The 55,305-nt window shown below is 34.6% G+C and overlaps 1 protein-coding gene across 1 annotated transcript; it reads left to right on the top strand.

The window, feature by feature from the left end:
• Positions 1–13,801: 13,801 nt before the first annotated feature.
• Positions 13,802–18,108, top strand: LOC137748616 (uncharacterized). Its single transcript, XM_068488784.1, has 6 exons — positions 13,802–14,065; positions 14,629–14,858; positions 14,940–15,198; positions 16,972–17,151; positions 17,250–17,399; positions 17,594–18,108. Exons 1-6 carry the CDS (start codon positions 14,036–14,038, stop codon positions 17,759–17,761), a joined length of 1,017 nt encoding a protein of 338 aa, XP_068344885.1. The 5' UTR covers positions 13,802–14,035; the 3' UTR covers positions 17,762–18,108.
• The last annotated feature ends 37,197 nt before the right edge of the window (positions 18,109–55,305 follow it).

The raw sequence follows: 55,305 nt of genomic DNA, 5'->3' as shown, positions 1-55,305 counted from the left end.
TTGTGTTAATAAGCATCCGGGTTTAATCTGATAGCGATTACCTATCAATAAAATGTAAACCCACACGAAATTAATATGAGGTAGGTAATGAGCTAATGCCGTAAGAAATCTTAGGGTTGATCTTGAGAGGTTGGGAAGTGTAAGATACAAAGTTTAAACACCAAATTGGGTGTATTATTTGGATCACTTTGAACACTTGTATCTTTGGACTATGTAGTGTGGGAATTAACAAGTATTATCATAGGCAAAATCAGTAAAATTTCCTACCCATATAATATCATATCCCATTTAACAAGTATTATCATAGGCAAAGTAAGTCAAATTTCCTACCCATATAATATCCCATCCCATACTTATTTGGGACGGAATCAAGTGGCACTTGGTGGATGCAGTTAGACACTAGATCTTCAAAAGAGGGAGAGATTTGAACGGAATCATCATCATTGTGACGTTTTAATTTAATAAAACAATATCATGTGTAAAATTTTTATAATATAATATAATATTATTAAATTAGAATGTCAAGTAGCGATAAACCTGTTTCATATAAGGTGATTTCTTTCAAATGATTATATGTCTAACCAATATGTAACTACTAGCACCAATAACCTCAACCAGACTCTCGGATCCATGGCTAGATTTCTTTCAAATGATTATATGTCTAACCAATATGTAACTACTAGCACCAATAACCTCAACCAGACTCTCGGATCCATGGCTAACATATTATTAACAGGTACATGCAAAACTACGTGGAGATTCATTATTTAATAATTCTTCTTCGTAGTACACCTACTATAAACACATAGATGATGAAAAAAGTGAAAATTTTCAACGTCACATGAACTCTATATACGTAATACTAGGATCCCCATGTAACTCACCATCCAGAAGCATATATAAAATATCAAATATTAATTAGTTTCTCGATGAAAATTCTCTGGCTAAATAGGAAACAAAATATATATATATATATATATATATATATATATTGTTTAATCTATAGTCCATTAATCACATATTCACTTTAAATCGCCCAACCCCGCTATATGCAATGAAGTTCCTTCAATTTTTATGATCAATATATTTGACCAAACTTTTACCGGCCGGTACTGATAATTTGTCGATATTTTTTTCTTTAATATTTTTTTGTTTTTCTACCACCGATATTTCCGATACAACCAATATTTAAGACATTGTTCATAATTTCATGTTCAACTCTAATTTTGATCGACCATTATAGTTTTTCTTAAATTGAGAAATGCTCCTCGAACTCAATCGTTTGAGGTTGCTAATTACATATCACTACCCTGGAAATGAAATAATTTGAAAGATTATGAGGTGCCACATTCAAGCGCCTCATGTAAGGGCAGAACTGTGTAGATTGTTAGGGTTTCGTTGTGCAGCTCAGGGTCAGAAACTCAGGGAGTGAGATTTTCTCTCTCATATTTTCCTCCTCTTTCCTCTTCTTCTCTCAGTTTTCATTTGTCTCTTTATAAAAAATTAATATAAGGATATTGACGTGACTGTTCAAATAAGAAAAGTGATAAGAATAGGAAAAAAAAAGAAAAGAAGGAGACACCCAGTATGTACATGCTTTGTCTGGAAGTAGCACAAACACGTGCCGTGCACCCATTACTATTACTACTGAGTTGTCATGCGTGAATGCGCATCATGATCCTCTCCTAATCTAAGGATGAGGATCCTTCTGATCAAGGAGTATGGATCGTTGAATGAAAATTAAACGGTTATAATTATTAGAACTTTAAAGGATCTTTCTGTTCGTAACCATTGAATTTTCATCAAACGGTCCACAATCCTTGATCAGAAGGATCCTCATCCTTAGATCAGGAGAGGATCCTGATCCCGTGAATGCAATGCCAGGTTCATATATAATCCACTTATATTACTATTATTTTAAGGTGGAGCTGGCTTCCACTTCCATTCCTTTGTCATCACAAGGATTTGCCACTCGCCCATTCACACGTCGGGGCAGGGTTTTAACTTTTTGTTTTTTCTGTTTTGAAAGACTTTCGATGTGGTCTTTTATCTATCAATATTTATTTATTAAAATTTTGTTGGTTTTTAATTTTTAATTTAAGTCACTGAAATTAATGTGATAATTTCTTTTTATTTATGTTACTATATTTTTTTAAATTAAAAATTGAAATTTATAATTGTTTATATTAATGAGATTTTAAATAAAACCCCATAATTTGTGGGATTAAAAATATTAAAATATAAATTATACTAGTGTGTGTGTGTGTGTAAACATGGGTACATTCATCAAAATTAACAAAAAAAATTATTGTACCAAAATATGGGTACATTCTTCAAAACCACACACAAAAAAAAAAAAAAAAAAAAAAAAAAGATATGAGGCTTAATAACATTAGTAAATTTCTTCGATAAAACTTGACATGAATACATTTTCAAAATCAAATAAAAAGAATGTATTCATGTAAGTTTAAAAATGGATTAGAAAAAAATTGAATAGATTTTGTATAAAAAAATTGCTAGCAAAAAATGATACATTTTACATATAACAAATTGGTATATTTTAGAATGGGTACATTTTAAGATTAAAAATTTGAAAAAATTACATGAATGGGTACATATAAGATTAAAAAATTGAAAACATTTTTTAAAAAGACTAATGGGTACAAACTTATTCTAATTTTTATTTATTTATTTTGGAAATGTTTTGGATTAAAAATTAGTTAGGAGTTTAATAAAGGTGTGAGTATTAAAATCCTAAATCAATTATTAATTTTTATTTTAAAAAAAGTATGTAACTGAAATGTAAATTCATTATTACATTAATGTTAAGGACTTGGATCAAAATCTAAAAACTAATAAAGTTTCAGTCAATAAACATCAGTAACTAGGGACCGGATACTTTTACGTTTTGTTTTTGGTAAACTGGAAATAACATTCTAGGGTAAAGGCCAATAAAGTAAAAAGAGCAAATATACACAAGAGGCTCAATTACATGATACTCACAAAGTAAAATATATAGACCTCAAAGCAAAACAAGAAAAGGCCCAAAACACACATTGAAGCCCAAAAAGAGAAACACTCCAAAACAGAAAACCCTATCCTCCTACTATCGCCAACGCAGCCATAACAGTGCCTTCAAACCACCACTAGCCAGCATCCCCAACAGCTGCCAGATATCATGTCTTCAGAAGAGAAGAAAAGGGAGTTTGCCACATCCCACAACGAACATCCTTCTGATCGCATCCACGGAGCGAAAGAAACTAATGGAAATACATAACTCATTAACGACAGAGCCAATAAAGGCAAATAGAGTGAAGGTGGTGGTGTAAACACCCGAGTCGAAGCTCTACACACCTTTTGAAAGCATCGCAAGACGCGGTTAAGAAAAGTGTATGCAGATCGGAGTTGGGATAGAAGCGTTGAAGGACGGAGCAAAAGAGAAGGGTTGATGAAAGACATAGAAATGGATGGATGGAAAAGGATGGAGTTAAAAAGGGATTTGATGTGGGGTATAGAGAGATGAAATCGACAGCAATTGAGATGGAAAGGCAACGACAGTCGAGATGGCAAACAGATGGAATATGAAGTAGAAGGAAATAGAAAGAAAGAAAAAAAGAGAAGGCAACGGTGGATAGCCACCGACCCCAGTTGCGGCTAGGATTGATAGTAACAACAGAGTTTGACAAGAAAGAAAAACACTTACATCGAAAGAGAAGAACTCTCACAAAGGAGAGAGATTACAAACATTTTAGCTTTTAGTTTTTTGTCTGCACACAAATGTCCTGGTGAAAGAGGAGGGAGGTCATGACAAAATTAGGATTGTGTTAATTGTACACGTGTTATATGTGTCATGTAACTTAACAATCAATTTATTTTTAACGACTATAGTATGGGGTTATTTTATTTTATTTTTTTGTTACAAATGATAGGATAAATATATGTTGGTTTTTTACCTTAATAAAAATAAAGATTCAAAACTTATTTATTATCATTTTAAATAATAAATATGAAAAATGTAAAATGGGGTAAGTCATGTCTTTTATCAAAGGGTATATAGGGTTTTATAAACAAGTAACTTCTCAAATAGAACATGCACATACGTTAAAATATTTCCCTTCTCTTCATACTCCAGTACTCATGATCTACATTCTCTACTGCCTATATATTGATCCCTATCATCAATGAGCAATTGATTACTACTTGGCACCTCATTTGTCGTAATAGTGCTTATAGATTTACACTGTGAGATTAAAGGTGTTGGTGCCAAAACTCCGGCAAAGCTTGGCACTGGGTTTAAACACATTTTTGCTTCGAGTGTTGCTTTCAAGCTCAGTGCCACGAAATGGCTCGAGCGAAAGAGAGAATAGGCATGCCATTGCTGGAGGTTGCTAACAGACAATGTTTGTGTTTGAGTGAATGTGAGGTTCCACATAGAAATGACATCATAACCAAACAATTATGCGCAAGTGGGAAGCTAGTTCGGCTAGGTTCTTTTTGGTGTCTCGAGTGAATGATGACTTAAAATTCAATGTAAACTTTTTGTTTTCGTCTAAAACATAAAAAAAAAAGAGAAATGGAAACTTAAAGCTAGAAACATAATGTAATCATTTCATTATGGAGTCAAGATTACAAACATTCACAAAGTAAAACTAGGCCCTTGGGCCGAACTACATGACTTGAAATGTAAATAAATTAGAAATGTAAAGAAATCAGTAAAAGCTCTTTGCAAGATTCAGGCCGTGAAGGCAAGATAATGCTAGAGGAATCCGCTGAGATCATTGTCTTTGGTTTGGACTTCATACAAAACATACTCCGTAGAGAGGAAATCAAAGTGGTTGGAATTGCACGTCACGTCAATCAAATCATACCACGGGGTGGTAGAGCTATAACAGTTTTAGATCTTTGGGATTGTAGATAGTGTTTGCTTCAAAAGAAGGCTTTTAGGTTTGTAACTGAAGAGCTGAGAGTGGGTTTTTGATGAAGAACAATTCAATTTCTGCTGAAAGTAGTTGGGTTGATTGAAGAATCACTCAAGGTTTTCGTATATTCATACATATTGAATAACACAAATCTCGAGCTTAAAGGCCTCTGACTCTATTTATAGGTAGTAGAGAAAGAGCAACCTTGATCATATCGTTGAGTTGGAGCAAGGATAGATCGATCATTTGCCGCTGACAGTAAAGGTAATTCTTGGTTGGTAGGAGTGGGCACGGTTTGGTTCGGTGTGATTTAAGGGTAAAACCAAAACCTTAGTGCAATTTAGGGTAAAAATGAAACCGAAACTGAAATATCGGTGCAATTTTGAGGTAAGAACAAAAGTGAAACCAAATCATTTGGTGTTGGTTTGGTTCATTTCAAACGGTTTAGGTTTCCATTTGTGCCTCACTTCTAGCCTCGTAAAAAATTGGCATTAATTCAAGTATTCAACTTTCAAACAAAATCAAAAGTTCACAATCCAGTCATTTGCAAACTAAATGCTTTATGCCATTATTATGATCCAATTGAAAAAAAAAAATTTATGATGATCATCATACTAAAATTTAATTTGAAAAAAAATTCAACATCAAAAAGTCAAGTTTACCATACTAAAATTAAAGTTCCAACAAGTCCAACATCAAAATTAAAGTTCAAACAAATTCAATGTCAAAGTTAAGTTTACGATACTGGGGAAGACCTTTGACCTTGTGAAATCGAAATCGATGGATGAGAATCGATTGATCCTTGTGAATCAGAAGCTTAAGATTGCTTTGGAGCTTGCTATTGTGGTTAGTTGTGGATTATTAAACGATGCAGTTCGGTTTTGGTTCATTTCCAGATATTAAAAACCGAAACCAAACTGCTTTTGCAACTTGCGGTTTAGTGCGATCTAGTTTGGTCCGCGTTTCGGCTTCAGCTCCAAAGTGCCTACCCCTATTGGTTGATGGCCTTCAACTGTACCTTGGGACAGTTCAACAAAATTGCAGTGATGACCTCAACATGTCGGATGGAGTACCTATGCATTTAATGAGACAAGATATTCCAGGCTATAATCGTCTGTGTGGTAGACGCACCTTGGAAAGATTCATGCCCAAGCCCTCGGATAGGTTGGAGAAAGATGAAATGGTTGTGCGAGTCCTGGTTTTGGACTTCGAAGTTGGTGGATCGAAGTTGGGCAACTTTTGCATAAATATGAATGGATAAGCCTCATAGAAGGCCTTATTATTATTTGTGGCCCCAAACATAAGGGTTGTATCTTGGAGTTGTAAACAGCCATTATAATCTGCATGTAGGGAGGCGTCTACAACTTTAGGATAGTGACAACATGTCTCACTTGATATCACATGCCAGATTTTTCCTCACTCTATTTATTTACTTATTTGTTTATTAATAGTGTTTGATGCATTTGGGTGTTATTTGTTTGATTGAAATTTCATAAATATGTTAAGTATATTTATTTAAATTAACCTACAATATATAATATATATCAACTTTATCTAAGCTAAAGAGAAGGAGATTCAAATTGGAGAATCCAACTATAGTATAGTTTGGTTCTTGTAGCATGTTGTTATTGGTCTTCATTGCTGACTCAATTCAGCCATTATTTTGATGAAATTAGCATGTGAAAGGCACTTGCAGTATGTTCTTATTAGGCCTCATGGAAGTTAATTATGTTGACAAAAGTTAATCACTATCCGTAATTAAATTGCAAAAGTTAGTAAACTACATGATAACTTAAATCGCATGGTATAGTGATAATGTATCAGATGACAAAGTGAATTAAAGATCAAAATGAAATGCACAATTTGTGAAAAAAAATCCAAGATTAATTTCCATATTTGCATATTTTCTCTAGTGGATTTATGTTTTCCTTTAATATTAATGTTATCATGTGATATATTCTTTTGGGTAAATTACATTTTACCCCCTCAAGTTTGGGTGCAATTGCAACCTCATACAACATTTTAAAAACATTTCAATTTCATTCAAAAGCTTGTAATTAATTGCAATTTCATACATCTGTTAGTCAAATCATCAGTTTGACCGTTAAATATGATGTGGCAAGTGCCTATCACATTCTTTTGCTGATGTGGCAGTCAATAGTATGCCATATAGGATAAAAAAAAAATATTTACAAATGTTAATATAAAAAGGAAAAGAAATTAAAATATAATTTGTTTTCAAATAATAGTGGGTCCACCCCTTACCTCTACACTCATCTTTAACCTCTCTCTGTCAACCCCTCTCATTTCAACCCTAGCCGCAATCCTTCATATGTCCAGCCACACATCTATCTCCATCCCCGCTGCCGCACACTTCTCCTTTTATCTCTAACTCAAACCCCACCCCACTCTTTATCTCTCTGTGCTTTCTGTGACTTGCAACAATGGCGTTACGGTTAATGACGCTGATTCGAAGCTCATTCAGTACTCCAGCAATGGTCGCTCATCTGCCATCCAGCATTTTCTAAGCGGACTCTTCCTTGTCGATTTCGTCGGCTTGTACAGTAAATCAAAGCAGACCCGCATGAAATTTGGAGCATCCTTAAAGAGAAATAACAAATCTCGATCAAATCCCTTGTTGAAGCTTCCCTCTCTGCCACCGGCTCTGTCCTGTAGTGGTCGAATGCAGTCGAGTTTGTCCCGTTTTTTGGGTTCTTGCATAAGCTATGGGTTTTCCTTGGGTGGTGCGGATCTGGGTTCTTACAGTTTGGTGGGTTGTGATGGATTTTTGTGATTTGAACCACTTTTCAATCTTTGCTTCAATTCTTTGAAATTCATAGATTTTCCAGTATTTTTTGTTGTTTTGGGTTTGCAGATGGGTGGGTTGCAATGGAGTTTCTGTTTTAGTGTTTAGTGCTAGCAAGGTGGAGACTTTGAGATGGGAGCAATGCAAATAGAAGGGGAGGAAGAAGAAAGAAGAAGCACCACCACGCCCGTGCAAATCGTAAGAGGCAGAGCTGGTCAAGGGAAGGGAGGGAGTCAAGTGGCTCCAAGAGAAGAAGAGATAGAAGAGTAAGGGGTGGGTGGAGGCCAAGAGAAGAAGAGAGAGAGTAAGGAAATGGTGGGCTGGAGAAGAAGAGTGTGGGCCCTTTCTATAATTAAAAATTATTTTATTAATTTTTAATCTAGGTGGCACAAGTATAATAGGGCCGTGAGATCCATGTAAGCAGATAACGGAAAAATTAACAGAAATTGAGACAGTTGTACGAAATTGAAAATGAAATAATAATAAAGGTATGAAATTGAAATGTTTTAAAGATGTTGTAAAAAGTTGTAATTGCACCCAAACTTGAGGGTGTAAAATGTAATTTACCCTATTTTTTTTGTCACATTGCGTCATTTACAAACACATATATTCAACCAATAAACGCAGAGATTTTCTCATATTTTCTAATGGAATCATATTTACTTTTATAGTAATTAAGGTCATAATATATATCTTTTTTGTTACGCTGCGTCATTTTTTTTAACACATGATATTATCAACGCTAAAAGGGTAGGGAGTGGGATAAGCCTTACAATGAGTTAGTAATAATGTGGTTCAAATTCGTCTTTGACGAGAATCGAACCTAAGACCACTCACTTACAAATGAAGAGAATACCACTAGACCACAATACTAAGTGGCAAGTTGCATCTTTAAACACACTAATTTCACTCAAACCACAAAGCCAAGTTTAGAATCTGTCTTTCTAAATCATATCCCATCCAACACTAGTTGTGCCAATATACAAGACGACGTATATCACACATTTTTATTTTGTAACTAAAATGTAATCGATCTGTCACGTAGAACTAGTGGTATTCTTTTTCACTTATAAGTAAGAGATTTTAGGTTCGATTCTAGCGTAAGCCGAATTTGAATCACATTATTGCTAGCTCATTGCGCGGCTAAATCCAACCTCTCCCCCTTAGAGTAGATAATAGTGTTTGTTAAAAAAAAAAAAAAAATTTAATCGATCTTTGATGTTTAAGTCAAGAGATTCTATTCCTTTGATTAGGAGTGACCTAGCAAAGTTTCCATTATAGCACAGAATACCTCAACTTATTATGTTCTCCCCCTTTTTTTTTCTTTGGCGTTGGCAATTATAGTTCCAGATGGTCTAAAGTGCAAGCACTAGTCACTACTGTGGGACAACGATACTCATATATATAAATATATATTATATATAATTCTTTAACTATAATATTGCATGCAAACACTACCAGAAATATGTATATTATAACATATATATTATCACCAAACTATTCAGAGTGGGTTTCACGTTTTCCCTTCATATGATATCCATGCATGCGCTGTATGTTCTCTTTTTTCTTTTCCTATTATTTTACTCTCTCAGTGCATGCAACTCGATCGTCTTGAAATTTGAAAGAAAATTTCAGTTTTATGAAAACGAAACACTTGACACTGAATTTGGTTACTTGAAAGCCGCAAAAGATGAGAGCTTTCTTTCTGCGATTTCATGTTTGAAGTAGGGCTGAAAAATCATGTGATTGCATTAATGTGTCATTCTTAAATCGGATTAAATGTAAAGATTCTTCCCAATGCATCATAAAAGCATCCAAACTTTTATTTTATGTTTTTTTTAACCTTTAATGCAAACAAAGTCTACCCTTTGAAAATATCTCACTTTTGATCCTTCCTTAAAAAAAAAAAAAAAAAAAAAAAATTTAAAAACATTGTTGGTTCTCATTAGGCTATTTTCAATGGCTAGAAAATTTGGATAAAAAAAGTCTTATTTGACTCTAAATTTGGCACAATCGCTTTTCAATGCACCAAAAAAATTGAAGTTTTAGAGTCAATGTCAATTCATATTTGATTGAGGTTTAACTCTAGAGTTAAAAGTGGGATCCTCATTGAATGCTAATGAGACTCTCAAAAGTGAGATTGTCTATGGACTATCTATCATATCATGTTTTTGACACAACGTTTTATAATGTTGATATGCTTTAAAATGTGAGGTGAGAAATAATCTATGAAGAGAGTATTTTTAGGGGTAATGCCAAGGAGGATTCTAAATTTGGAGACTAAATTTACAAAGTAAATAATATGTCACCAATAAGAATGAGCACGTTCATCAACTCTTAAGTAATAAACCAATCATCAACTTCTATTTCTTTTAATTTCCAAAATTTTATTTATAAATTTAGTCTCATAACATTACCAATCTCTTTGGCATTTCTTTTAAAAAATTGATGGCCAACGTCATGTATGTACTGCCATTATTCAATATTATACTATAAAATTCTTGCTTTGCAACTATTATATTTTAAATAGTTGCTGTCATTTTTTTCTTTCAAAAAGTTGCACCCAACATTTATTCAACGACCATGATTTATAAGAAATTTTAACAAAAAAATTATTGCTACTATTTATTTTAATAAAAAATCACATTTTTACATTAAAAAGTCAATTTTAGTACTATTTAGTTTATCATTTATTTTGTCTTTATCGTTAAAACTCAAAATTTTAACACAATTTTCATTAATTTTCTTTCATTTATATCCTGTTGAAAATTAGTAATTGGGTATTTCGAAAATCTCCTATAAATGCATAACTTTATATTGGATTTCATTCAAAGTATTTCAATTAGCTTTCATCACAAAATGGAAAACACTCCCTCGACCTAGAAAACCAAAAGAGCCAATATATAGGTCTATCATTTTCTCATTAAGAAGATATTGCTATTTGTAAGTCTTGGCTTTGTATACTCAAGATACTTCTACTTGCAATCAACAAGGAGAACCCCGATGTGTGTTTTTTTGTTTTGTTTTTTTTTTTTTTTTTTTAATGTCATGGAATAAAAGTGGTTTATGATAATGAAATTAAAATAAAAGAAATTTTAGCTTTAAATTCAACTACCAATACACAAGAGTTAAAAGTTGAAAGCTAAAATGTGCATTCAAGATGATATAACATTTGAAGTCAAATATAACTTAATAACTTTTAACTTTACATCGGAGCATTGAAGATAGCATGAGAAACTAAAAAAAAGTCAACCATTAGGTCAAAAACATTTCCAAATCTTTTTTTTAATACAAAGCAATATTTACACTAATTTACACTAAGGAAGAGAGAGATGAGAGTTTGGAATTGAGATGCACTGAATTGAAAAGAGGGCTAGACGATCAGGACAATCTGCACCTTACAAAACATTATCAAAATTAGATTAACTTTCAACGAAAATCTATAATAGGATATCCCCCAAAGTCAATGATATGGTAAAATAATTTGGCCACAATAAAATTGCTCCGCTATATAATGAGTTAAATCACAACTAAATATTGAACTAAACAATTATCAATGAACCAAAGACTAATTTATACGTATGAATATTTAAAACTAAAGTCGACGTGGGGTATTGAAGTTCATTAAAGTGATGACGCTGAAAACAAAGACTTCTGCAAATGCGTAAATAAAACTCGACCTGGTAAATGACTGAAACAGATAAACTTCCTTGCTTGATAAGAAAATCAAAATTCATGTTTCAATCGTAACCACTATAGCTTTTTAAATTGGAAGCAATGAACACTTCTGTAACTAATCATTTTCAAGTTTGACAATGTAAAAAAGTGCTTTGCATTACTTTTTAGCTTTTTATAGTACATAGAAAAGTCAGTCTTTACCCAAAAAAAAAAAAAAAAAAAGTCAGTCATTTCTCTCGTGAGAATAATTTAGCTAATTCGAAATTTTGAATGCATTGGCACTGTGATATATCTCGTGTTAATAATAAAAATGCCATATTAAAATATAAATATTTTATACATATCGTAATATTAACACGAGACGTTATGATTGCGGTATACTCATTCGTCTTAAGTCCCCTCCCCCTACTTTTGTCAACCATTTTTGAAGGATGAAATTCATCATCAAAATTTAATTATAAATAACCAAGGTTAGAAATTTTTTTTTGAACAAACCATATTATCTACATTAAGGATGTAGGAGAGTGGGCTAAGTCTCACAATGAGTTAGTAATAATACGATTCAAATTCGCCTTTGTAATTAATACCAATAGACCGTAGTACTAAATGACATTAAGAAGCAAAACTTTAGAATGCTATAAAAGCAGTTTGGTAGCTAGACATCTTTTCCTCTGGATTGTTCTTTTGGTGAGTGAGTGAAAAATCAACATCATACATCACAATTACAAATTTACAGTTCACAACTTCACAGTACTTTGCACCCAATTAGCAGAACTTCAAATCATAAACGAAAAACAAGAAGAAATAAAAAATAAACAGTTTTGAGGGTCAATAACAATCACAATCATAATCACTCCATATCTATCTCATTTGGCATAGTATGATTACTTTTCTTCTTCATCTTCTTTTTGCTTTCCTGAACCACGGGATCATATAATTAAGGTCTTAACCTAAGTTGTTGAAGGTAGGTTTTCAAGCCACCTTGTTTAGAAAGAGATATGTCAAGTAGGTTTACAAAATTACAAGACCCTTTATTATTTCCTTCCAACTGACTGGATGAATTCAACAAGTATAATTTTTTTGCAATTTATAGGGTTCGTATCCTAATTTTGGGCAATCCTTATTTTGTATTTGCTACAACATCACCAATAAACCATGGTTGAGGAGCTGCATTTTTAATTCAATAGGAGTCTAATCTAATATGTTACCAAACAAAAGTACTATAATCATTATGTTTAATATAAATCTCATTAAAGACTATAATAATAATAATAATAATTTAGGAATTGGCATCTTGTTCATGTTTACTTAAATAAATTCCACACCCCTCACACATCCACTTTATCCAAGAAAATGGTTCATGTCGAAAAATAGTTTAGGCCAAACTAACCTTTGGTCTAGATGTTTCTACTTAGTTACATGAGACCATAGTTTTTACTCACCTTGATATCGATTATTTATGATGAGTTTGATACTTAGTTGTGACTTACTCTATTACGATAGCATACCTTTGTGGCATTGGCTCATTTCCGTCTTTAACGACGACGTTGCATGATTTCACTACACAAACATCTTAATCGAAACTATCCATACGATTTTCCCAATCTAAATGAAATACATAGGTTTTACATGATGAAGATTGAGCTATGCAAGTTATATTTTTACGGGTACGGGAAGAGTCCGACTTGGTATTCTTCATTCTCTTTATCATTGTCTAAGGGTTACCTTTAGAAAAATTTATTCAATTTTAAATCATTTAATAATCCATATGTGTTAAACAAGTTGATGGGTACGATGGCCTGATGAGCCGTTAACATATTTAATTTATATGAATGATTAAACAGTCTTTAAATCTAATGAATTTTTCTTAAAAATGATTTTTAGATAGTGATAAAGAAAATGAACAATTCCTCTTGTATCATTTAGACATTAAAATGATATTCATCGTTATTGAAAGATGAATAACTCCATATACCTAAGGAGCCAATAATGATCGAAAATAAATTATAGAAAAAAACAACTTGTTCGAATTTATATGTAACATGTAATATTTTTCAAGTAATTAATTCTATTAAAACAAACGTCAAAAGTCTTCAGAGGATTGCAGCCTTGGTGCCCACTGCCCTGCTATCTTTCCCTTTCCTTTTTTTTTTTTTATTTATTTGTTTGGTCGGGAAACACCATACCCTCTTGAACGGCCAAGTCTTTGTGTTTTAGTTGTTGATTTTCAACTTTGACTTTTAAACTAACACCAGATTACGGCATTTGGGTGTAGTACGACAATTTGATTATAATTTTGTATTAAACAAAACAAAAAATCAAATATCTATTACCAATAATAATAAAAGAATCACAGAGAGACCAACAACAAGCGTCTCAAGAATTGGGTATTGTTTGTGGTTGTGTCTTTCCCACTAGTTCCAAAAAGCCTTTCAATTTTCAGGGCTCTGTTTTCCATGCGGCCAAAAAAGCTCCAAAACCCATACCCTTCTCTCTGGTTTCCTTTTCTCTCTAGCAGCTCCTCTCTCTCTCTCGCTCTCCGAGGAACTAGCTGAGGATGTCCAGTAGTAGTCTCTGACCTCTGCTTGGTGGTTCTTGCTCTCTCTCTTTCTCTCTCTCTCTGGTTAAAGCAATGGCTGAAGACATCTGCTTCCTCACCAAGGTGCTTCCTTTTCCATATTTTGCATATTTTACTTTTCAAGTTCAATTTTTGTTGGAATGGAGTTGTGGGTTTTGCTCAAAATGCTGTTTTTACTTGTACAAATTTCCCCTTTTTGTTTTTAATTTGTATTCCATGGAAAATATGGAGATGAAATGTGTTCTGTTGGTGTTGAAGCATACATTGGCATCTTGTTTCTTTGCTTTTTCAATGTTTTTTTTTTTTGGGTATAAAAGGTGCTATCTTTGAGACTTGTTTCAGTTTTGTGGTAGATTTGAAGTAGAATCTCTGCAACTTCGATCTGGGTTTTAAAACCTTAAAAACTTATCTGTAATCAAGTTTAACATGCTGTTATTATTACCGTTAATTAACCCACTTGCATTTTGTATTCTTTTAACTAATTTTTACTTTTTATAATTTTTTGGGGCTTAGAAGTCGATTTAGTGGTTCTATGGATTTTATACTTGATTATTGTTTTGTTAGTGTTATTTAGAGAGCACACATTGTATTTGTGCATACCCATTAGTCAAAATTTGCATTTAACTCCTCACACTTTTGGTTCACAGGAAAGTTTGATCATAAAGCCTCCCAAGAAATCTCCTTTGTTATGGAGGATGACAGTCCTAGTGTTTGCGACTGTCTTCGGCGTTTATATCTGCTCAATATGTCTAAAGCAGATAAGCATCCAAACCATGACTAGATTTCAAAGCATCAAAAACATCGAAGGGCCTTTGCACAATAACAAACTACTAGAAAATTCTTATAGGCATTACCCGATGCCCAAAACTTTTAGCAGGTAATTGAAATTTGTTACCCTTTAGATTTGAATTCGGGTATCTTCAGCTTTTGTTAAATCCCCGTTGCGGTCTATTTGTAGGGCCGAATGTGCATGCAATCCTGTAAGGTTCTTTGCAATCTTGTCGATGCAGAGATCGGGGAGTGGATGGTTTGAGAGCTTGTTAAATAGTCATAAAAATGTTAGTTCTAATGGGGAGATATTCTCGGTTAGGAATAGGAGGGAAAGTATATCTTCAATTGTGCAGACTCTGGATAAAGTTTACAGTTTGGACTGGTACAGTAGTGCTTCGAAGAATGATTGCTCTGCTGCAACTGGCTTCAAGTGGATGCTTAATCAAGTATGTAATGCCTATTACTTCATGCTGATATTCGTATTCCATTATGTTCTGCTCTGTGATTAGCGGAAAGCTTACGCTATTAGTGACAACTAGTAGCAAATGTGAAGCAGTGTGAACCATATTGCTACCTAAGAGGTTGTAACGCTAAAAAATGGAAATTTTGATTATCATTGCTCCAAACATCAGAACATTTTCACATGCCATGGTCCATTTACGTGTCAACTTCCTAACAGATTCTGTTTAATTGTTTACATTTTTCCCTTTGACATTTTTGATGTGATAAATTAGTTATTATGAACAAATGATGTATATGGGTTGGTAGGACTTAGGAGGGATGCTTAACTCATCTAAGTTTGGCCAACATATTGTATTACTCAAACTCTTGATTTTATATTTTGTGTTGTTTGTCTCTTGATTCACAAGGAAACTATTCCTTGCTTCATCTTGGCCTTGTACATGTACAATATAAAGAACCAATTCAACTAAGGAAAGACCATATCGAATTTGAAAAGATTATATCAATATTAAAGGTCGCAACCACTCACAGTCTTGAATATTGCATCAAAGTTGCAATTCTTTTTTCAGCTGTACATTGCTCTGTGATTAGCGCTGGAGGGATCAGGGTTAGTCTGTTTAAATACAGATTGTAAAGCTTGTGGAGTATACCCCTGAATATTGTGTTCTTGGTGTATGATGGTAAAAGGCTTTGTTGTTGTTGTTGTTGGTCCCCACTTAGTGGGAAAAGGCTTTGTTGTTATTGTTTGGTGTACGATGGTTTTGTGTTCCCTTACCTGTACTCAAAACCAAACGTACGACAAGTGTCGTATCTCTGGTTTGGTAAAGTGATTGCTCTAGTTAATATTGGGATTGAAGGAGGTGGTCAGTCACCAAGTCTCGGGTGACTGGTCGAATAGAACAGAGTCGAGCAGGTTGGATTCAGCGGTAGGCGACCGGTCAGTAGATCCATCAGTTCAAGTTTGGTGGTGCGACTGGTTGAGCTTTTGCAAAAGCGAATTTTGTTCCTGGGTTTCTTACCTATTTCAATTCCTATTGTAACATAAAGCCCTAAAGCCTGCACTTTATAGATAGGACTATAGGGGTTATTGAACATAACAAGAATTACCAGGGAACCTTGAGTGCTAGAAACAAGTGTGTGAGAGGGATTAAGACTTGAAAATTTCGGAAAAGGAGGTTTTCTTGTAAACCAAAGGTGTTAACTGATTACTAATGGAATTTATGAGGGTCACTAGAGTGGACATAGACACATTACTGAACAACTATAAATTATTGCGTTGTTTGTTTTGTGTTTGCTTTTGCTTATTTGTTTGGTTATCTACTTTGTGGTTGGTTGATTGCTTGCATCATGGTCCATTGATGACAAAATCCATAGAGGGCCTTTCTACAACAATATGAACTTTGTAATAGTTTTTAAAAAGTTTGTTTTTCCTTGACTGAAGTTTTTAAAAAAGTTTGATAGCTTGTATAGAATCTGTCGGATGATCAGAACATTCCGTTTATCATAGGGACGCCATTGTATAATTGGTGTCTGTGTTTGTGACATTCCAAGTTTTATGAGACAATTGAATATGGTTTATATGAATATATATTTCAATCTCTTCCGTTTGGTGTGGGGACAGTGCAAGAGATGGTACACCAAAAAGAATACGTCTGTCAGTTTTGCAATATTTTGAAACTATGGATAATTGGATAGTCCTCTTTTTATCGAAAAACCTCGTGGACACAATGAAGGAGCTAACATATATGCGTTTGCAGGGTTTAATGGAGCACCACAGTGAAATTGTACAATACTTCAATCGTAGGGGGGTCTCTGCAATATTTCTCTTTCGAAGAAATTTGTTGCGCAGATTAGTTTCGGTTCTTGCTAATTCCTATGATCGATATGCTAAGCTATTGAATGGAACCCACAAGTCACATGTACATTCAGAACAAGAGGTCTCTCTCTCTCTCCCTCCCCCTCCCCCTCCCCCTCCCTCCCCACCCCAAACACATATTTGTAGTCGTGTATTTTAGCGGTGGCTTCTTATATACAGGCTGATACACTAGCAAAGTACAAGCCTACTATCAATTGTACAAACTTGATTACTGATCTTAAGGAAATGGAGATGGCAACTGCAAAAGCTTTGGAGTACTTTAATGGCACCAGGCACATGATTGTGTACTACGAAGATATTAATCGCAGTGTAAGGATCTACATTAAAATTTCGTAAAATCTTTTATTGTGTACATTCTTGTAAAAGTTTTTACTGTATATGTTTCCCATGGTATTCACTTGGAGACAACTATGGTACGGCTTTATGCTAATTCTGTTAATATTTTCGCGTGACATATTTCCGGAATCATGCATCTAACGTGGTCCTTGTTTCATCATATTCAGAAACTTAAAGTTGTTCAAGAGTTTCTCGGCCTGCCACGAATGAAATTGACCAGCCGTCAGGTAAAGATACATAACGGATCATTGTCTGACCATATCAAGAACTGGGAGGATGTGCAGAAGACGCTTATGGGAACACCTTATGAACAATTTCTCCGTTTGGGCTATTAAGGGTAGTCCTCCGCTAACTGTTTGAAACAGGTGTAAATACCAACTCCAGATATTCTTACCCCCAAAGCTAGAGAAATTATCTTGTGCAACCAAGATATGATCTTTGTGGCACCACTCATCCAACAGACGCTTGCCACGTGTTCAAAAAGTGAACTACTCAACCAATAGACGCTTGCTTTAAAAATTTTTGGCTGCCATGCTGGCTTTGTGTTTTGATCCTTCCTTTCATGTGATCATCAACACTCCGTTGATGTGTCTATACCTTCTTTTTTGTTGTTTTAACCAGACAGGCGCATTGTGTATGTCAGCTAAAGAATGAGATGCATATGCAATTTTTTAATTCGATTTCTGGGTTTTTAATATTTTTGCCTTGTTTAATATTCTGGGTCAATGTTATCAGAATTTCAATCTGAAACTGATTGGAACATTGGGGATGCGCATTGCACTAGACCTTCTATAAGTGGTGTGGGGGGCAGAAGAAGTTTTCTTGAACGTTTACACAGCTTTTACAGTAACCGGTAGGGGAAACTTAATTGAGGCAGCTGTATCCCTCTATCAAGAGAAATTTTAAGATCCGACACCCGGATTATGTGTCCGTGCAGACTCTAGACACAAAAAACCACCCATGGCCCACCACCGTTGATTTGAGACCCACCATTCTCCCACGTAATGACCTCACCCGTCTCTAACACCACCCCTACTACTATGTTTGCCGCACTCAAGACCCTCTCCTCTATCAAATAATAAATGACCTTCCATTTTCTATATGTTACAATTCCAAAAGGGAAGTGTTATTGGCACTCCAAAAATCTCATTCTACACTCCTCACAAGTGTATTTTTCTTTCCAAATATAGAAAGTTTGGAGTGTAGAATGAGATTTTTGAAGTGTCAATAACAATTCCTTTCCAAAAAATAAAAAAGTATGTTCGCGCAAAAAACTTATAGCTAAGATGTGTGGGTTGGTCTTGTGATCAAACTTTAAGATGTGTGGGATTACACCCAGAAAATGTAAATGAACCATCATTCTTTCAATTATGGTAAAAAGGCCCAAGCTAGATGGCCATTTGATCCTACCTAACAAATATGGGCTCAGGTCCAATCCATTGTTCAGACTTTCACGTTATAGAGCACTCCTACCCATCCATTGGTTGTCAAGGCAGGGCACCAAAACACCTTAAAAATACCAAAAACCTTCTCCACCCATGTAAAATATGATAGGCAACTAGTGATCGAGCGAGCTTCAGCTCGACCAGCAGCCCAGGCAGATCTTGCCCATGCCCCTACGTAGGGAGATGATGCCAGACTAACGTTAGCTAAGTTAAATTCAAATTTTTTTCTACGTATAATGTGCATTACATGCTCGGCATGCATAAGTAAGTCCTAGTTTCAATTGTCAAAGGTCACGCCTTAAGTGTCACATCCTGGCCCGGGCGGCACTACTTTCCGGGTCCGACTCCACCGTAGCATGATATTGTCCGCTTTGGGCCCTCAGCACACCCTCACAGTTTTGTTTTTGGGAACTCACACGAGAACTTCCCGATGGGTTACCCATCCTGAGAATGCTCTCGCGCGCTACTCGCTTAACTTCGGAGTTCCAACGGAACCCGAAGCCAGTGAGCTCCCAAAAGGTCTCGTGCTAGGTAGAGATGAGAATATACATATAAGGATTACTTTCCTGGACGATATGGGATGTCACATTAAAAGATGTAAAAAAAAGAGAGAAAAAATATGGAATATTAAATTTTTTTTTTCAAGTACAAAAAACTCATGAATGTTTTTTTTTTCTATAAATACTTAACCATTTTCGTCACCTTCCACACCAGAATACAATTCAAACTTCTCCCTTTTTCATTTCTCATATCTTTTTGTTTTCCACTTTTCGGATCCTTTTGTTCTAAAAAATACGGGCTCTAATGCTAGCTCTCAATGGTCGATTTTGAAAGATGTTTTGTGTCCTTTTTGGAAGATGTTTTATTTGACTTCCATGTGAACAGACTGCTCAAGGGGAGGGATCCCTATTTTTTTCAAAAAAACGGAGGCCTTCTCCTGACCATTGGATGAAATGGGTGGTTGAGATTAAATAGCTGATATACAGAGCTGATATAATCTTTCTTTCTCCCTTTTCTTTTCTGGTTCCCGCCTCTTCCTTTCGACACAGACGCACATCATCTCCCACGAACAGAGCTTCGCACCAGCCAAATCACAGGCCATCGCGAATAACCTTTGAGATTTCAGGTATGGGTCTCCTCCTCATTCACTATTTTAGATGATTAATTTGAAATTTGGGTTGAACAATTAGGGTTTTTTCTAATACGGGATATCCAAATTTCTATTTGTAGACAAACAGGGAAACAAATCCAAAGTGTGATTCGCTCAGCTTATAAGGTTGAAAGACAAGCAGCAGCAGGTATGCAAAACCTTTGAGTTTTCAGGTATGGGTCTCCTCCTCATTCACTATTTTAGGTGAATAATTTGGAATTTGGGTTGAACAATTGGGGTTTATATTTTTCAAATTCTAAACACAAAAACCTATTGCGTTTTGATTCAGGATGGTTCTGGTTTCAAATGGGTCCATAAATTTGGTGGTTTTCTTTTGGGTTTTAGGGTAAATACCTTTTGAGTTCTAATTCAAATTGGTTACAGATTTGAATGGACTGAATTAATAGAGTATGAACTCGGGACCTTATAACCTTTTGGGTTTTGATTTTGCAGGGAAAGCCCTCGATTGGTAAGGATTTGCTATTGAGGCTGCCATTTTCATTACTAATTAAATTGTTTGCCATTTGCTTATACTTAAAAAATGACTCTCTATATGCCATATATTGCCAGTGATGGCATTTGCATTGCAGGTTAGTTATCCATTTTTGAAAATCCTGTGCAGAGTAGTTGATAATGGTGATGAACTATTTATATGTGTTTGACTGCAGTGTGCACACATGATGGCCATGGTTGTTGACAAGTGAGTGATCTTAATTGTGAAACCTTAATTGTGAAAACCTTTTTAAGTATGCAGGGTTGAATATTGACAAGTGAGTGATTCTTTTCTTCCATTCTTTGCTAGCCTTTGTTTAGTTAGTACTACGGTGGAAATAACGAGGTTGTCTTGTTATCTTTTCAGTCTTTAAAACTTAGAGTGCTGTCTATTTGTCCTCTTTCCATATTTCTCGTGACTGATCTTCTTGGCCGTTTTCATCTTATGTAAATTAGTTTTAAGGCCTTCTCCTTATATGCAAATTGACGTAGAACTATCATCTATTTAGTTACATGCTTGCAGAAGGTCTTGGTCTGTCTAGTATTGTGTCAACATTGTTCATAGGAATGGTAAGTGGAAGAATTGTACATTTTTTCTTTTTAATATATTCTACGGTAAAGCTGTGCCATGGATAAACTGGTGTTTTGTTTTAGGTCATGAAGCATTATACGTATTCAAATTTATCAGAAAACTCTCAAAGATTTGTTTCTTCCTTTTTCCATTTAATATCATCACTAGTGGAGATGTTTGTGTAAGTGAGCTTTTCATTGTCTTTATCAAATATCAAGTATTTAAGCTATTATTTACACATGACACACCATACTTGTTTTGAAATGACAACCTTAATTTTCAGGTTTATATACATGGGCTTTGATATTGCCATAGAACAACATAGCTGGTCACATGTGGGGTTCATTTTTCTCTCAATTGTATCCTTTGAATTAGTAGTCTAATGTGAAAAGTTCTTATACTGTAGCAACTGAAACTTCCTCTTTTTCCTTAACTTGGTGTGTGATTGCCTTAGATATTTATTGTAGTTGCAAGGTATGCTTTCTGTATGTTTGCTGTGATGAGACTTTGGTCACAATCTTACTTTATTAGTCTTTCAATTTCTAGACATTTGTTATTTCATTTTCCTTGTCCGTTTTGAACAAATCGCTGTATTTTGGTATGAAAATCTTAATCAGTTTGCCTAATGATTTTGTGTAGGGCATCTAATGTTTTTTCTTGTGCATATTTGGTCAATTTGGTTCGACCTGCACACAGACAGATAGATTTAAAACACCAAAAAGCATTTTGGTATTAAGGTAAGGGTTTCACTATTTTCAGTCTCAATATAGTATGGAGGGTGATGATTTAATGTGTAGAAACTATGCGTAAATGATATTTTTATTAGCTACACAAGTGAAATGTACAGTGTTTGTGTCGAGTCTTAAGATGGAAATTTAAAGGAACCGATGCTGCAAAGGAGATGAAAAGAAACCGATGCTGCAGAGGATCTATGGCACTGCATGTGAGAGTGAAGATCAATTAAAGGCATTTATTCATTTCAAATAGGAAGCTAAACGTCAAGATCACAGGAGTCTTGGTCAAGTTCTTGACCTGTTTTCATACTACAAAAGGAAGCCTCACTCATATCATGAATTTCCTATTTGAGTTGCTGAGTTGATGAGCAGCAACCAACAAGCAGAGTATGAAAAGGAAGTTGCAAAACTCAAGCTTTAGTAAATTAGTAGCAAGCAACAATATGAAAAAGAAGTTGTGGATGTCTTCCATGTTGACTCCAAAGTTATTTATCGGCATTTTGTAAATTGTTATTGTTTTTCACTGTGTATGAGAAGCATTGTAAAAGAATTGGATTGATATTCATGAAATAAAAAAAGGCATTTGATGTCTTCCATGTTGCCTCCAAAGTTGGTATGCTATTGTTCTTTATCATTGAACTATAAATTTCTAAATAAAGTCATACAAAATTTGTGAATTCCTTCAAGTTCATGGCCAATTCCTCCAAATTCATAGAATAAACTTATGCAAAACAGAGGAACCTCATTAACACCATACAAATTAGGAACAAAAAAATGAGATCAGCTTCCTATGGACAATGAGTGCTGCTCATCCTGCAATTAACCAAAATAGAAATCATAAAAATGTTGATTAACAATAATAATGCTATTATACATCAAAGACAACGAACACATTTCAACTATTGATATATTAATCATAAAAATGTTGATTAACAATAATAATGCTATTATACATCAAAGACAACAAACACATTTCAACTATTGATATATTAATTGCACGATATACAACCATCTTTGGTTAATCCACGACGCTTTTGTTCGTCACCAATCCATTCTTTTGTATTACTTCCCTCTTTGTTGCACACAAACTCCTTTCTCGTGATCTCACCATCCTTATTTTTCTTACTTGAATGCATTCAGACACTAAACCCAGCCTCCCTTGCATAGTTGTTGTAAAATTCAAGCACTCCGTCTAATGTTTCAAAACGTTGACCTATGGTAAGCTTGAACTCATCTGTTACTTGAGGATAGAAAAAACAAATATCAGCTACAATTTATGACTGATTTTCCATTGGAACTTGCATTTCATTGGCTTCCATAACTTGAACAGGCATTTCATCAGTTCCCATAACTTCAATAGTCATCTCATTAGCTTCCATAGCTTCTATAACTTGAATAGGCATTTCATCAGTTCCCCGTAACTTCAATAGTCATCTCATTAGCTTCCATAACTTGAACATGAACATTAGCACAATCAAACATCCACACCAAAAAGAATAATAAAAAGCATCAACAAAACTTGAAAAGAAGAACAAAACTCAAATTATTCAAGAAAAATCTGTAACCAATTTGAATTAGAACTCAAAAGGTCTTTACCCTAAAACCCTAAAGAAAACCACTCAAATTATCCACTGCCTCTCGATTTTTAGTGAACTGCCTATGTGAGTAACATGCTTTTCCAAGATGACAAACCTCTTCAAGGTTAGTTTTCTTTAGCTGGGTTTCGTATTTATGAATTTTAAGTACTTAAGATATATGTTTTCGACTTCTAGACAAGGAAGAAATAGGTAAGTGCAATAGTATGATCGACTAACTCACTTGTGATTAAGGATGGGCAAAATACCCACGGGTTTGGATAACCGCCGTTATCCACCCATTTAAAGTTCATGGTTACGATTATGGGTAACTGTTTAGACGAACAATGGTTATTGGTATAACCATTTATCCATGAAATTTAAATGGGTGGTTATGGGTATTACCAGCGGTTATAACAGGTATCCATTTACCCATTTAATTTAATATATGTAAAATTAAAAAAAAAAAATTAAACTTTCAATCTCTCTGAACTCAAAGTCTCAAATGTCCCATCCTCTACTCATCTCTCCCTCCTCGCTGCCCTCTATCTCATTTCTGCCGCTCATCTATCTCTCATCTGCGGACTCAGAGTTGAGAGAATTCACTCTAGTGGGTTTCTATGGAGGTTATGAGGCAATGAAAGTTTAGTTTTTTTATATTTGTTTGTCCATTGACTCAATCGGAACAATTGGATTGTATAAGTGAGGGCTTAGTGATTCAAACTGGAGTGATATCTTTGTTCGTTAGATTTGTTAGTTTAATGTTATTCATCTGAGGATCACATACTTAATGTTTAATCTCGTCTATGTTCTACAATGCGAAATTAGTATGTAGGGCCTAGTAAGTTCTTACAGGAGTATCAGTGTTTGTAAGATTTGTTGTTTTAGTTTAATACATCTGGGCATCGTATACAATTTTCAATCTCATTAGTGTTATACAGTGCCACATTAGTGTTATACACTAATGGATCCATTAGTGTTCGAAAGTGTTTAGTTTTGGAATATTTTGGAGCTTTAAATCATCTAGTATTCAAGATAATGACTACTTTTTGTTTTTAGAAGCTTTACTTTGTAATCATATGGATTATAATTAAAGACTTGCTTGGGTGTAACAGAAAAATATAGTTTGTAAACTATTATTTCAATTGTTGGAATTATATGAGGAATTAAATGATAAAAATAGGGAAATGCATGCTAAAATGTACCTATAACGGTGTTTAATTGTTAGAAAACGAAAATCATGACAAATTTTTCTTTTTTAATTTTCAAGTTGTCAAAAAAAAAAAAAAAAAACGTGTACACGAGTAAAAAAAGGGATAAATGGGTAAAAAAAGGTCCAACGAGTTCAAAAACGGGTAAACGGGTAAATGATTATGGTTAAATTGGTAAACGGTTATGGTTAAATTGGTAAACGATTATGAATAAATGGGTACACGGTTATGGGTATGGTTAACCGTTTATAAACGGTTATGGGTATGAGTATAACTGTTTATGCAATTACCCAACGGGTAAACGGTTATACGGGTATGAGCATAAATGGTTATGGGTAAATAACCGCGGGTACCTGTCCGCCATAACCGTTACCTATCCGTACTTGTCGAAACATAGGTACTTCTCTTTTGGGAAGCTCTCCAAGGATATCTTTCAAACCTAATAGAATGAAAAAACAATGTTCAAGCAACAGAAGCAAAATGTCTCATTCACCTCCCCTTTTACCTGCTTAATGTTATCAAACTCTGGAGTAAAAAAACGGTTTTGCATACCTGCTGCTGCTTGTCTTTCAACCTTATAAGCTGAGTGAATCACACTTTGGATTTGTTTCCCTGTTTGTCTGCAAATAGAAATTTGGACATCCCGAATCAGAAAAAACCCCAATTGTTCAACCCAAATTTCAAATTAATCATCTAAAATAGTGAATGAGGAGGAGACCCATACCTGAAATCTCAAAGGTTATTCGTGATGGCCTGTGATTTGGCTGGTGCGAAGCTTTGTTCGTGGGAGATGATGTGCGTCTGTGTCGCAAGGAAGAGGCGGGAACCAGAAAAGAAAGGAGAAAAAGAAAGATTATATCAGCTATTTAATCTTAACCACCCATTTCATTCAATGGTCAGGAGAAGGCTCCCCATTTTTTTGAAAAAAATAGAGATCCCTCCCCTTAAGATTGTATTCATTTAATTATGTATTTAAAACAATTATGAATAATAACGGTCATGACAACTCTTAAAATGGGTGGAGTTGTACTAGAACTGTAGCCCCCTTTGCCATGGTAAGATGGGTGGAAGTGCTCTTAGAAAAAATATACATACAAACACATGCACTATTATGAAATTCTCTTTCAATCAAAGAGGGATATACCACTTTTAATTACATGAGCTTAATAACTTCCAAAACTAAGAGTGAAATAATAATCTTTCACTTACCTACTTTCCCTCGCACCCAAAATATTCACTTATACTATTACAACAATAACTTCCTTTGCACATGCATAACATATATATGTGGAAGATACTAGTTACGTAGAAGAGTAATACTGTCAAAATTACTAAATCTAATATCATATGACTATTGGATTAAATGATAGTTATTTTAGTGTTTTTTTCATAGAAACGTAATCATTCATTTTCTTCACTATAAATAACTATCTTGGTAATTACGAAAATATCTATATTTTAGTTCATCATTCATAGATCATCATTGAAAAAAGTTACGTAATGAAAACTATAAGAAAGTATGTCAAAATGTATGTTCCCTGATATGACTCTTCTTTATCTGATCGATCTTTACATATAGACTTAATATGAGATTGATTCATAGCCAAATTAATATAACAATGTGTTCTGGACATGGACCCAATATGAGTTTGATGCACTCCGGAATCTGTACAAACTCACTCAAAATATTAAACAAATACCAACCCTAAGAATCTTTGTATTTCGTACTTGTTTAATTCCCCCCAGACATTGTAATTCCAAATATTAACTTAACTGATGGCAGAGTACTGCAACTTGTCTTGTCTCTTGCAAGAAAATGAGACATGTACAAGCACAGTTGTACGACGGCATGTGCAGATTCTTCGTCATGGTAGGCATGCGAGGGTTGGCCTCTACGAAGCTGAAGGGATCTACTTTTTTTAACACATGGGAGGGGCCGACTGTAAAGTAATAAGAAAATTTTCGTACCGTGCATGGTTAAAGCTGTGTTGGGTTTTACGACTTAAAATTAGGATAACCTAAAAAATTAGGTTTGTGTTACTTATTTGGTTTTGATGTCTTATTTGGGTTTGGATTTTGACTTCTTAGTTGGTTTTCTTAGTGGAGAGATTTTGTTAATTATCTATTTGATTAGAATTTGTATTTACTTCCTATTAGGATTCATATTGTAACCTAAATCTTATGCACTACAAATAGGACCTTAGGGTTAGTGTATTTTGTGTGCCTCACCATGGCTTAGAGAGTTTTCTCTAATTGGGTTTTGGGGTGGAGGTCACCGTTTGGAATCATGAGTTCGTGGAAAACGCGTGGCTCATTCATGTGGCAATTTGGTGAGAGTCAATTTGTGAGTTTGTGAGTTAGACAGCAATTTGGAAGATTCTTCTCCGTTTGTTTGGGTTCTCTACTTGTTTGGTTTAAGGTTTGTAATTTGTGGGATTTGGGTTGTGAGAGTTTAAACACTTTTTTGTAATCTCCGTTTGTTTAGTGAAATTCCTCGCCGTGCTTCGCTCGTGGATGTAGGCTTTACGCCGAACCACGTAAATCTCTTGTGTTAGTTTGAGATTGTTTGTTTTAGTTTTCACTTACGACGTTGATATTGGTACTTCATTAAAATTTGCTTCCGTTTGCGCATAAAAGTACAACAAGTGGTATCCGAGCCTAGTTTTGGCTTGGGCTTTACTTGGCAGTCACTATGAAGCCTTCTGTGTCGTTGGTGAAAGTTGATATTGAAAAGTTCGATGGCAATGACTTTGGTATTTGGCAATTGAAGATGCGTGCTTTGGTAGTTCAAGTAAGGAATAAGGATATGGGCAAACTTGGAAAGAACACTTGTAGCTATTGTTATAAGGAAGGTCATTGGAAAGTAGATTGCCCTAAACTCAAGGGCAAAAAGAAGCCGTTTGATAAGTCTTTTGCTAGTGTTGATGCAAACATTGCAGAAGATTGTTGTTCTTAACTCCTCTAAAGGTTATGTGAATAGGTGGAGCTTGGTACTCAAGCTCTTTGGGTGGAGTGCAATTTGCACTTTTTGTTCGTATGTTCAAGCTTTTGCTTGGATTTTGTTTCGTATTTGTTAGTTTCCGTAATGAAATTTGTTGGAGAAGGCGTTGGAGGAAATTTCAAGTTCGAAGACTTTTGGATTTTTTGATTCTAGGTGGAGATCAGTTTCGAAAGAATTTGGTGCACGTTTTGTTTGTATTTTGGTATCCCAAATTTGAAGTTTGTATTTGATTTGGAAGTTCACTAATTTCTCGTCGAGGTGGAGATTGTTGGGTTTTATAGCTGAAAATTAGGATGATGCAAAGAATTAGGTTTGTGTTACCTATTTGGGTTTGGATTTTGAATTCTTAGTTGGTTTCCTTGGTGGAGAGATTTTGTTAAGTACCTATTTGATTAGGATTTGTATTTACTTCATGTTAGGATTCTTACTGTAACCTAAGTCCTATGCACTATAAATAGGACTTTTGGGTTAGTGTATTTTGTGTGCCTCACCATGGCTTAGAGAGTTTTCTCTAATTGGGTTTTGGGGTGGAGGTCACTGTTTGGAATCATGAGTGCGTGGCAAACGCGTGGCTCATTCGTGTGACAATTTGATGAGAGTCAATTTGTGAGTTTGTGAGTTAGAGAGCAATTTGGGAGAATCTTCTCCATTTGTTTGGGTTCTCTACTTGTTTGGTTTAAGGTTTGTAATTTGTGGGATTTAGGTTGTGAGAGTTTAAACACTCTTTTGTAATCTCCATTTGTTTAGAAAAATTCCTTGCCGTGCTTCGCTCGTAGATGTAGGCTTTACGCCGAACCACGTAAATCTCTTGTGTTAGTTTGAGATTATTTGTTTTAGTTTTCATCTATGACGTTGATATTGATATTTTGTTAAAATTCGCTTCTGTTTGTGTATAAAAGTACAACAAGCTGCTTAAACCTTCACTCCACAAACAAATGAGAACCAAATGGCTGCTGGTAAGATATGAATAATATATAAAGTAGTTTTTTCCAGCAATGTCGGGCGTTGGGGTCGGAAAGCTAATGGGCTTGTGTCACTGAAAAGATTTAACGTTTTGTGTGAACAAGACTGGAGAAGAACTATATATATTATATATAAAAGAATTGTAAGGTGAAAATTTTTATTCCAAATTATTGAATGATGGAGAATCAGAACTTGTCCTCAACGTATCTCTGTTGCTTGGTGTATATAATATTTTGCTTCAACTTGTTATATTATATCGTTTCAGAAGTAATGTGCTATGATATCGATGCTTTCCGGCTGTGGTTTAATGATCTCGAGTTGAAAATGGATGGTCGCAAAAATTAGCTCGTACCATATACTTTATTTCGATTGTTGTTGATCTAATAATAATAATAATAATAATGATATATTTAATCATACATATTCTATTGTTAAAGAGTATATGCAAACGAACAAACGAACGGTTTGCATGGGACATGCAAACTGTTCACATACCATCTGTAAACGAGAAATTTTTGTGTCAAATGAAACAATATGTATACAAAGTTACAATTGTATTAATGAAGAATTAGGGTTACAATCTATGATTTACAAAACTTGAATCCTCTGATTCGATTCCTGAAGATGTAAAGTGTGTGTAGAGTGGTTCATTCGAGGGTTGCATCGACTTATTCTCAAACTGATGAATGCTACAAGGATTTGGCTTGTGACTGTGGAAGAACTAGTATGTGTAGTGGTGCTTGTTGGTTCTTCACTGGTGTAGAAGAATGTAGAGAGCTTTTTGAATCTTCTGAGTGTTTGAGAGTTTGAGCATCTAGGTATGAGGATCAATTTCTGAGTCCGTTTCTTTGTCTTCGAGTCTTGTCTTTATAGGCTCTCCAAGTTTTGCCTATAGGGCCGGCCCTAAGATTTCAAGGGCCCTATGCAATAAAGGCCCTAAAATTTGCGAATTTAATTTTGTTTATTTTTTATTTTCAGTTTTGCTTTCTATAATTGTAACACCACAAAAAAAAAAATTGAACAAATCAACTGATGAAAATTCGGATTATTATTTTTCCTTAATTATTTAGAGGTTCAATTTGAATTTTCATGTTATTGTTTGTGGAATTTTTATATTATTATTATGGGAGTTTATGCTTTTGACAATCAATAATGCTATTCTTACAATGTTTTTGTATCACAATTGTATACCATCTTAGGTGGCATCTAATGTGGACAACCACATCATCTGAATTAATTAGCATTTAATTTCAAAATGTTAATCAATAATTAATAAAAAAAGGGTTATTTTATTAGCACCCAACATATTGATGAAGACACCCCACATACTTAAAATACCCCACACTTATTTTTTAAACTAAAAATTATCTTAATACATCCCACTTACTAATTGAAACTACCCTCACACCCACACAACCCACACCAAAATCTACCTCGAGTCTTCATCATTTCCTAAAAATAAATTGATACCCTTTGTCTTCAGCACACAAACAGTGCGCATGGTTCAATTGCTTCAAGGTTTTTGTCAATTTAGGGGAATTAAACTCTAAATGTGAATTTGATTTTAAACTCAAAAATAGCTACTCTGCTGGCCTTTCTTAAATAAGAAATCATGAAAGGGCTAGTTGATTTTGCTATTGCTGTGTCCATGAAGAATCTCGGTTCTGCAATCATGCTTGAATGAAATTGCACAACAAACCATCCTAAGAAATAAACAGCAAACATGCTTGAACATTTTTAGCAAAGGAAAAAAAAAAAAACCACTACTACGCTATCTCAAAGAAGATTTGAATATTTCAGAGTACTCCACCTCATATGCTGCAGAATCCTTAACATTTTTGATAAAAAAAACATAATTACGGCATTGTAATTGTAGGTGTATATAAAATTATATATAATTTACGGGTGGTTAGGATCTTTTTTTAAATGATTTGGGGTGTAGGAAGTAAATAATTGTTTTGCTTTACTTTTTAGGGTTTAAATAGTCATTTTATACAAGTCATTTAACAATAAATATTAAGTGCGGTGTATTCAACAATTAGTGGGGTGTTAATAAAAAAAATCCAAAAAAATTGTTAATTAAATGATGATTGTGGTATACGAGAAGTCCTCTTCTTTCCCCTTTCCATTCTGCTTCTTCTTCCTTTCCCTTTCTTTTTCACGCAAGTTTTTTTTATTGATTTCGGTTGATTTTCATGATTATGGTCAAGCTTTATAGAATTTACTCGTATACCACAATCACCATTGATTTCTATCTTGAGACTCATGCCCCGTAACCCCAATCCTCATTCCCCTTCAAGTATTTATGTCTCCAATCTTCATTGGTACTCCATGGTTGTTCATCTCGTGATTTTTTTTCTTTTCAATTTTTTTATTTTTATTTATTTTTAATTTTTGTGGTTTAAAAGAAGGATTTCATCTGATTATTTCATTAAGTAACGCCTATTAGCTTTCATGTGAATTAGGAGTCAAAATCAAATTTGTCTATTGGATTAGGGTTCATACCCAATTAAGTTACTAATGCTAGAGGGAGATCTTGAAGTCTGCAATTTTTCTTGTTTAAGTGTTTTAATTAATAAGAAAATTGAAATTAAATGATGTAGCTTGTCCAACTCAGTTGCCACCTAAGATGGTAAATAAACATAGTATAAAATTGTGGTAAGAATAACATTACTCTTTAACAATAATAAAATAAAAAACATAGAGGTGAGCCTCAAACCCATATAGAGAAGCATAAATACCACATGTTGACTTCATAATTTTCTACACGTATTAACCATAATGCGCATATGCATGTGAAATTAAAAAATTGGGGCCTTCGATTTGGGAGCCTTGTGCGGTGGCACCACTAGCATATCCTCAGGCCTGACCTTGCTTGCCTACAGCTGGATTTGGTCTTGAGCGAACTTGATTAATTGACGAAAGAATTCAGACTTGATTTTGGACTTGGTTCGTGATTTGACTTCATTAAAAATCAAATAATCAATCACATTATTAATTTGAATCAATTAATTAGTTTGATTTAAATTAAAATTAATCAAAGAATTAATAAAGATCATTCCTTAATTAATTTATGTCAAATGTCGACATGTGTCACTCTTGATGACTTGTCCAGTTTTGGTGAGTCATGTGCCACGTGTACGATTTGTAAGACACAAGGCGCATGCCACATAAGCCTCTAGCACGTCGAGACTTCAATGTGTTGGAGAACATTTACTTCACTGAAATTTTGATATCCACAATGCCCCCAATTCAAGGCGCGGTGTAATATGCTTGTCTCATGTAGAATGTGCGTTTTGAAATCTCTTCACATAGTAGATATACTTTGACCACTGCACCTTGAAGTTCTTCTGCATTGGACTTAATTCGAGGGTGATGAACACTTGATCCTAAATTGGGCTACCAGTTTCTTCGAAGGCCATTGAAGCTCAATCTTGAACGAAAAGGGACCACGAGTGGTTTCACGTGGTGGGTGATCTTCGCTTTGGTGGTGGGTGAATTGATATGTGTTTGTTGTTCTTGTTGATTCTCCATGAGCTTGATGAAGAGCAGGAGTGTTTGGTGTTTGCTTTGGCCATAGAGCTTTCTGGTTTCGTCCAAAGGTTTGGGTTTACTTAATTTCTTTGAAGTCGAATTTATTGATTCAAAGGTGGTGGACACTTGATCTTGAATTGGACTTGTGATTTCTTCAAGGACCGTCAAGGCTTGATCTTGAATGAAATGTGACCACGAGGAGTTTCATGTAATGGGTGGTCTTTGGCTTTAATGTGGATGGACTGGCACATGCATTTGTTATGTTTGGTGTTTCTCCACGAGCTTGATGAAGAACACGAGTATGAGCATTGAAACATGGTAACGTGAACTTGTGGTTTGAAGCCTCCCTCAAAGTAAGCTAGCAAGCTTCTTCTACCTTACTTAGGGTATCACCATTAATGTGACATGAATGGAGATGCCTAGGAGGACCAACTGAGATGGATTTGTGATTCAATTTGAAGCCTCCCCTTTTCTTGTGCACTTGTGATTTGAAGCTTCCCCTTTTATTTAGGCCAAGGTGCACACTCCCTTTGCACAATTGGCGCCATAAAGTTTTAATAGACTTAGCTCTTCCCTCGGGAATGTGGTGAGTTATAGAGTGAATAATGGCTCAATACTACTTTGAGAATATAGGGGAGCCTTAGGGAGTAATGAAAGTGAATCGGACGAAAAATAAAAAGTACGAAAATTTTCCCAAACTTTAAAACACAGTTTTGGAGGTCTAAACGACGACTTTTCCAGTAATTCCAGCTGCATCCCTTTTTCTGTTTTTGTTTTTTGTTTTTTCACATTTTTTTTCTTCGATTTTTCTGACTTTCTGATATTCCTTTCTGATTTTCTACCAATTCCTTTTTCCTTTGTGGTTATTTTCTACCAATTAAATATGTTTGACTTCAAAGCAAATAAACTGGCAATTTTATTTCCTTGTTCAGCAGATTTGATTGACTATTTGCTTAAATTCAAGCAAACTTGGACCTATAAATTGGCCTTTGCTGCAATCTCGGTTCACAGCATTCCACCATGTCCTGCTATTCTCCAGTAATCTTTTCTCTGTGAGCAATGCATGCATGCCCTCTTCTTCTTTTTTTCTTTTCTTTTCCTTGCCCTGGTAAACATTTTTATTATGCAGGTAACAATGCTTGTGGAATTCTGTGTCATTTCTCCACGTCATCCTCGGTTTCTTCCTTATGTGATTCGAGTGCGCATCGTCCTTTCATGTCGTCCGGGCCTTCTTGCGCCTGCAGATTCTCCAAAGTCAGTGGCGGCATGCTTTTCAAGTCCTTTCTCACATCTCATGGATTTGCACAACAGTTTTGCTGTCCACATTGGGTTGTAGTAGTGTAAGATTGAATGAAAAGAATATTTATTGAGCATACGCTTGTAGGGTTACCAATTGTAACTTAGTAAATAAATGATTCTTTCATTCTTTATATTGTAGATAGGCTAGCCGTCTGTGATCTTTTTCTTCCCTTTTAGTTTGTAAACAAATAGTTTTGTCAAAAGCTTAGTGATCGATACAAACCTTTGAATTTGTTCAGAAAATACGGCAAAATGAAATCAGATGGCAAAGACATATGACATTTGTGTGAGATACCATAATTATGCTTTAGCCAATTCCTCCTAATCTTAAAATAGAATATTGTTGTATCGAATATGGTTAGCCTATTGTTGAATGTTCTTAATTTACTCTTTACTTGGCTTTTATTACATGGCACCAAAATTATTTGAATAAAATTTATAATAATTAACAAAGAAAGAATACTTAAAGCAAATAAAATAAATATTAAGAGGGAATATGGTTCAACATACAAGCACACACTCGCTAATTTTCAAACTTTCAAGCTTGACTTACTAAACCACTAAAACCAAACGAAGATGAAACACACGTACGCAAAGAATACTTAAAGCAAATAAAATAAATATTAAGAGGGAATATGGTTCAACATACAAGCACACACTTGCCAATTTTCAAACTTTCAAGCTTGACTTACTAAACCACTAAAACCAAACGAAGATGAAACACACGTACGCAAAGATGAAGAACATGTAACCATCATCGCTATACAATGCGATTTTCTTTAAACAACAACCTAGCATTAATTCACCTCTTGGCTTTTTTTTCATAAACGAAACAATTTTAAACATATAAACATGGAATAAGAATAAAAATTAAGAACAAAACTCTATTTCCTTTACAAAGAAAAAAGAACATCAATGAACAAGCATTTTAATTATAGATTTATGAATAAAGGTCTGTTAAATCCCCAGAGACTCTTTAGAATTATACAAAAGTATTTGGGATACCATAACTGTTAGCATAAACACAACACCAGGATCATGCAAAGCAAGTTACCGTGACCAAAACACAGAACCATAAACCATAAAGCAATGCATAGAGAGAAAACATACCCGCATAAAAGTTCGAAGCTGCTGCGATGTCTGATTTCTGCAGCAAAGTCGTGGTGAACCTTCTCCTCTCTTCAATGAATGAGATTCTCAACTAATAATAGGTCTTAGTCTTATATTGAGTATACACTGAGAGCAGAGGCCACCATATATATACTACATAATCCAAGCCAAATTCTACAAGGATTTCCCTACTAAAATCCATATAGAAAACTAATTCCTTCCAAATAGTAGTTCAGTCATAATATGGATTCACAAATCCATTCTCAACAAGGCTTCCTACTTAATCTATAATCCTATAACCAAGACACACCCCTCACAAAATATGAGACATTTGTTCCTCACATTATGGAAATCAACACATTGTTGTTAGCTTGAATATATTAATATTAAAATGGCATGTGAACTAGCTCGCTTTTTAAGTCTAATGGTGTATTTCTATTACCAAAATAGCCCGTCTAGTAGTAATGGGGAGAGAGAGAGAGAGAGAGAGAGAGAGAGAGAGAGAGAGAGAGAGAGAGAGATTCTCACTGGTTGGCACTTGAAACTCACTGGTGCCCTCCCCTCTATATATACCCACGCCGGGGGAAGTGTTTAAGCAACGAGCTTGTACACTTAGTTTACTTTATTATTCAAGGCAGGCTTCATCGAACTGCTAGCTCTAGCAACTTGCTTGCTGTCCTAGTTGATCAAACTCTAGGGCCAACATTCATTTAGCTCCCTCCCTCTATTCACCATGGCCTTGAACAAGTTAACCTTTATTGCTTGCTCATTCCTGGTTACCCTACTCATCTTAACCTGGGAAATTCAGTCTATTGATGCAAGGTATTTGAAAACAAGGAGTAGTGAACTCCAAAACCTCCCAATTAACAACAAAACCCACGAAAACAAAACGGAGGATAATGCAGGTCACAAAAGTGACTTGCATGGTAAGAGCTCTACTGAAGCATCATTAGTTGTATCTCCGCCTCCACCACAAAGTGGTCAGGTTGGTGGTGCAGCACAGCCACCACCATCACCAGCGCATGCCGTAGATGACTTTAGGCCCACAGCTCCAGGTCACAGCCCCGGCGTTGGACATTCTCTACAGAACTAGGGAATCTGTAATCTATCCCCCTTATAGGTGTTTGCGCTCTTGAAGATGCCTATTTGTTATATGTGGGTAATCTCGCAAGCACATGTTTTCGTATATGTAATTTATGATCAGTATTTGGCCAATAGTTTTCTAGTATCTTGTGAACTCATTTATGTTGTAAATGTAAAAGGGCCTACTAAAGTGTGTATAAAGATTTGTATTAAGACGCAGTAGTGCTGAATTGATGTAATTTGTAGTTGATTACCTGTTTAATTCTCAATGAAATTTCTTGTTTAATTTCAAATTTTTTCTCGTTACTAATTAGCACAAAGGAATTGAGGTACTAAATAATTTTTTTGTTATATCAGATGGTTTTGAACCATGAATTTAGCCTACTACTACTCATCATCCTACAGTCACCCTTACCCCTCGACTAACTCGGGTAGCTTAACTGAAATACTGGATTATTGCGATGATACCATGTTCCTTTTTTGTTCAGGCTGTACCATATTCCATGCCCTAAAGGTTTGGACGTAATAGGAAAGGGAAAAAAATAAATAAAAAGCATATTTACTATGACATAAATTACCATACACATGCCTATATATAGATAATATATCACATTGGACAAGGAACTGAATTATATCAGGGGATCATAGAGCTTTGTGTATCCAAAGCGCATGATCATTACCTTTATATATTATAGACTTTGTTTTCATAAATAAAAATTGAAGATTGAATAATATTAAATCCTCAAAGTAAAATGATGTAGGACGCCCCACCATTAAAATTCTACATGTTTCAGTATTTTTGATGACCTATATCTGTTTCGATGTATTATGTTAACTAACTTAAAAAGTGAATGGAAGTAATGTTAAGCATGTAAAACCTCGTTGGTATTCCGTAATTCTATTGAGAAGAATATATATTGGTTATATGTATCTCACGTCATACTTCCAGAAATCTTGGTCCTCGATCTACAGCACTCAGTTAGGGTTAGATCCCTTAACTCGAACCGTGATCAAAGTCTCTGTTGAGAATATAAGTTGTTCGTAGTCACTTACCAAGCCTGTTCTCACCAGAGTTACAATAGGAAAGAGCCACAAGAGAAACTTAATCCAATTAGGTCAAAACTATATCTGTGGAGGGTGGAAACACTCCGGTTGAATGATCTATTGATCCATGAGCCAATTGGACGATACTTATTGTTTCACTTAACCAAGATATGTCGCTCTTTCAACCCCAATTCCCCAAAAACTACAAAATAAATACTTAAAAAAATCGTAATGAAATGTTCGAGCTAGGGTTTGCTAAAGAAAGGAATGTGCATGAAAATAATAGACCCTTTGTAGATGTATAAAGTTTCAGTTTGTTGGGAGACTTTCAGGTCAAGAAGGATTTGGGCTTTGAGAATATCCTCTTGTCTCCCTTGGTTCGGTTTCGTACCAAGTGCCGGAATATCTCAAAAGAGTTAGCTTGTCTTAGGAAATATCCCGGTTGGATCAACGACTTGAAGATAACATGATTTAGGCAAATAATGACTTGATCAAGAGAAGCTGTTAGAACCAATCAAATGTCAAGTGTATAATATATATAACAATTTGCATAGTTTTATTACAAATGGAAAAAATCAACGACAAATACAATATATTAAAACATAAACACTTAATGAAATTATATATAAAATTACAAATCACTGACTTGTTCCTTGAAGATAGAGGCTTGCAGAAGCAATCTCCTAAGACAGAAATTCGTCCCTACACCAGTGCGGCAGTTCAATGGACGTCTATCTTGCAGGATACAACTATCTAATCCAAGTTCTTGCACTCGAACTCGGATTCTTGGCGAATTGGTTGTGGTGTTTCTTTGTGAAGTGTGAAGGATTTGATGGAAAAAATTGTTCTTCTTGTTTCTGATCCGACAGCCATATATATAATAGCGTAAATGAGCAGTTGAAACCGTTCATATTTATCTTTAAGAACGGTTATAACCGTTCATGTGATCAGTTTTATCCTTTCAGAAAAAACTGAATGCAAAAATAAAAAACGTAAAAATGATACTTGGGTTTTTCGTCCATCCGAGCCCAAGAGCCCCAAGGCCCTTGTCTTGATTAATTAATATTAATTGTATTTAGGCTATATTATATTCAAGCCTAATTCACACAACCATAAGGCTCAAGTCTTCAATCCATTTCCAAATGGTCCAAGTTCTAATTACTAAGAAAAGGGAATAAGCCTATATAAAGGCTTATGAAAAAATACTATTGACCAATGTGGGACAAGAAGGTCTCAAACTCCAACAATACCCCACATTTGAGACGACTCTTTGGTCCTAGACACACTAAGATACGAGAGTAAACAATAGATGTGACATACATCAGGAGAGGTGTCTTTTGGACTTGAACTTACCTTAGTATATACTCATCGGATTTACTAGATGACGCAGTGAATATAAAATCTTGAACTGTTCATCTCCGCAGTAAACCAAGACAATAAGCAAAACATATGCCACATTTACACATCACAAATTCATACGTTTGTGTTCTTTTTGGTCCTGAACAAATCCTGGATTCATGAGAGCTTTAGAGAATGTAGCCATGTAATTCTCATAAATGCGACCCCACATTTACTCTCATATAGGTGATATTGATTAAGAATAGGCTGCTACTATTCCACTTGATTTACAAGTATCAATATCATTAAACTAATGTATCCTACATCATCAGCAGTCATCACACTTCTTCCATCATAGGAATGGGTATGTAAGTGTGTTTCTTCTTGAATCTAGCCAAACCAGTTTGCCTATTGAACCTAGACCATGGGATCTCCAATCAACTAGGTTAGGTTTCCGTTTAGCAGTTTCATTTTACTCTATTGGCTTTAAACTCATTCCCCTTGATGTATGCTTAACTTGCTCTCTAGACAAACCTTTAGTAAGCGGATCCGCAATATTATCTTTCGACTTAACATAGTTAATAGAAATTACACCACCAGAGAGCCATTGCTTTATTGTATTATGCCTTCGTCTAATTTGTCTAGACTTCCCATTGTATACACTATTTTTAGCTCGATATTGTGCAGCTAAACTATCACAGTGTATACATATTGCCGTTACAGGTTTAGGCCATATGGGAACATCCTCCAAAAAATCTCTTAGCCACTCAGCTTCTCCTCCAGCCATATCGAGAACTATAAATTCCGATTCCATAGTTGATCGGGCTATGCATGTTTGTTTAGAAGATTTCCAAGATATTGCTGCTCCTCCCAAAGTAAATACATATCCACTTGTGGATTTTGTATCATTACTATCCGATATCCAATTCGCATCAGTAAATCCTTCAAGCACAAGAGGATATCTTGTATAATGCAATCCATAATTCATTGTATGTTTTAAGTATCTTAATACTCGAATTAAAGCTTCCCAATGATCATGCCCAGGATTGCATGTATATCTACTCAGTCTACTCACTGAGTATGCTATATCAGGCCTTGTACAGTTCATTATGTACATAAGACTTCCAATAACTTGTGAGTATTCATGTTGAGATATAGCATCACCTCTATTTTTCTTAAGTTTGCTATTGGCATCAAAAGGAGTAATTGCATCTTTACTTTCCAAATGACCATATTTTCTAAGTGTAGCTTCTATATAATGGGACTGTGTAAGAATATATCCTTCTTGGTTTCTTTTTATTTTTACACCAAGAATCACATCAGCTAGTCCAAGATCTTTCATATCGAAACTTGATTTCAATATCTTCTTGGTCCAATTTATTATCTCTTTGTTAGTTCCCATTATAAGCATATCATCTACATATAAACACAACATAACGCAAGCATTATTTTGAGTTTTTGTGTAAACACACTTATCACACTCGTTTATCTTAAAACCGTGTGTTATCATAATATGGTCAAATTTTTCATGCCATTGCTTTGGAGCTTGTTTAAGCCCATATAGTGATTTCACAAGTTTACAAACTTTGTGTTCTTGACCTTTAACCACAAACCCCTCGGGTTGTTCCATATATATTTCCTCATCTAAGTCTCCATTTAAGAATGCAGTCTTCACATCCATTTGATGTATTTCCATGTTATGGAGTGCAGCTATAGCAATCAACAGTCTTATTGACGTAATTCTCGTTACAGGCGAGTATGTATCAAAGAAATCCAAACCATGTTTTTTACGGTATCCTTTAGCTACCAAACGAGCCTTATATTTGTCAATCGTACCATCAGGTTTTAATTTCTTCTTAAAGATCCATTTGTACCCAATTGGCTTATTGCCAGGGGGCAAATCGACTAATTCCCATGTATGATTTTGCATAATGGAATCTATCTCACTATTAACTGCATCCTTCCAAAATGGAGCTTCAGGAGTGGACATGGCCTTCTTGAATGATTGAGGTTCTGTCTCGGTTAATAAGGTCACAAAATCAGGCCCAAAGTCCTTTCGAATTTTTGTCCTTTTACTCCTTCTAGGTTCAAGTTCTTCTTCTTCTTGAACTCTAGACGAGGATGAACCATCATTATGTTCTATAGGTTCGTCATTAACCTCAGATACATCATCATGTAATCTCTTTTTCAATAAATTAGACTTACCTATTTTGATAAGTGAGTTGACACATCGCCCAAACAGCTTTATAACTTCTTCTTTATAAGTGAGTTCACTCACTTATAGTTTGAAATGAATTGAGCCAAAGCCATGGACCTTGGGCCTTAGACTTGGAGGGTTTGGGTGCATATATTAAATGTCAAAGATGGGCCTTGGGGCACTTGGGGCCTTGGAATTTAAAATTAATCAGATTCATTAATTTTAATTTTCGGATTAAGTTTTTTAATTAATTTATTAATTAAAAAACGTTTTGATTAAAAGACACAGCTGTTAGAAAGAGTTGTACTTTTTGATTAAAAGATACAGCTATTAGAAAGAGTTGTGTGCTTTCAAATACACTGAACAAGTATTTGAAAGGGTGTGAAACAACATATATATTTGTAATCACAGTATCCAAGTGAGGATGATCTTTTCTTCTTCCTTATCTTCTGTACAAAATTTCCAGAGAGTAAACACACAAAGCAATTCGCTAGAGTTCTATAATCCAGTGCGGGTTGTAGAATTTGGTAGTTGTATCCTGGTCGAGCAGACGTTGTAGAACCACAAGCACAAGAGTGGGACGAAAATACTGTTCGAAGGACATAGCTTTTACGCTAGCCTCTACCTTCTGTGATCAAGTTAGTATCATTGATAATTTTATATTAGTTTATGTATTTATTGTATAATTTCATTTTGCACATCAAGTATATTTGGTAAATAAAATATTAGAATTTCAAGTTCTGTTTATTTCTGTTATTTTTGTTTATTTCTGAATTGTTCTCCAACAGGTAACAAGCATTGTTTTTGTCCAAGTTTATTTGGGAGAAGAAATTATGACTAATTAATATACAAGTTATCAAACTATTAATCAAACATTTGCCTTCATTTCGGTACTATATATTCCTTCCAATGTGTTCGCATATTCCTTCGTACAGTTCATACTCACATTCAGGTTCTATTTCTACCAGAATAAAGCAACCCAGAGCATGCATGCTTGATGCTTTGAAATGATACTCTTGGTAGTTAAAAGAATATCATTGGTACTCGATTAACTGCATGCATGTGAGGTTCACTGACAAATTATGATTAACAAAAGATATCCTTCTCTCTTAAACAATACGCATCGCACATTGCATTTTTAACTTTGTATATAGAATTAATAAGACGGCATATTCGTGCAACACCAGCTAGCACAACACACACACACACACACATTCAAGTGCGGTTTGATCTGTGCTATATTTGGTACAATTTAATAATTTGATATTACTTACCATATGTAACCCAAAAAATAATAAACTTACTAGTTCAGTGGAAGAGGAAGGCCAGGTAGGGCTTCCTCAAACCGTGGAACGAATCAGAGCTAAAGCCTTTACGAGAAGTTCTCCATTTTTATTAATTCCATCCTCAGTGGAGGGGTGGAGGCAATAGGCATGGTACTTTTGGGAGCTCTCATCATTTGCTTCATTTTAATCCTATTAGGCAAAAAGGCAATTTAAAATGACTTGTTTCGGGACAAACTAAAGTGGTCCGGACCCTCCACAGTTTTGGGGTTTAGCTAGTGATTTGATTTGACTTGACCGTTTGGATTCTTTGACCATGAATCTTCTTAACTTTATTTTCATGGTAATTAAATAGTATAAAAATGGGATTAAATAAGTATAAAATCGAAAGGCAGAAGTATTGGTTAACATTAACATTTTGTTTTTGGCCACATGCAATATGAAAGGACAAAATTATAAATCAACCGACAAAAGATCATAAAACAACAAAAAATCATACACAGAATCGGAAATCAAGGTTTCCAGTAGTATGCCAAGGCAAAAGTTGGAATGTATGATGCCTTATTTGAACTTTCAACCGTAAGTAACCAATTTGGTTTAATCAAACTTACATAAGGAAACGTTGAATCTTCATTGATCGATATTTCCTATACATTTGTCATGTGTAACCGAAAATTGTGTTGATTGTTATGTTTAAATTAGGCAAACATTTATATTACAAATACCACCTTAAGATTGATATTAAGTTAATGGGTTAAGATTTGGGAACTCACGCTTTTGATACACATTTTGACACCCATTTTGTAGGGTCAACGTCGTAATGTACTTCAATAATCTGAAGTGCTATATTTTAGTATAATATTCATATATCATCCTTGGAAAAAATTAGACAAATCCAAAAGCATTAAAACATTCCTATGTAGTGAAGAAAATAGACGAATATGGTTATTCAAGGAAATAGTAAATTTAATCCAACGGTCGTGTGGTTTTGGATTTGGGTGATTTTTGGTAGACATGATTTTTGAGGTAAGACACAAAAGATAGACGGTTGGATTATTAAAATACGTACATTACAGAGTGTGCTTGACAAAAATGTATATTAAAATGTGTGTTAAGAAAAACATGTGTCCCTGGTCTCAACTCTAAGTTAATACATCACAACAAAAATAGAGGCTATAACAAGATTAAAGCATAAACAATACAGTACGTGTAGGGATCGACAGATCGATAAAGATGAAGCCACGAACGATCTAATAGCAATCATTCTCTTCTCTGTCAAAAAAGCTCAATGCTTAAACTTACAATAGGAAAAAAATTAAGCATATCTTTTGTAGGAGCATATGCTGCTATTTATATTAGTTCATTCCATGTTGTCCTCATATTAGAATCAACATAGGAAACTGAAATTGAATCCTTGTCCAATTTTGAGTGTAAGATGCGGTATTCATATTGAGTTTCAATCCTAAACAAAATAGAGCAACTCCTCCTCTTTTTCTAGTAGACTTTTCCATACCAATTTGAGCATTATAACTAGTTTTAATTCTTATTCTCACGTTCACAATACATACCCAACAAAGCATCACATAGAATACTATAGATACATTTCTTGTAAAATGAGTTGTGGTATATACAAAATCTCTCACATTCACCTATTATTTATGTTATGGGTGATTGCGAGAATGTGCATATATGCTCTGCACACCATTGAAGAATTTCTTCAAGAGGAGGTTATACAAACTAAATATCTCACTACATATTCAATGTCGTAATAAAAAATACTTAAGCAAAATGTACATGGTATAATTTTCTGTGGTTAAGTCAAACTCTAATCAGAAATTATCATAACTCTAAAGAAAATGATGACAAAATCACAGTATAAAGAATTAAATGGATGGTAATATTTGAAGGGTTAGCCATATATATTAAGTTAGAGAAAACTTTTGGGAGTCAAACTAATACATATAATAATCATAGGCCGGAGTCAAAATGGTGCATATAAAAGTTGAAAACCTCAAAAAGCAAAACTTCGAATCAATGTATGATCATTCTGGACTACTTAAGTTGAGTCAAATTTGGGCTCTTATTGAAACCATCCATTTACGAACCACACAGCTTTTTGTGAGTTAGTGGCAGTCAGAAACTATTTCTTTAAATACACAAATGCAACAACAGATTATAGTGCTTTTAGTCACTATCATGCGCATGGACTACTAATTATTGTTATATTAGATTCGCAGTTTGGAAAGGCAAATGATATCGGGATGATATAGCTCAAAATCTGATGCATGGGAAAACAATTTGATGATTAGCGAGAATAAGGGCATCAAAGCTAAAAATGTCAGATTATTATGCTGCTTTTGTTGCAGTTTTAGAGTTGCTGATGTAAAACGTTAGAACAATTTAGATGAGATGGTAAATCACATAAACATACAAGAATAGAACGGTGTATTGTGGTTTACCTGAAATTAGGCTACATCTACAGAGGTACAACAATAATAATGTGTATGTTAATTTTGTATTATGATTAGTTAGAATGTGAACTTCATTACTATTAGGACTTGAAAAAAGCTTTGAAGTTGTACTAACTCATGATGTGGGGAATTTGGTTATTGGCTTGGATGGACTTAGTTGCAAGGGGAAATTGAATAAGTATTTTTTATTGAGCACTAGTAGAGAGCAAATACTCTCTTTTCAATAGTAGAGAGCATATACTCTGTTTTCACTTGCTAAAGAAAAGTAGTTTATATTTTTAAGATGTATTAAAGATCAATCAAAATCAAACAGAAGTGCTGACCTGTGTTGCTGTTGAGAGTCGTGGGATGTTGCTGAAGCTGTGCATGGTTGAGCTTCATTTGTTCTGTTTTTAGTAATATGGCTATAATGATTACAAAAAATATTAAATTCTGATATTGCTCAAATTAAACCGAATTTATTTATGTTTATATAAGATATGATACAATCCTCGAGGAATCTTCACCAGACAAAGTAGCTTTATGCGCGGCTATATATCTATTGATTGAAACCATTTGAAAGTTTTGCACATTACCACAAACAAAAAAAAATTCAAACCTGATTAGAGTAAGACAGATGTTCTTCCCTTGAATTTTGTGGACCAAAGAGTTGTAATTAAGCTTGTACAAGTAACTATAGCCATCCAAATATATATAATACTATACATAACAAGTGGGATGGTACACAAGAATCTCTAAATCTTGGTGCATGTAGGTGGTGGAGGGGGAGGCAAACTTAGTTTTGTTTAATTCATCCTAAACTAATCACTTTGGTCTTTAAGTACCCTATTAACTTTCCTAAACAAAATTTGATTGATTATTAGATAGCCGGCCTGCAATGTTCAAACAGTAAAGCAACACTTCAGAACAATGAAAGGTCAAGCAAGGACGACTCTAGCATTCATAAAATGAAAACTACATCTGAAAAATATTATAAGCGAGAAAGCTTGGTGTTGGTAGACACTTCCATGTCGCTAGGAAACTTTTTTGTTTGTCAAATGTCACTAGGAAACTTGAGTAGTAGGCATTGTCCAAGTTAACGCGTTAAATGCGTTATAAGTTTATATTTATAAGGATTTAGATTTTATAACACGCGTTATACGGTAACTGTGTCACTCAATCTGCCATATGTCGGAAACTTCGTCCCAATTGATGCAGCGGATAACATAGAATAAAAGGAAAAAACTCTTGAACACAATAAACCCTTAATTGTTGTTGATTCTCACAGATGAAAATGGTCGCAAACAAAGGAAATCTATGCTTTGCTGAGTCATACAGAATACCCAAGTTGATAGATTGGAAGAGAATAAACTCTTACTTTTACTTTAACATCCAGAAATTACCCGGTCAGCTAGGCTAGAAGGAAATATAAGATAAAAATGCTGACTCTCAATTGTCCCAATACATTGCACCTAGCCAAGTATTTATTTTGACCCAAAGTAATAAAGCCAAAATTACTTGTACTACAATGCATCAATACTTATTTAGATATAAATGCATAGATGAATGCATAGTATCCTAATGCATCTGCATCACTCTCTCGGGTTGAGAAGGATTCGCCCTCGCATTCAAGCATTCCTCCTCCATAGAACTTGCGCCATGATAAGGAAGTAGGTGTTTGATTTTACACAGCAGCAGTACGAATATGACTTGGAAGTTTGGGGCGGTAGGCATTTGGATTGATCTTCTTGACGATCTCCACTGGATCAATCTTTCTGGAAATGAACTTATTGTACTCGCCTTCTAGAAAGCGATCTTTAATTAGTCAACACACCCACCCAAAATCAGCCACTTCAAATTTTACATGTCAATTCGCACCACACCCTCCGAGATTCAATATGAACTTCTCACCAAAAACTGCCCTGACAAATCTAGGCTTACAATGATTATAGCTTTATCCCTCATCCCATAAATTAAACTCATCACCCAAATTTGTACTCTAAAAAAATAAAAAAATAAATACTCATCACCCAAATTAATAGAATGCATGAACTCAATTAATCTCAATCGTATGAGCATAGTACCAAATACTTATGATGACTCTTATATAATCCTAGTACATGGAATATTATTAAGGCCAATATTGCTTTCTAATATTATGCGTGGACTTCATCGTGCATGAATTTTATCACAATAATTCATGTATGTAAGTGCTACTTTGTCTGCATCATAAGCACTAGCTATAGGTTGGAGAGAATTCGTCCTCGAATTCGGATCACGGTCAAATTTAGAGCCATAATATTGAAACTCTTCCGTTCCAAAGAAATAGATATTTGCAATATCTATTTTTTGTCAACCTAAGAGAAACATGCTCTTCAGCTAGTGTCACGGGATTAAAGTCCTTGAGATTAATCTTCATATTCACAATATCAACCAACATTTCGGAAGAAATATAGAGATTGAAAATATTGATTCCAATGAAATCAATATACTTAAAAGTTTCCCAACTGTTTATGGAATCATGAGACATGGTCAAAGTGGTAGATAGATTCACCACACTCAGCTTTTCAATAATCAAATGAAATTTCTTGTGTGAAATTTTTTTGACCTCAATAAAGCCACTACCACATATCTCACAAGTTTTGTCCAGGCAAAGATCGAATTTGGGAGAGAGATCTAGACTTAGAAACTTCTCACCTGTAGGATAAGCTATTTTTTCTTCAGTAGATTCTTCCTAGGGTCGCTTGAAGCTTTGATATAATTTGATGCAGCGGATAATATAGGAAAAAGGAACAAATTCTAAGACACAATAAATGTAAGATCCCACATTGTCCAGATGAGTGATTCTTATATATATATATATATTCTCATCCATACCTAGCACGAGACCTTTTGGGAGCTCACTGCTTCAGGTTCCGTAGGAACTCCGAAGTTAAGCGAGAAGGGGGCTAGAGCAATCCCTTGATGGGTGACCCACTGGGAAGTTGCTCGTGGGTTCCTAAAAACAAAATCGTGAGGGAATGGTAAGCCCAAAGCGGACAATATCGTGCTAAGGTGGTGGAGCGGGCCCGGGAAGTGATCCGCCCCGGGCCAGGATGTGACAATTGGTATCAGAGCCTAACCCTAGCCGTGGTGTGCCGACGAGGACGTCGGGCCCCTAAGGGGGGTGGATTGTAAGTAAGCCCAAAGTAGACAATATCGTGCTACGGTGGTGGAGCGGGCCTGAGAAGTGATCCATCCCGAGCTAGGATGTGACAATTGGTATCAGAGCCTAACCCTGGCCGTGGTGTGCCAACGAGGAAGTCGGGCCCCTAAGGGGGGTGGATTGTAAGATCCCACATCGCCCAGGGAGTGATCCATATATGTATATTCCCATCCCTACCTAGCACAAGGCCTTTTGGGAGCTCACTGCTTCGGGTTCCCTAGGAACTCTGAAGTTAAGCGAGAAGGGGGCTAGAGCAATCCCATGATGGGTGACCCATTGGGAAGTGCTCGTGAGTTCCCAAAAACAAAACTGCGAGGGAATGGTAAGTCCAAAGCGGACAATATCGTACTACGGTGGTGGAGCGGGTCCGAGAAGTGATCTGCCCCAGGTCAGGATGTGACAATAAACCCTTAATTATTTTTTATTCTCACAGATAAGGATAGCCACAAACAAAAGAAATTTATGCCGTATTGATTCCTACGAAATACCCAAATTGATAGAAAACAAAAAAAATAAACTCCTACGTTAACATCCAAAAATTGCCCTGACAAATCTAGGGTTACAATAATTTTAAGGTTCTATCCCCCATCCCATACATTGGACTCATCACCCAAATTAATGTGATGCATGAACCCAATTAATCCCTATACAATGAGCCTAGTAACAAATACTTATGATGATTCTTATATAATTCTAGGAATATTATTAGGGAATTGTTATTAGCACTCCAAACTTTTTATATTAGGAAAGAAAAATACACTTGTGAGGAATGTAGAATGAGATTTTTGGAGTGCCAATAACACTTCCTTATTCGTAAAGCCAAAATTACTTTCTAATGCACTGCATAGACTTCATCTTGCATGAATTTTATCACAATAATTCATGTATGTAAGTGTTATTCTATCTACATCATTTATGCAGCAAATAATATAGGGAAAATGAAACAAGCTCTAAAACACAAAAGACCCTTAAATCTCGTTGGTTCTTACAGATGAGAATAGCCAAGAACAAAAGAAATATATGGCTTGTTGAGTCCTACGGAATACCGAAGTTGATAGAACAGAAGAGAATACACTCTTACTTTAATTTAGCATCCAAAAACTGCCAGCCAGCTAGCAGTGTCGGCTTTGGGGGCTAGAGTGAATGATGCAATCGTATAGGGCCCAAAATTTGAAAGGGCTTAAAAAAAAAATTTTCCATCTAATATTAATATGTAATAATGCTATATATTAAAAAATTATTTATATTAGTACTTTAAAATTTCATTATACACTCCTTATAAATGTAAAATTTTTCTTTCTAAATATGAAAATTTGAAATGCACCATGAAATATTTGAAGTGGCATTAACAGCATCCCAAAATATGGTTTTTTTTAAAATAATTTATTATATAATAATGTTGTATATTCAAGTGAAACTTTAAAGTTAGAGTTTTTTCAAGCTTTTTTTTTTCTTGTTTGGTTGTTTTAGATTGAAATGCTTACGATTATTTAGTGAATGTTATGTTTGTAGCTCTTTTTACTTATTGTTTAATGACATTTGTAAACTTATAATCATTGAGTTCTAAAGTTTGTTTTAACTTAAGATATTGCTTTCTAGCATCAATATATTGTTTCTTTTATTAAAAAAAAACTATCTTAAGCTGGGGCCCTTTTATAAACCACATTGCCCCAGAATCTCAAAGATGGTCATGCTAGCGAGGCTTACAAGGAAATATAAGATGAAAAGGGTGAATCCCAATAGTCCCAATACATTGCACCTAGCCAGGAATTTATTTTGACACAAAGAAATAAAGCCAAAATTACTACAACTGCAATGCATCAATATCTAAATACAAATGCATAAATGAATGCACGACATCACCAAGTCAAATTATGATATTGTTTTGCGTATCAAGAAGAGATGTAAGCTTAGAAAAGAAAGAAGTAGCAATAGTGGACTAGCAAATCATGGAGATGAGTAAGATCTTTGAAAAAATGCCAAAATATGCACTAGGAAAAGTCATGACATAGAACCGCAAACCATCCAAATTGAATTTTTTATTTGCTTCTTTCAATTAAAGTTGAGGTTGAGATCTTACCAGGGCATACATTGCCAAGATTATAAATACCCACCAAGAAGTGAACTTTAATATCAAGTGTTTGCTTCTGCATCTTTCATTCCTTCCAGTTCTCTCTTGCAAGTACTTTCCCTGAGCCTTGTGATTCCAGAGTTTTCAGAAAGAAAAAAAAAAACCATCTAGTTCATTAGTATTTTTTCATAGCTCAAGTGATTAAGAGCATTTATTTTTATAACTGATATTTTAATTTGGTTTCCCTCGCCAAACTATCACTTGTATTAATATCTTTTCCATTATTATGGAAGCTAAATGTGCTATTCTTCTAGCCCTAATTTCATGGATTGGCATTGTGTGCATTGAGGGAAGGCCACTTTTGCCAAAGAATAATGATTCGATCAACAAAATCGAAGCCAACCATAAAAGAGAATTGGGAGAGCAAGTCAGCCAACCCGCACCCCCTCACCACATTGCTAGTCCCATGACACCTCACAGTACTGCTCATAATTTTGGTGATATTTCAGGTACTCATGCAGCATATAAAGATGATTTTAGACCTACAACACCAGGTAGCAGCCCTGGGGTTGGTCATGAATTCACAAATAGCGGAGAATACATGGAATCAAAGGCTGAGCATGATGTTACTGCAGGAAAGCCCACAGCACCAGGGCACAGCCCTGGGGTTGGCCATGTTCTTCAAGTACAAAATGCCGAACCAATTCCATAGATCACATATGAAGACACATTTAGGGTTTGCCAATAATGGGTTCTATCTGGTTTCATGTAAATGGCCATTAATTTAGATTCTGGAGTTAAGCATGCATGTGCATATATAATCAGCATCATTTTCTTCCTTAATTTCATCTTTCAGTTCAGTTGTACTATCTTTAAGTGTCATCTTAATAGCCTTATGTAAAATAAAAGTGTCCTTCGTTGATGCTGAGAGAATGAATTTCACATTAGAGAAAGAAGAGACTTTGTAAGTGTTTCTAATGAGTCCAAGTACCACACATATTACCATGTACTTTTATAATAAAATATCAACTTCATTTATAATCTCTCTCATGACATCTGCATTAAATTATGTTAACATTACGTGAATAAACAAAATGGATATAGAAAACATAAGATTTATGCATATTATGATATTATATTATCAATTTGGTATTAAAAAAATAAAAAAATTTGGACGGATGACAATTAAAGCGCTCATTTAGCAATTGAAATATAAAAGTAGAAATAAATTCTGGGCTTATGTATAACTAAGCCAATCGTGCTTACACAATTTATAGAAAAACAGTCCACAACTCAATCTATATTAAAGTAAAATAAAATTCATTTTAACTTTTCAACAAGCTCAAACTAATTTAAGTGTCACACGCAACTAGAATCTCAAACGACATTGTTTACAAAAAATTTTAACATGCGCTAACTTAAATTTCTCAATTTCACAAGGTAAAATAAAATATAAGTTACAATTTTACATCATGATTAGCATGGCCACATGTTGAGCGAGCATCGACGTGCAACTTAGTGACGAAATAAATAAATACTTAAAAATAGAGGAGGAAAAATTAAAGCAAAAGGTCTAACTCGATTTGTTTATCAATGAAACAAGATGTATAGAATATGCAAAAAGTTAGGAACTTAGGACCACTAGTGATGAAAGAAAAGAAAGAAGAGAGAAGTTAGGAGGACAACCAAAAGTATGATTAGGGTAAAATTATTTATTTCCATTTAAGGGAAGAACAACTAGGTCCTAATAATTTCCTTTATGTGCAAGCTTAAGAGCAGTTCAACCTCTAACGGAAATGCGTCAACATCCAGCGTATTTATCCACTTCGTGAACAGTGATAGACCCTAATGAACAGTAATAGGCCAAATGCATCTCCACCCCTAAAACTAAATAACCTAGTCAATTTTAGTAAAATTTTATTAATTTTTATTATAAAATAATAATTTAATTTTTAATTTCTAAAACATTATCCCTTCTTCTTCTTCCCAATCTTCTGGTCTGGGTTTTTGTTATTTTTTGGTACTGATTGTGTATTTATTTTATTTTTTGGTTTATATTATCAACAGACAAATGTGGATGGGCAAGGAGATGTGACGAGAGTGGCTGAGAATTATGAGGCAAACAACGGCGGGAAAAGGAGCAGAGAGGAAGAGCATGAGAGCAAATCTGGGAGTGACAACATGGATGGTGCTTCTGGGGACGATCAAGATGCCGCTGAAAACCACCATCCTCGTAAAAAGAAGCGTTACCACCGACACACCCCTCAGCAAATCCAAGAACTTGAAGCGTATGATTATAAAACCCCCATCGTCACCGCCATCGCCATCGTTGCCTTACCGACCTCGCCAAGAAATTCGGTGACTGCTTCCTCCTTCACATGGGGACAGCGCAACCTCGTCGTCATCTCCTCGCCTGAGCTCGCAAGGAGATGCTCCACACCCAGGGAGTCGAATTCGGGTCGAAGGAGGCGTGGCGGTATCTCTTGGAGTCATGTAGGCCGGACAAGAGCTCAACACATTCTAAGCCGGCCTAAAGACCATCTTGCGCTAGGTGCCAACCTATTTGGTCAGCTGGAATGGATTGATTGGGTGCCGGGCCAATAATTTGGCTAGGTACCAGCCTAAAGGCTCCCCGGCCGGTGGAACTGCTCTAACGCATAAACTATACCTAGTATTCGCACTTTGCACAATGGAGAATAAAGTATCCAACAAGAAAGAGCCAATCAATCCCTTTTGCACCAATCATATATTATATGAAAGAGGAAGATAAAACGTCAAAAGGACAACATACAACCTGCAAACGACAGAAGGCACATGAAACCCAAAACCTACTTGTCAAGAGGGCTAATGAAACTAATCAAAATGGACTTATCACTTTAGATGAATGGATTTAACACATAAAAGAAAAAGGATAGAATGAAAATTGGATAAATTAGGTTCTCATCCTTTCTTTTTCTATTTTATTGATTAAAATCTTATTCATTTTCAATTTTTGATCAAGTTCCTTGAGTATTAATAACATCATTAATTATTTCAATAATAAAATATTTTTTTATTTTAAAAAAATTTAGTGTTAAAAATGTTACAATTAGTATATTTATATTTATGGCTAAATTTTTTATTATATATTTTTATTTTTAGTTTGTACCCATTTTTAATTTGCAAACCTTTTTTAATTTGTACCAATTTCCTTTTTAGTTTTAATTTGTATCCATATATTAATTTCTTTTTGTGCCATATTTTTTTAAAGTTTTATTTGTATTTGTGCCCATGTGTTTACCATCACGTGACATTGTATAATTAATCAATGATAGAAAAATTACATATGGTATATATATTTATGTTTTATGGATAAACTTTGTATCATATATTTATATTTTTAGTTTGTACCCACTTTTAATTCGCAACCTTCTTTAAATTTGTAGTATTTTCTTTTTAGTTTTAATTTGTACCCATGTATTAATTTCTTTTTGCGCCCATATTTTTCAAAATTTCATTTGTACTCATAATTTTTTAATCTTTTATTTGTACCCTAATTTATTTATAAAGTACCCATTCTTCTTTATTAAGGTACCACTTTGTTATATGTGAAATGTACCAATTTTTTTAACACTATGGATACATTCTTTTGCCATTTATTATTTCTTATTGTTACATAGTTTTTATCCATTTATTCAATCAAAATGTTTGACTTTTTTTATTGTAGCCGTTTCTAATAGTATTATAATGAGGGCTTTTAAATTTATAGGATTATAAATCTTGTAAAATATCAAACAATTAATGTCAAAACTATAAAAATATAAACATTAATAGATTAATAGTAATATAATGAGGTGTACAAAGTCAAGGGACTTTGATCAAACTTTGAATACCATTAATGTTTTAGTCAAAGAATGTTAGGAACTAGGGACCGTATCCAAAGTATCCCATGAAAATTTGACCGCGTTTTAGTGTTTTTTATGTATGGAGACTTTTGATCTTAAATTAATGAAAATGGCTTGAAAATTTTGAGTTTTAATGATAAGGAAAAAATAAAGGGTAAAGTGAATAGTACCAGAATTGACTTTTTAGTGTAAAAATGTGATTTTTTGTTAAAATAAACAGTACCGTGGACTTTTCGTTAAAACTCTCCTTAAATTATAGTTGTTAACGTGTATTTTATTTATTGAGACTTTTAATCAAATTAAAATTATTTGATTTTTGGTCAAGAATTTAACAACTCAAAATTTAAATTTGTTAAATATCTTAAATCAAACTAAAAAAATCTCAATAAAGAGAGCTTAAATGGACATTGCCACATTGGTAAGTAGTTAATCCTACTGTGGATTGCATGTTCCTCAGAAGCTGGAGCTCATTTCTGAATAGGAAATTAATTACCGTACTCAAATTCTACAATCCTTTTGTGCCGCCACATGCATATACCGTAAAAGTTACCGCTCCTTTTTATATAGATAATACTGCATCTCTCAAGTAAAGATTGCGCATATTCTCTCTTTTGCAAATAGTTTATTTTGACCGAATAAAATTAACGATCGAAACTATTTATTTTATTAATTTTTATTTGAAAATTAATCTTACAAAAAAATCATTCGACTTGATGATCATTTAATCATCTAAATGTATCAAATAAATGAACAGTTCACCATAAATATATTACTTGATACCTGCACCATCAATCTGTTTTATACATTTGAATGATTAAATGATCTTCGAGTGAAATGATCTTTTGAGGGGTGATCTTCAATTAAGATTAAAAATTTAAAAGGTTCCAACCATGAATTGTTTAATCAAATGAGCTCATCTCCCAACAGGAGAATGTAAGTATTATCCCCTTTTATTTTCAACTTGGAGTAAAACTCATAAAATAAAAGTATCAACGTGCTTTTCTTGCTTGCTTACCTCTTGAGTGTGACCTCTGATGCCAAACAGCAGGCCTTGGTGTATTTATATTTGAATTCAGTAGCCGCAAATTTGAAAAGGGGTACGAATCCTACATACCTTCCAAGCTACATAGCCTAGATTCTTGAAATATATGTTATAATCACACGCTAATCAAAGAGATTATATTTAGAAATAGTATTTTAAACTTTAATTAGCACTTTAGAAAAGAAAATATATATTACAACAAGTTGGCCACTATAGACAAAGGGAATCGCAAGATGTATAGAAAGCTGCAGATGATTCAAATTTAAGAGTCAAAATCGTCTCCATGTGCAACTAGTTAGCTCCCAGTTAGTTGTGACAGTCTTTTACAGTTGTGATTACATATAGTAATAGTATTGCGACCTTTATGTAGTTTAGTTTTTATTAAGTATATGAAGAATCTTATGGAGCTAGTGGCACATAACACATAAGGTTAGCTATATGATAACAAAGCTGGTTAAATTATAAATATTTTAGGGTTTGGCCATAGTGGCATAGGGTAGCTAGGCCGAAAGAATCCCTCTCCACATTGTTGGGTCAGGTGGGACTGAAGCAAGTACCAACTTGTTCCACCTTTCTGTCAATAAACAACAGTATATTTGGGAGGGAGTGAAGATTCACACTTTCACTAGCTAACTAGCTCACTAGCTCCAGCTATATATGTAGTATGTACATATACTTCCCAAGACCAAAAGGAAAAAAAGGCGATCGAAGAAACTAAAATAGCAAATGACCAAAGTAAAAAATGTTGAGAGATGTTAAAAGTAGCAAAGTATCTTCTTATTGCAAGAAAGGCAATGGAAACCAACTCAGTATTGAAGGTATGTGGGCGCGCGCGCGCTTACGTACGTTGACAAGCTGATTTTTGAAGGTATGCGGATGCATGTACAGAGGAGTATACTTGATGCGAATATGTGTCGGGTACAAATGCTTTGAACATAACAATCAGATGCATGTTGCCCAAAAAATATAACAATCAGATGCATTTAACATGCATATTATTTTTTTAATGTTGTCTGTCAGCTAAACATGACCTGCAAAAGTGTTCAGAGACAATGTTTGGAAATATAGCTGGAAAAAAAATGTTCTACTCATTACACCAGACAAAAGGGTCTTTCAAGAGTGGAAAAGCACGTTGTTAAGCAATTTTACATATACCTTAGAAATCAAGGATACAGAGGTACGATCCCATAGAACAGAT

This window comes from Pyrus communis, chromosome 10, assembly GCF_963583255.1.
Source record: "Pyrus communis chromosome 10, drPyrComm1.1, whole genome shotgun sequence".
Classification (NCBI taxonomy): Eukaryota; Viridiplantae; Streptophyta; class Magnoliopsida; order Rosales; family Rosaceae; genus Pyrus; species Pyrus communis.
The sequence above is the reverse complement of the archived record's forward strand: the minus strand, read 5'-3'. Positions and strand labels throughout refer to the sequence as shown.

Excerpts from the sequence above, each read along its gene's own strand:
- LOC137748616 (XM_068488784.1), top strand. The coding sequence starts at position 14,036 with ATGGCTGAAGACATCTGCTTCCTCACCAAG. Across the intron at positions 14,859-14,939 it reads ATGCCCAAAACTTTTAGCAG|GGCCGAATGTGCATGCAATC; the intron begins GTAATTGAAATT and ends GTCTATTTGTAG. Across the intron at positions 15,199-16,971 it reads TCAAGTGGATGCTTAATCAA|GGTTTAATGGAGCACCACAG; the intron begins GTATGTAATGCC and ends ATGCGTTTGCAG.